Genomic DNA, 71,139 nt, shown 5'->3' with positions numbered 1-71,139 from the left:
TCCTATAGGGCTGTAACACTTTCCTATAGGGCTGCAACACCTTCCTATAGGGCTGCAACACCTTCCTTAGGGCTGTAACACTTTCCTATAGGGCTGTAACACTTTCCTGTAGGGCTGTAACGCCTTCCTATAGGGCTGTAACGCCCTTCCTATAGGGCTGTAACACCTTCCTATAGGGCTGTAACACCTTCCTATAGGGCTGTAACACCTTCCTGTAGGGCTGTAACACCTTCCTGTAGGGCTGTAACGCCTTCCTATAGGGCTGTAATGCCCTACCTATAGAGCTGTAACACCTTCCTATAGGGATGAAACACCTTCCTATAGGGCTGTAACATTAACACCTTCCTATAGGGCCGTCAGTAATCTGTCAGTCCACCTGTCTATCTGTCCACCCACTGTGTAAAAGTCGTTTGTAACAGAACTGATGTCTAAATCACTCCAGCTGTATTAGTCAGGCTGGAGCTCTCATCCAGCTGCAGTGATTGTCCAATCTGAATGTTTCTTTCCTCTACTCCTACTGGGCAGTCTAGTTGTGTAAATGACCCAGTTAAATGGGACCAGTTCAGCCTGCCAGGCCTGTATAATGCCTATAATGTGCTGGAATTCCCCAGTGCTTTCAGTTCCTCAACACCTGATATTTACTGTTTACTCACAAAGATATCAAATAAAAACTCTCTGAACTGTATTTTCTGTTTATATGTGACTCTACGCTAAGCGAACTGTAGTAAATTACTCTCTGTTCTTATTCACTCGTAAATAAAGTAACTAGTTTAGCCTCCGCGTTAGCTTCAGTGGCTAGCTAGCTAACTTACCCGATAAGAGAGCAGAGTGACGGCCAGGATTATCCACACTGTTGTTGTCATTTCGGCAGAACATCTGGTTTAAAGACGCAGATTCAAAATAAAACAACTAACAGATTATCTAAAGTTCGATTTAAAACAAAAAACGAGCCGTACTTTATTAGTTAGTTTTGACTGTTGACATTTTCTACGAATAGAGACTACAGCACTCGGGTTTTTTGTTTCACACACCGTATTCCGATAAGCCCCGCCCCTTCTACACTAGGATTGGCTATTAGTTCATACACATAGACACATCGCTAAACTCCTAGCCAATCCCCACGCAGAAGGGCGGGGCTTGTCGGAATACGGGTGTCGTGACATGCATTGAATGACTTCCGCTTCCGCCTTTGACGGCTCCATTACAGCTCGAGAGCAATCAGAGAAGGAAAGAGTAATGGCCGAAAAGTGCCTCAGTGTTTTATTAACACAAATCCTCCACTGGAGAAAGATTACAAATGTTTTTAATGTTTTTATTACTCGGTTTAACGTGTAATTAAACATTACTTTACACACTTACTGCTACACTGTACTATTAGCTACGAAAGGATCGACTGAACTGAAAGTAACTCATTATTTAAGCCACTATTTTACAAATAATTTAACAGTTTGAAAATGATAACAATAGACCAAATCATGTTTAAAGGAAGTATTAACTGAAAAAAAGAGAAACACAAAAAGGGTTTGAAAGAAAGATAGATGATAAGAAATTAACAAAGAGGATTAAATATTATATGTGAGAAAAAAAATAGTATTTAGCATAAAGAAAACAAAGACAGAGCAGCAAAAAAAAAACAATGAAAAAATGAACATGTTAATTATAGTGTAATTGTGACAGTAATGAGTATGCAGTGAGTTCCAGTTGAAGCGACTCTGCTGATTGGTCAGTTGCTGTAACGATTATTATGACATCATAAGTTGGCAGTTGGAATCAGTGTTCGAAAACTCAATGTTTTGGACCCCTTTAGCGACTATTTCAAAAAGTAGCATATGAGTTGAGAGAGCAGGTTCACTCAAGTCACCACCAGTGTGTAAAGCCAACGACCAATCACGGATCACCACTGCTCCCAACAATTAATCATTGATCATCATTTTTCCAATGACCAATCAATTATTATTATTATTATTATTATTATTATTATTATTATTATTATTATTATTATTACATTTTAATTATAAGCACCTTTCAGGGCACCCCAGGACCCATTGTTTCCCACCGACCAATCACTGATCTTCATTGTTTGTCTACTCGTGCACAGCTTTGTTCTTCATTTTAGATTCTGTCCTTGGTGATATTTACAGTTAAAAGCGAGTTATTCCATCCATGACCATTTCCTTCCTGTCTATTTCCCGACTCCTCACTACTACTGCGTCATTCTCTCTGCCTCTGTGACAGAAATGATAGAATTTTAAAAATACATAAACAGTTCAGTGGGGGGATGTCCTGCCATGACCAAATACAACTACGTTCTATAAGAAATATTTTGTAATCTGTTATCTTTTTTCAGATAAAACTCTATTCTGTTTCCTCCGAAAGTGTTCCCTCTTCATGTAATGTGTTGAAATGCAAATGATCATAACTATGATCAATAAACATGCAAATCATTTGATCCTGTGATCTGGCGAATTCTACTGTCTTTCTGAGCATGCATTAGGTTCTTCCCCTGAAAAGAGTATTCTCAATAATGATTGGAATTTTCAACAAACCCATGTATGAAAGATTAATGAGGCATGTTCCAGAAATACAGTATACACCCTTAATTATTGCTTATTCACAGCAGTGACTGAGCAGACTGGATTCACGCAGTATCGTCAGATCTGTTTTTAAAGGTTCAAAGAACATCTCAGTGGAAACTATGTTTACGCCTTTAGTTGCACACTGGAGCTACGAGGCTCATTCATGCATTACTAACAAGATTTCTGTGAATATCTGGCAACAGTTATTTTTACAATATCTGGCAACATCTCATTTTTAAATAAATAATTTTGCAAAATAGGAAGTTAAACATTTGCGCTCATAGGGGAAGAGATTGTTGTTTCATTTTACATTCTACATATTTCATTTATTTTTGATCAATTAGACGCACAGTTTACACTTAAACCGCGTCACATGTAGCTTGGTTGGCGAATTGTTAGAATGTTGGCACAATGTTATTTTGCATAACAAAATTTTTTAGGCATAGTTTTAGGCATTGTTAAACAACAATAGAGTGCTTTATCCTGGTGGGGCAAGAATTCACCCTGGACAGGGCACCAGAACATCGCAGGGCCACATCCACACACACATTCACACCTACGGGCAATTTAGAGTGGTCAGTACACCTACATGCTTGTTTTCATGAGGCAGGAGGAAACCAGAGACCCTGAAAGAAACCCAGAGGAAATGGACATGAGGTGCACATCCGAAACACGCGAACCGGGGACCACAATGGTGCCTTTCCATCATATTATAAACAACCATTTATTTATATAGAACACTGTCAAGAAGGTAAAACTTTGGCACAAGGTATGATTTATGTCTCAAGTAACATGTTTGTTAATCACAAACATGTTGGCAGAACATTGATTTGGATCTAATGTTGATGGATTTTCTTGATATTCTGCTTTTTCTTATAGCTTTAGGCATAAGGGCTAAACAACACCCTGTCATTCCTGTACACACTGATCAGCCACAACATTAAAACCACTTGCAGGTGAGGCGAATAAAACTGATTATCTCGTTACAGAGGCACCTGTCAAGAGGTGAGATATATTTATTAGGCAGCAGGTGAACAGTTATTTCTAGAAGTTGATGTGTTGGAAGCAGGAAAAGGAGCATCTCCAAAACAGCAGGTCTTGTGGGTGTTCCTGGTATGTAGTGGTTAGTACCTACCAAAAGTGGTCCAAGGAAGGACAACCGGTGAACCGGAGACAGGGTCATGGGCTCCTAAGGCTCCTTGATGCGTGTGGGAAGTGAAGGCTAGTCCATCTGGTCAGATCCCACAGAAGATCTGTGAATCATCAGATCCTCCTGTCAACTCTCTCCAGCCTGGGCATCACCGGAACAGTCCTGTGCTGGATGGAATCCTATCTCTCAGACAGATCCTTCAAGGTATCATGGAAGGGACGTATTTCTGAAACTCAGCAACTCACAACTGGCATTCCACAGGGGTCAGTTCTGGGTCCACTGCTCTTTTCTATCTACACTACATCTCTAGGGTAGGTGATGAAGTCTCATGGCTTCTCATATCATTGCTATGCTGATGACACCCAGCTCTATTTGTCCTTCCAGCCTGACGATCCATCCGTCTCTGCACGCATCTCTGCTTGTCTGTCGGACATCTCGGTCTGGATGAAGGAACACCACTTAAGGTCAACCTGGCAAAATCTGAGCTTCTCGTCATCCCAGCCTGTCCCTCAATCAACCACAACCTCACTGTACAGCTCGGCTCATCCGCACTCAAGCCAACCAGGACGGCCAGGAACCTCGGGGTGATTCTCGATGACAGCTTGACCTTTATAGACCACATCTCAACAACTGCATGGTCCTGTAGTTTCATCCTGTACAATATCAAGAAAATCAGACTCTACATCACCGAACAGGCCACACAGATACTAGTCCAGGCTCTTGTTATCTCAAAACTGGACTATTGCAACGCACTACTCTCGGGCCTCCCAGCAGCTCCATCAAACCCCTTCAGATGATTCAGAATGCTGCAGCGCGCCTCGTCTTCAACCAGCTGGGTGTGTGGGTGTTGCTTACCTAGGGTAGAGATGGCACCACTATGGGAAGAAGGTGAGCCGGCAGAGGCAGTGTGACGCTCTGGGTAATGTTCTGCTGGGAAACCTTGTGTCCTGCATTCATGTGGATGTTACTTTAACATGTACCACCTACCTAAACATTGCTGCAGACCGAGTACACCTCTTCATGGTAACGGTGTTCTCTAATATCAGTGTCCTCTTTCAGCAGGATGACACTCCCTCACACACTGAAAACATTGTTCGGGAACGGTTTGAGGAACATGACAAAGAGTTCAAGGTGTTGACACGACCTCCAAATTCTCCAGATCTCCATCTGATCCAACGTCTGCTGGACGTTCTGGACAAACAAGTCCGATCCACAGTGGCCGACCTCACATCTTGCAGGACTTAAAGGATCTGTTGCTAATGTCCTGGTGCCAGATACCACAGCACACTTTCAGAGGTCTTGTGGAGTCCACGCCTCGACGGGTCAGAGCTGTTTTGGAGGCACAATATAAGGCAGGTGGTTTTAATGTTATGGCTGATCGGTGTATATCTAGAAAGAAAATGTAATTTCTTCAAGACTGTGGTGCATCAAAAAACCAAACAGCAGCAAAGTACACAGGTCTAATGTCAGGCCAGTGCAGATTTAATAAATTATCACCAGAAGGGGGCGCTTTCTGCAACACAGTCAGGTATAATTCACAAATTATACTCAACAATGGCTGGGGTAAAAAAAGTGTAAGAATTAAAAAAGAAAAGAAAAGGCGTTTGTGCTGGTGGGTTAACAGATTAACCCTCTACTGCATGATTTATTACATTTACATCAAAAATGTTTTTATGGATTTTTATTACTTGAATTAATTTAAGTAATAAAAATATATTTGAAAAAAGGAGGGTAGTTGGTAAACTCTTGCTGTATGGCCACAAGGTGCAATTGTGGAAAGTATCATACAGGTTGGGTTTTTTTTTTGCCACCTAGTAAGCATGTAAAAGCATGTTAGAGTGGTAAAGTGTGTGGATGGATTTACTCACTCAGAATACATACAAACATTAGATGCAAACATGTCATGAGTGAAGTATCTTTTAATTCTTTCTTTGAATTCTTAATTCTTTCTCTTGAAACGTAACATTTTGAAAACGAGGTGCAAATGCAAAAATGTGTGAACCTACACCCGTTTTTCCTCCCTTGAATGTGTGAAATCATTTAAATATAGTATTAGAGAAGCCTAGTGTCTTTGCTATGTCAGCCTGTTTCAATTCATGAACGCACAACGGCTGCAGTAAAATTATATAATTAAATCATTTCCAACAGCCAAACTCATAAAGCTCGGATGTGTAGCAATAGAAAAAATGAAAAGAGGTGTGGCCAAGGGTACAAACAGTGCAAAAATAAACAAGAGGCGCTGCGTACATGTCATTTTAATTAATAATCCAAACAGAAAACAGACAGGTTGCTGCTTGGCATCATTTATTTGGGCATGAAAACATCTGTACAAGAATCCTCCCGCAGTTTAACACGGCGAAGGACAGCACTGTGGGAAGACATTACAGTGAGGTTGCACATGTCAAGTTTATTTCAACACGGCGCATTTAAAAAGCTTTAAAAAAATAAAAGAATGATATTCCACATCCCACGGAATATATATATATATATATTCATAAATTTATATGAAAAGATATAAAATCATGAAAAAAAAACGCTCATTATTTACGTCTCTATTTGTGTCTGTGTTCAAGCTACTGCTCACGCTCACTCATCATTTAAACGTGTGTGTGTGTGTGTGTGTGTGTGATGCGCAGTGGCCCAGCCACCATATTTAACCTGCGAGACAAATCACCAAATAAATAAAGCGTCCATGAGGGAGGTGGGGTGGGGTGGGGTGGGGTGGGGAGGGGAGGGGTGGGGAGGGGAGGGGTGGGGTGGGGAGGGGCGGAGGGTTAATGGATGCCGGATGTTGATTGGTTGGTGTGGCGAGCATGGGTGTGAATGTTTAAACTCTGATCAGAAAGCTTTAAGCGTCTAACAGTGCGATTATGCAGATATACACGCGTCTCACAGACCAGTGCTCTGACTCGCTGATCCAGTGTGTGTGTGTGTGTGTGTGTGTGTGTGTGTGTGTATAGCTATATATATATATATATATATATAAAAAATTAAAAAAGTTTAAATCCAGCGTTGTTCCTCTTCCTCACTGTTTCAGTTCAGCAGGTCACACACACTGGTGTCCACGCTGCAGAAACACACACACACACACACACACACACACCAGGTTTAACAAAGCCAGACATGCAGATTAAGTCAAACTCAGGTTAAGATATTTGTGTGGGTTTCTATTAGAACTGGACTAACAGTAAATGTATTAGTCATTAATCCCTTTCATAAAGGCACTTTACACAGGAACTGACTGCTGATGATCGGCGTGAGTGGAGCGGAAAACCCCGGGACAATCCGACACGCTGATGGAGACGCAGCACAAATTCAAGGTAATGATTAAAAATAAAAAAGTGAGAAATTAGAGTGGAACAGGAATAACGGAGCTGTTAGATGGAATAGTTCACCAAAAGAAAACAGAACAGTCTGGGGATAAAGGTGTGTGTCAGGGATTTTTTTCAACCCAAACCCATCTGCTCCATTGGTTCTTTGTTTGGACACGCCCACTATACCGTTTATAATCAGTCCGTACAGGATTTCTGAGTTTTTTTGTAATGTTTGATTGTGCTGCGGCCCTTTTCAAAATTTGAGATGCACCTTGCTGATTTTTTTTTGTGTAAAACTACTTGAATTGATGAAGTCACAATTACAATGTGAAACAGCTGTGCGTGGTATTTCGCAGTGATGTTTGTCGGTAAATGAGACTTTTTAGCTGTACTCATGTTTGCCGCACGTGAATCGAGGAGGGCTTCGGCTGAATGCACGTCGTGATGAGGTCACATGACACGTCTTAGCCCACACCCAAACAAAATCTGCTGTAATTTTGAAAAATTGCAAGCTCCTCGGAATATTGCGCCATTTCCTTGATTTTGCGTTAATTTCTGCGATCGTAAAATCATCAAATCCTGGCGGGACTGGACTCCATTAGTTCTGACTCCCAAAATACAAACAAATGAGTCATTCAAACTGGACAGACCCTGAGATGGTTTGGGGGATGGATAGATGGACAGAGGGATGAATTGAGGGACAGATGGAAGGGTAGAGGGACAGATGGAAGGACAGGGGGACAGATGGAAGGACCGAGGGACAGATGGAAGGACAGAGGGACAGATGGAAGGACAGAGGGACAGATGGAAGGACAGAGGGACAGATGGAAGGATCGAAAGACAGATGCATGGGTAGAGGGACAGATGGAAGGGTAGAGGGACAGATGGAAGGGTAGAGGGACAGATGGAAGGGTAGAGGGACAGATGGAAGGGTAGAGGGACAGATGAATGAAAATCCCAGTAAAATAGTCTAGAAGAACGATACTAATTTGACAAACTGTTATAGAAGTAAAACATTTATATCACAACAAAGAAAAAAACAAAGTGAAAGTAATTTGTGAGAAAATATTTTCTGCTATATTTAATACACCTTTATGTCTTTCCTTTGTGTTGTGTTTACTGAAAGGAAAGCGTAATTAAATGAATTTCAGGTGATGACGTTATCATGGTTCTTGTGAGAGTGGAGTAAAGTACACTGTTCAGCACAGACAAGATACTTTCTGTTTGAGGGCCAGAAAAGAAACCCACAAAACACTAAACTCGTCTCCACAGGTCCTTTTAAGGAAGTTGTGCTTCTTATGCCAAGAAGGAAGTGACACTTTCCTGACAGCTGATTGGTCCAGAGTTAGGGATTTACCTGTAAATTCCCAGGTGTAGAGTCTGTGTGAAAGGGGCTCATGCCTGCTGCAACACATTTACTGGTAGTCCAGTTGCGATATGGAGTTTCCATGGAGATTAAGGTTCAGATTAAACTAATCCCAAAGTTCTACATGTTCTTCTACACACTCTCGGTCACTTCCTAGATATTTTTAAATGAAAACAGGAGTTCAGTCTCTAGTGTGTGTGTGTGTGTGTTTGTGTGTGTGTGTGTGTATGTGTGTCTCACTGGATCACTGCACACTCGCCGGTGTGCCATTCCCATAACCGCCTTTAGATTTCATCTGTGCCTGCACCGAGTTCACCTGCAAAACACACACACACACACACACACACACACACACACACACACACACACACAAAATCAGTCTCTCCTGCCATGTGTTCAACTTTTTAAATCAGCTCCTAAACTACAGTTTATTTTAAATGCAAGCGTGTGTATGAGAGTGTGTGTATGAGAGTGTGTGTGTGTGTGTGAGAGAGTGTGTGTGTCTCACCGCTGGGAGGCCCATCCCCATATCTCCTGATCCCACGTGTGTCATGTGTACAAAGTTGGTCGGCTCTCCGATCATCGAGCGATCAATCCGCCTTCTTCTCTTCTACACACACACACACACACACACACACAGAGCTGTTCAGTTCTGTCCTCTGCAGTGGGAAACACATGTGTGTGTGTCAGTGTTTGACTCACTGGTTGAGGCTGTTCGGCGATGCAGCAACTAAAGCACACCCAGAACTCCGTCATGTCTCCCCACACACACACACACACACACACACACACACACACACACACACACACACACACACACACACACACTTCCTCCCAAACAGTCTCTCTCTCTCGTTTCTTGTGTCTTTCTATGCCTCTCTCTCTTTGGGCTTCCTGTTCAGTCTTCAACTCTGCTACAAGTTTGTGCCGGAAGTTGGTGACGGGCGTTCCTCCTGTATGTATGTACACACACCAAGTGCATTGTATAAGTCACTGTCTTGGTGATATAAATTGCCAGAAACCATGGATAATTGTGAACTCCCACAATGCACTGCAACACTCCAAACGATGTCCCCTATAGAGGTTACAGAATACCCATAATGCATTGTATGTTTGTTTTTTGTTTTTTTAGAAACTAGGGAATAGGGAACCATCACGGGCCGGTCTCTTATTTACATGCGCGGTCACGCTCCGCGTGCGCGCGCACCCTCTCAGAAACCGGAAGCCGAGCTCAATATGAAGAAAAGGTTCTACAAAGTTCTAACACGTCTACTTCAACACACCTCCCGTTAAAGTCTACACATAAACACGCGCATACTCACCTGACCATAAAAGTCTCAAAGGTAACTCTAATGTTAGTTTTAATCACATTTTTGAAGTACTGTAAAGATAAAAGTCTGCCGAATAAATCACACACGACTTTAGCGGCTTTAGCGTTAGCCTCTGTGACGTCAGTCAGACAACGAATAAATAACGCCAACGCCTAACCGAGTCCAAACATTTCAAAATAATCATCCGCAAATAAATAAAACTACTCATAAAGACGTATTAGCATGTTAGCTAGCTGGGTAGCTATCCGCTCAGCGATTAGCAGTTAGCAAGCCGACGGATGAGATCAACTTTATTAGTTTACTTCAGTCAAACAACCGGATTAATCCTGAGTAACAATACTAAATAAAAACTCAGAAACATAACCCTGTTTGTTTTTATTTCCTAATATAAATGCTAAATAATTGACGCTACATCCTGAGGAAGGGAAAAGAGATTTAAAGGCATTACCTCGGACACTTCCTCGAAGTTGCTGTCAGAAAAAAAAAGTGCTTTCAGATTTTCTCACCGTTCTCCTGACTTCTGCAGATCTATACATCATAGATTCAGGAAACGAAGACGAGTAGATGAGCTACAAATCAGCCATTTTGGTATCGCGCATGCGCAGGACATCACGCAAGCCGAACCGCGTACCCTCCCTGGCCGATTTGCAAGCGCGCATGCGCACTATAGCTCAACGGTCAAGCTGGCGAAGACTGTCGCGTTATTTATTTGTCTTGTTTAATTATTTTTTTGTATTTAATCTTTTCACGTAATGTTTATAAAAATTCCGTATGATATTAAACCATATTACATGTTAAATTATAGAAACAATTACAAAAAGATTCACCACACAATTCACCACAAGGTGGCGGCAGAGCCGCTTCAGGGCTTCCCTGCACATCACTGTGGAAAGTTTTGAGATGTTTTTGTTATGAGTCCTTTTAAAATCCCCTCAGTACAATGGAATAACTTTTGTAATGGATTTGAAAAGATTTCTGAACCGAGTATGAGTGCTGTGTACTTTAACTTAAGCACTCTATCTCAGGGTTAACGTAAAGTATTCACAAGAGGTCATTGTTCGCTTGCTAATGTAGCTAATCAGCGCTTTTCCCTGAAGGTCAGAGCAATCGTCAAAATTAGGCATTGTTTTTTCTTTCCCACCACCAAATGAACATACATAATCATTATAGAAATCAGATGTTGATTAATTTCCTATAACAGCAGCTCTGACAGTAGTGCAGATGCAAAACACAGGTTTCCATTAATGCGCTTGTTCTGATACGTTATCATTTCTATAGTAACAGCTCATTTTGTCTAGTTTTGAAGCTTTGTGTATAAACTTGTTTCACACACTTCCCAGAACATTAAATATAAATATAAAATGTTAATAAACGTTGACAGACTGCTGTTGTATAAGAGGAATAACGCACTTAGGGATGTGCCGTTATAGGAAAATAATCAATGGTGTGGTTATAACAGTAACTCTGCTTCATCACACCACCCTATCGTTGATTATTTTCCTTTAACATTATGACATGAAGTGTTTTATTCCTTAAATTTTGTTAAGAATCATTAATTTCAGTGGAATTCACCTCACATACTTTTCACAAACAAAACCTTGTATCATTGCCCCAAAACACTTTGAGCTCTGAAAAGACAGAACTTCATACTGAAGGAGCTAAATCGGTAGAGAAGGTGTTAATTTTAGTAAAGAGATTTTAATATAATATTTCCAGGCTATAAAGTATTGCTTAAACAGAAGCATCAGTCTGGAGATTGGATTAGAAGTTAATTATCTTTAAGTAATTATCTTTTACTCTTATATTTCTTAATGTTAATGTCTGACAGGTTTGTACTTGCTAGAAACCAAGTTGGCACAAATTTTTTGTACACATATGACTTGACTTGATCTAAATCTAGAAAGGCCGATTTAGCATACACAAAGCTGATGAAACAAGAAGTAATTCTTGAAACTGAAGCTAATGTTAAAACGGTATGGCTTAATTTCTGACCACACCAACGTGTATTTATACTTCCTCAAAAATAACATAACAGGTAGTTAGTGTTTAATAGTAAAATCTTACACGCTTAGAAAAACAAAACGGCTCCTCAAGAGTTCTTTCAATGGCTTCATTTTCCAAACAAGGTTCTACTCTGACCTTTTCTGAACAGTTATCCCTCTGTTGTAGGGGTCTACATAGAACCTTGGTTCTAACAGAGGTGTTAAATAGAGTAGAGCATACACTGTGATGCAAGATGATCACACACATGGCTGCTGAATCCTCATGGAGAAATCGAGTTTGCTCTACAGACACCCACGGAGCAGCTAGCCGCAAACCAGACACACCCTATCATTTAAAGAGAGAGAGAGAGTGGCAGACAGAGAGAGGGAAACATAGCAAGAGTAAGCATACCTCATATCCTGTTTACGTCTGGCACAGACAGCTAAAAATGGTCTTAGCACCATTCCTATTCTGAATCCAGAACAATCTAGTTATTGGACAGGGACTCATCATGATGGGCTCGATTAGTAAATTATATAAAATTCACAAACTTTATCTTTCTGTTGATACAAATGAGAAAACACAGATGTAGACCTTATTTTAATTTGAATGTGCTGTCAATATTAAGCACAAGATCTGGGCAAAATGAACAAATCCAAGGGTGCCAATACTTTAATCCTAGTAAGATGAAAAAATAAAAGTATATGGGGTGCATTCTCTTTCTGATGACTTGCACATTTCCTCTGGCTACGGGTCATGTATGACACTGTGTACATTCAAAACCCCACCATATTACACCCTCGGTAGTGAGCATATATAGAGAACAGACAGACATTTGTAATTCTTCCTCACTTGATGATGGTGGATTTTACACATAATTCAATGTAAAACTGAACAAAATATCAACCACAAGAAACCATCAAAGTGGGCTGATAACTAAAAACACATCTTAAACATTGTAGTGTATGATGAAATTATAACGTTGCCTCAGAAATCCTCAGAAAACAAAACAATTATAAAAGACAGATAAACTTTGCAATCGAGTCCCTACTAAAGCTCACTAATTACTAAGTACTGACTCTGAAGTACTATCATTGTTTTTAACCAATCAGTCAACTTTATTGTCATCTTTATCCACTCACAATTCCTTGTTTGGTTCTTGTGGTACTCTGGAGGATAGGAAACCGGATTGTTCCAGGAGAACTAATGACAGAAAGTGGCTGATGTTAACAGCTCTTTTAGAAAAAGAAAATATTAAAGTGTGCTTTTCAGGTACAAATACCTGCCAGTGGATCTGTCCTTTCTACCTTCAGTACCTTCCACAGAGGAAAGTGAAGGTAGTGTTTAAAGCCAATTAGAAACAACAACACAATGCACACATATTGTACATTTAAGGGTAAATTTACATTGTTTGTACCCTTTGATACCAAAAAGGTACTTTTTTATTTATAAATTTTTTTGTGTAATTAAAAAAAAAAAACCCATTAGTGATTCATGAAGAGATTGAGATAGAGAGAGCGAGAGATGGAGAGAGTGTAAATATTGCACATTAATACATGAACAACTCTAGTTCTCCTCGAGATTATGTATTAATATTATCTGTGGATATTTTTTTCACAACAGTAGGGTCATTATATCTGAAATACACGAGTGACAGCGAATCGAATCTGTCTGCTACCGGAATATTCCGGATTAAGGTAAGCAGTAAACAGCTAGCTACATTTTTAACACTTAGCTATCTAGTTAGTTTGTTGAAATGGATCACCTGGTGCAGTTACAAATAAACACAGCACCAATAAACCAGCTAGCACACGTGTGCTTGAACGATCTGTGAGTTGATTACGAGCTGCGTTTGCTACTGTTGTTTCCTACCTCACCACTTATGATTCCGCAATCCTACCGTGTAATCCATTACCGTATTATGACTATTTTATTGACCTATAATAAGCGCTGTGTTTTAGAAATGACATTTAAATGTAGACTTGATTTAACTAATAAACTGCATGGCTGTTTTTCCTCACAGACACAAAAATCTTGACATCAGAACTGGTTTTAAACATTAGACGTGGAAACAATAGTAAATAATAGAATCATATAAAATGAATAAAGAAATTAGAAGTGGACCCACAAACATTGTTTTTAGTTGTTGTTGACAGTATATATATATTTTAAAAAACGATAATAAGCGATAATTACATGATTCATTGCAAATCATAATAAATAAAAGTACTGTAATATAAAACTAAATAATAAAAATTGTTCAACTGGAATCTCAAGTTTTAAAAAACAACAACAGCCAACAACTAATAAAATCTGAATGGAAATAAACAAGCAGCCGTTTTTATTTATTTATTTATTTAATCTCTCAACAGTTAGGCCTGGAGGGGCGGCGCTTAAGGAGGAGCTCTCTGATTGGCTGGAGCGTGGTTACGTGGACGTGGTGTTCTTTAAATAGCCAATCAGGTGCAGCAGAGAGGGTAGAGCAGCGCGTGAGTGAGCACTCGGCTTTCTCTTGGTGGAAGCTCGTGGAGAAGCAGCAGCGTCGCTGTACCGACTTTCACCCGACTCCAACATGGAGGAATCGAGTAGTTGACGTTTTGCCTTTTTCTTTTTGAAACTTCAAAAAAACAACAAAACAAAACCGCCTCTTTTTGTTTTCGACTCGCGCTCAGCGGAACCGTTTATATAAAACCCGCCATTTTTTACACAACATCTGTGCGCGTGAAAGAAACATGAAGTTCATCATCGGTATCGGAGGGTAAGTGAGAGAGACAGCGCGCGAGCTGTGTAGGCCACGTGCTCGTGCACGTACAGTAACGAATGAATGAAAGGATCCACTTCCGGGTTGTGTAGCGTGGTCTATCAGCATTACTGTTAATATTTCATATTTATGTTCTTTAAAATCTGTTTAAAAATGAATGTTATTAAAACATAAATAAATAAACAAGATGTAAATATGTGTTTATATGAATAATAATCATAAATATATATATTTATTGATCCAGGAGGGATCTTTTGGTGCCAGCATGTTCAGGAGAAAAAATAAAAAAAGGAAAAAATGTGTATTTTATATGTATATATATATATGTATGTGTGTGTGTATAATGTATAAATATAGGCTATATAAGCATAAAATATGTAATAAAGTTAAAAAATATCTATTTAAGAAGAATCTGTTTTATGTATATTAGATAGTGACCCAATGTTAAACGCTTCATAGAAGTGTGTTAATTATATATATATATATATATAAAATAACATAACAATCTCGAGAGTTCATATTGTTTTAGTTCACTACACAGTGTGCACTATTTAATGACTGCATTTCACTTTGGAGTGTGTGTGTGTGTGTGTGTTAACGAGTGTTTGTGTTAATGAGCCTTGTTGTTGTTGTTCCTCTGTTGTCAGGGTAACTAACGGGGGTAAAACTACCCTGACTGAACGTCTGCATCGCAACCTGCCCAACTGCTGCGTGGTGCATCAAGACGACTTCTTCAAGGTCAGCGTCATAATAATTCATTTTTATTTTAAGGTGTATATGTAAAGTTGTACTGAGATAAGAGAAGAACTCGTTATCGTATTATCGCTGTCTGATGGAAAACCTCGGGAAACCTGGGGGCCGCCGTGGCCACGTTTGAAATTTCCGCGTGTCCTTGTACAGAAATCGTGTTTATGATGCACGGAATAAAAGGATCGGTTCCAGAGTAACACCTCGTGAGTTTATTGACTGTGAAAGCGGTCCGTTTGATCTCTCTGCAAGCTCGGCACAATGAGAGATGTCCTTTAAGTCAACCTCGTTTTGGTTTGTACTCTGTTTTCCGATTTTTAAAAAATCCTCTGAAAGGATTGTTTTGGAGATACGAGGATTTCTTACAACACAGAACATCTACAGATGATAACTTATTATTATTATTATTATTATTATTATTATTATTACTGTTAGTTACGGTTCAAATTTTGTCTCTGACTTTGCTCTTGCCGTAGCAGCAACTTCCCCCCAAAAAAGAAAAGAATTAGAGAAGAAAGAAGGGGAACTTGTTGTTACTGACTTGAAGGTTAGGGCCTGTAAGTGTTTACTAGCCTACTTTCTGATCTTCACTTCCTGTGTGTAAACTTGAGCAGGCTGGGATGTTAGTTTAGTTATATTTAGAGGTAGCATGGTGGGTATTTTAGGTGTGTGTGTGTGTGTGTGTTGGAGTGTTTGGAGATTAGAATGCTAGCTGTTTAGATGTTAGCACAAATCTAAACTAAAGCCACACCCTCGCGGTTCAGCCTCGCTGAATGTACACGTGTGTGTTTCAGCCCCAGGATGAGATCGAAGTCGGGGAGGATGGCTTTAAGCAGTATGATGGTAAGCGCTGTGTGTGTGTGTGTGAGTGTGTGTGTGAGTGAACAAGGCGCCTTGATTAATGAATAACGTTGTGTATGTTTCTTAATTGAGACGCCATTTGGATGAAGTGCTGTCCTGCCATCTGATTGGCTCTCTGTGTGCGTGTATGTGTGTGTGTGTGTGTGTATGTGTAGTGATCACAGCTTTGGACATGGACGCCATGATGAGCACCATCTACGCCTGGCAGGAGAACCCAGTGAAGTTTGAACGCTCTCACGGTGTGGAGAGCACGCTGGATCATGAGATCCTGCCTCACTCCGGCGAGGACGAGGGCGTGCACATCCTCATCGTGGAAGGGTTTCTGCTCTACACCTACGGGTACACACACACACACACACGTCTTTATACAATGTTATAATTTCTCAAAATGCTGGAAGATGTGATACTTCATTATGTAGATGATATAATGTGTAATTTTATCCGTACTCAAGAAATTCTCTCAGATTCGAATTGTGAGTCTGCACGTCGAAAGTGTTTAGCGTTCCTAAAGTTGTTTAGTTGTTTAGCGTTCTCATTTGTAATTCGCTCTGGATAAAAGCGTCTGCTAAGTGAATAAATGTAAATGCCCTAACGGGCTTGTTTCATTTTTGCTGTAAAGAAACGTAACACAGTCGTTTATGACCGTGTTAACTGGTTGCCTAGCAACAGCGTTCTCTCAGTTTTAACCGCGTTGAACAGTGACTTTTCCTTCCTGTGTCGAGTAAAAACCTTTTCTAGTTTTTATTTCGTTTCCTGATTGCTGAGTGAAACGATTTTATTCAGATGAAAGAGTTTTTGTCGTGTTTTGTTTGCAGTCCTCTGATTGACGTGTTCGATCAGCGCTTGTTTATTTCCATCCCGTATGAAGAATGCAAAAAGAGAAGGTGGTGAGTATCACTGTGTGTGTGTGTGTGTGTGTGTGTGTGTTTTTGATAAAACAGTCCAGTCTGGTCAGTTCTACATCTCATGTGTGTGTATACGTGTGCGTGTGTGTGTGTATATGTGTTCAGCTCAAGGAACTACGCTGTGCCGGACCCCCCGGGTCTGTTCGATGGTCACGTTTGGCCGATGTACGTCAAACACAAGAAACTTATGGAGGACATGGGAGTGGATGTCGGTAAGAGTGTGTGTGTGTGTGTGTGTGTTTTATTTCAGCTTCTCTGTGGGCTGCGTCCCAAACCGACGCACTTCCGCAGTAAACAGTGTGGCATCTCTGCTATTAGTGCAGTAGTATGGTGGTTTGGGATGAACCTGTATGGTAACCAATGCTGGAATGTGTGTGTGTGTTTGTTTACGTTTACAGAACAACTTGATGGAACCCTGTCGAAGGCACAGCTCTTCAACACCGTGTACGGAGACATCCTCAACAACATCCAGAACCTAATGAGGTGCGGCTGTGTTTGATTAGAGTGCAGTACGGAGCATCATGAGGGGATTAGTGGTTTTTTGAACGCCACATTTTTTTTCTGTTGATTGCTAATGTGTGTGTGTGTGTGTGTGTGTGTGTGTGTGTGTGTGTGTGTGTGTGTTGCAGGTCTGCTGATCAGCACTAAGATGCAGAAGGAGGAATATAAAGTCATCACTGCCGCAGAAGTGTGTGTGGGTGTGCGAGAGAGAGTGTGTGGGTGTGGGTGTGGTCTCAGACTGGCTCTGCGTTGACTGTTACCTGCTTTAGCTCTTTTATACATGTATATCCTCCATATTTATTTGCTGTAATAACAAAGCAAACTCCTGTTAGATGCTCTGGAGAATTACACACTCCGTATTAAAGATACCACTCCTATACCTGTGTGTGTGTGTGTGTGTGTGTGTGTGTGTGTGTCATACTTGTTCATGGTTAAAATAGCGTAAGTCTGTGAATCTCGTCTCTCGAGCCCACTCGCAGTAAAATAATCAACACTTCATCTCTGACTGTTACACAGCGCTGACACTGGAGACTCCTTCCATACGCGTCACATGAACATCTCAGAGATTAGACACGTTTTTAATCTGTTTACGTTGAACTCGCTGTGAATGAGCCGTTGCTATAGAAATGATAACGTGTTAATATTAGGAGCGCATTGATATTAAAATAAACCTGCGCTACAGTCAGAGCTGCTGGTCCAGAAAACTAATCAACGCCTTCGTTTTCTGATTGAAGTCTTCCTTATGATAGTCTAATCCAGTGTGTCTGATCCACACCACCAGGTCACGCGGTACACTTCCGTGGCTTGTTTGAGCATTTTAGGGAACCTTTAAAAGAACCTACAATAGTGTTTCCCTGTGAGAAAGTTTTCCAAATAGAACCTGTAATTATCCAAAGACCCTTTCTTTGCTTCTCAGACTGTAAGTGTACGGTGAATATGAAGGTGAACGCTTTAAACGTGCGACGTGAATTAGAATTTAATAGAATTTTAATCTGGAGGAATCCAGATGCTTGTTAAGCACCGCAACAGCTGTACTGAACAAAATGGAAATTATTTAGAAAAAAATATATAGTTGAGGTGAAAATCTCAACGTGCTTCATATATAAAAAGATTGAAAAACTAAAACGTTAATAAAAAATATAAAACGACTCAAAACTCAACATCACTATTAAAATCATTTGTACTTAACAGGTTCGATGTTTAGTTTATTGTAACGGCTCTGGAATTTTATTATCAGTTGGTCAGATCATTAATATTAATAGTTTAAAGGTTTTGTCTTTGATATTCGGATACGAATCGTTTGATGTAACGTTTATGCCAAAGACGATAAAGTCTTCTGTAGTGGGTTCACTGAAGTCTTTAGAACAGAAACCAATGGGGTCCATTTGTATTAATCACACTTCTGTAATATTACAGTTGATCACACATAAACCGAACCACACTGATTCTACACAGATTACTCCTCCATCTACTCAACCCCAAATTAACCCCTGGGTGGACAAGCGTAATGTAAAAATGATTGATGTGGATGAAATAGAATATATTAATAACCGGTTTATAAGTGACATCCTGAATCACCCGTGACCTGCCCAGTTTAACAAAGCAAACAGGAAGTGTGTGTGTGTGTGTGTGTTAGGTTTGCACTATAGTGTATTTTTAACTACATGCTGTACAAACGTATTTACAGTTTTAGCGCACACACACACACACACACACACACAGGGAAAATGAGTTTTGGTGAAACGACGATTACAGAAATAGAGCAGGATCTGAAGTCAATAACAGTGAGGTGTGTGTGTGTGTGTGTGTGTGTGTGTGTGTGTGTGTGTGTGTTGTGTGAATCATAAACTCAGCACGCCCATGCATGCACACACATGTTATTAAACATTTTCCTAAGATGATACTCAATATAATGCTCCATTATCACCACGGACACGGAACCCTTTTAACATGGAAACATCTCAAATCTAGAACACTGGAACAATATGGATAGAAACTAGGAAATTCTTGAAAACTAGTAACACTGAAAAACAACAACAACAACAATAAGAGCAAGGAAAAAACAGACACTGGAAGGGAAATATAAACAAGGGAACAGGGGAATTAATAACCTGCAAACTACGGACACTGGAATTTTACAGATGAAGGAAACTAGAGAACATCTAAAGTCTTGAAAATGGAATTAAGGGAAGAAGTATACCCAGGATTTATAAACTATGGAGAGTGGTAACTAAGGGAAAGTAGAGAAACTATGAAGCACTAGGACACCAGAAATAAGAGAAAAAGGAAACTTTAAACTCAGGACACTGGAAATTAAGTATGAAGGAAATTAGAGATCCTGGAAACCGAGCATCTGTAAACTAGAAACACTGGTGACTAAAGGAGGAGGAGACCATGGAACATGTGGAACCCAGAAATAAAGGAAAAAGGCGAATGAAGGACCTGAAAACTAGAGACACTGAAAACTGAGGAGTACGTTTAAAATAGTAGTACTGGGGAACAGCTGAAAACTAGACACACTGGGGAAAGGATAAGATAAGAAACCAAGGAAATAGGTTTAAAAAAAAAAAAGTGATATATGAGTGCAGACCATTCACCATAAGGAAACTACGAACCTGTGAAGTATTGACACTGGGAATGAAGGAAAAGGGCAAAGAACAAGGCAACTAGGGACAAAAAAAAATAACTAGAGAACACATAAAATCTAGAAAATAGAAAGAAGGGAACAAGTACACCAATAATCTATAAACTTAAGACAAGGAGGAACTGGAGAAGGAGGGAATTATGGAGCACTTGGAAATCAGACACAACAGAAAAATAACACTAAGAAACCTGAAATCTTGCTTGCGGGTCCACCAGATAGTGGATATTAACGATAAACGAACACCTGAAGTCTAGAAAGTAGAAACAAGAGAAAGTAAACACCTGTAAAGTGGGGACAGTGAAAACTGGGGTCGAGTGGATTAAACAGGACCACAGGCACAGTGAAGGACAGTGCAGCGTCAGTACACAGTTCTCCTGAGGAATAAAGGGCAAAGAGATACCACAGCGTGTTGTGTAAATGTCTCTGATGGAGGGAAGAGAGACCCCGATGATCTTTTCAGCTGTCCATCAAGAAAACTATGGACCAAATGAAGGGAAAAGGACAAAAGAAGAAAGGAGAAGAAGGAAATGAAGGACCTAGGACCAGGGACATGAAGGGAAAGGGGACAAGAGAATAATAATAACTGAGGACTTGTAAAGCAGGGACACTGGAAATTAAGGGCAAAAGAAATTCCCACAAAAGAACAAACAAAAGAAACTGATAAGGTTCTACATGGAACCATTTATCATTCACTTCCTTCTTTTCGTCAGAACCTCATCTCTTTACATTAAAAACATGAACTTATCTGAAATTTGTCCTGATTTTTCATGTTTTGTAGTTTGTCCTGTAAATGTGTGTGTGTGTGTGTGATCTCTGAAAAAAATACATTCAAAATGGTACATTCTATAAACACTGTAAGTAAACACACAAGGTCGTGACCCCAAAACAGCCAAACACCATTTACAGGAATACACACATATGTGAGAGTGTGTTTGTGTGTTTAGCACAGAGGTGGCTATTGCACTAGTGCGCGACTGTCGTACAGAACGTTGACTCTCATGCCTTGTTACAGCATCAGCACTGACCACCACCATCCCATGAACACACACACACACACACACACACACACACACACACACACACACACACACACACACACACACACACACACACACACAAGGTCTCTTGGAAAATTTCAAACCAAAAAGCATATTTCATTCTGTTGCATCACATAGACATTTGGCTTTTTCCAGGGAAAACACACACGCACACGCACACACACACACGCACACACGCACACACACACACACACACCACATATTTAAGGTTAAACCCATACTAAATCATAGTGTATATAAATCAGCTTGTGCTTTATGAGTGTGTATCTCTTTTTCCAGCATAACAGACACATCTGAACTTCAACACACACTGTGTGTGTGTGTGTGTGTGTGTGTGTGTGTGTGTGTGTGTGTGTGTGTGTGTGTGTGAGTGTGTGTGAAGGTATCAGTGGCGTCAGTGGCGTCTACCCGTGTCGTTCTCTTACGCACAACAAATGTATATCAGGAATAGCCGTATCCTCACGTGTGTTGGTTTCTTATCACAAACTCTACCAGTGAAAGTTTACTTGGACACAATCAGGTAACAATGACCTACAAAATATCCCACAAAATTAAAATAAAATAGATTAGAATGTAAATGAGGTATAAAATGTGTGTCTCTGCCATGTTCCTATCTTACTGAGCATGAGAACCATTTGAGTTTCTTCTAATGCAGTGGTCTCCAACTCTGTTCCTGGAGATCTACCTTCCTGAAGACTTTAGCACCAAACCATAATGGTGTCCACCTGACCCTCTCATCCATCTAGTCATCGCCTTAAGAAGCTCTGGATCAGCTAAAACAGGTGTGTAAGATTTTGGTTGGAGATGAAACCTGCAGGTTGGTGACCATTGGTCTGATGGAACCACAATACGTCACACCACTGAAATATATGTTTTAGCTGTAAATCCACTCAAACACACTGTGGAAGGTCAGTCGAGGTCAATTTTTTTCAGGGTCTCGGGGAACCTGGAGTCTATCCCAGGGAGCATGGGGCACAAGGCGGGGTACACCCTGGACAGGGTGCCGATCCATCACAGGACACAATCACACACACACTCACACACCCATTCATACACTACGGACACTTTAGACACACCGATCAGCCTACCATGCATGTGTTTGGACTGGGGGAGGAAACCGGAGTACCCGGAGGAATCCGGGAGGTGTGAGGCGAACGTGCTAACCACTAAGCCACCGTGTGCCGAGGTCGAGGTCAATATTAAATACACAGTATGACACTATTCATGAATTTAAAAACCATCCCATTAAAGTCCACAAAAATGTTGTTGTTTTTTCTTCTTCTGCATGTAGACATTGAGGCCCTCGTCACACACTTCTCCTCAAGAAAATCTCCAACCTTGTGGGCGTGAACTACATGCCATTAATTTGAATAATCTGAGTTCAGAAAATCAACTTATGTAGGTACGGAACCCGGTTCTGAATACGAGCAACTTTCCCAACATAAATACTGACATCATTTGGGACTTAATTTGCCAAATCTAAACGCAGCCCTGTGTGAGGAACAAACAAAGTGAACTTGTAGATCATTTTACTGGGCTCACGGGTAAAAAATGTAAAAATGAAATGAAATATCAGTGACAGGAAAACATTACTGTAGGTATATAAATAAAAATGACACAGCAACATTTTTTCCCCACTTAAAGTCCCCAGAAAGCTTGAACAGATCACTACACCGCTACAGATTTGGTCTGAGTCTGGACTCTGGACTCTGCATTAATGGCGTGTGCTGTAATAATTCTGTCCCGGTCGATCCCTCACACACTGTATTCTGACGTTTGTCCTTTCACTTCCCATATATGGTCATTACTTCCTTCTGTTTTATGCACTTTACTTCTACACCCACATGGTACCATGTGTATGTTCTGAGAGAAAAGATCACACCTGGCACACACACACACACACACACACACACACACACACACACACACACACACACACACACACGTCCCTCATGCTCCTCCTCGAATGTCTCGCCTCTGTTTGTACAGATTTTTTTAATAGCTTTTTTGAATTTGACATTTTTTCTGTTTGGGCTGAGATCAGCAGCATGGTGTGTGTGTGTGTGTGTGTGTGTGTGTGTGTGTGTGTGTGTGTGTGGTCAATGGAGGGAGTAGGAGAGTGTGTTTTTCAGAATTTCAGGCTCAGAAACCGGGCAAAACTTCTCACAGCTGCCACAGGCCTTCTGTGGTCAAATGTCTCAAAAACACACACACACACACACACACACACACACACACACACACACACACACACACACACACACGTTGAGAAAAGGAGCGTAAACAGACAAAGAGCATAAACAAGCCTGTAAATCCCCTTATAGCTCACTTCTTTATTACTGCTGCCTCAGTTTAGACATATTTCACTGACCGCCGTCACCACACACACATGTACACACACACACACACACACACACACAGTACGTGTGAGCATTGTTGGCGTCAGAACAAATCTAATGCGAGAACATAAGGCATCCCTCAGGGAGGTGAAGATTCTTCACACAAACATCTATCAGTGTTGGTAAATTATGTCTCAACACTGGCTGTTAGTCGTAAAGACGACCTCTAAACACATTTATATTCCATGTTGTTCTTAGAAGAGTCTGAATATTCTCACTATTACTATGAAAATCCAGGACTTCTTTGTAGAATACGTTGTCAGTGTTCACGTCACTGTCTGTTTGTTGTTCTGTTGTCCGTTTGTTTTTATCTGGTGTCGGTCTTTTCTCTGGCCAGTCCCTCAGGGCTTTCAGGATTTTTCGATTGTAGAAATTAACGTAAAAGTAAGGAAACGCCGCGATATTCGGAGGAGCTTGCAATTTTTTTCAAACTGACAGCAGATTTGGGCTGGGACGCGTGATGTGACGTCATCAAGACGTGCATTCAGCCAAAACCGTCTTCCATTCACGTGTCGAACACGTGTACAGCTAAAATCTCTCATTTACCAACTGACATCGCTGTGAAAGACCGCGCAGAACTATCCCCTGCGACGGCGCTAAACTGAACTCTGTATAAAATCTGCGTTTATCTGAACATTGCATGCAATCAGTTCCAACGTCACGTGTATATGTGGAGCAGGTTTCGTGTCAGCGTTAGCAGAACAACAAGAATCACGTGAGTTTGGTTTGTTTTAACTGCATTGCTCTATTTCCTTTGAGGCATTTACAAGAAATTCGGATCAGCTCTTATTTATCGACTGATGATTATTAGATTGCAGGTAATTGTCACGATGGTCGTCTCGATCTTGAGCTTTTGTCCGTTTGCACCATTTATTCGTGTCGTTCTGACTGCTGTTTTGTTGTTTCGATCTTTTCTCTGGTTGTGGAGTTCTCACTGTAGTTTCACTCTGTAGGTGTTGGGTTTTTCATCTGTATTAGAAAATACTGGATCTTTCCAGCTACCGGTGTAACTACTGAAACGTTTATAATGGTTAACACGCCTGTAATAATCATCTATTTTCAAACATACTTCAGAGAAACTATGGTTCACAATACTGCCATGCCATGGACCTGGATCGTTTTTTCAGTTCAGGCCTCTGTTTACATTTGTCCAGCCTGAAAATTAACTCCGCCCCCAATGTGACTTCTTAAACTAAAAGAGCACCACACCCAAAAAAATCAAAATGCTTGAACCATAAACCTCAGTGTTCTAACCACACGAAGCCATAATGGTAACACATCTGTGTGTGTTTTCAGAAAGGTCAGTGCTGTGGCACTGGATGGCAAAACCACCTACAGTGTCTGAGGTTAAGGAGATGACATCATTCCTGTTATGGAACAAAACACTAGGAGAAGCGGAGAGTGTGTGTGTATTGAATATGTCCATGACTAAACCGAAATGGTGACCAGACATTTAAACACAGCTCAGTGTCACAGTACAGTTTTTCCCTTTTGGTCTCACTAGGAATGAGTCACGTTAAGGCTTCGTCCCAAACGCAGACATTACTGAGAGATATCTGAAGTTTCCCGATGCACGAATGTGGTAAATGTTTCACTGCGGATTTCCCAAACAAAAACCTGGAATAATGAATATCATAAACGGAATAAATGTAAGTGTAAGGAGAAAAAAACTGAAAAAAATGGAAAATAATAAGTGTAACTATGTGTGCACGCACACACACACACACACACACACACACACACACACACACACACACACACACACACACACACACTCTGTTGGAAATTCATAGTTTGAGAAACAGACAGAAGGAAAGAGTGAAGGATGAGTGTTGGTGAATCAGTATTTACTCAGACTACGCATCATTCCACACACACACCAGTGGTTGCGGGTTGAACCGGAGGTTTGTTGTTGTTGAATTTTACGCCCTTACTGAGAAGGAGGAGCCAGACAGGTCTCTCTCTCTCTCTCTCTCTCTCTCTCTCTCTCTCACACACACACACACACACAAGTACACACACGGCGTGTCTAAACGACTGACCAGAGGTGTTACATGTCTAAGGCACACAAACACAAAACTACCTCTTTATCAACAACACACAAACACACACAGATCCAGAGCAGACTGAGTAGTTCCTACATTCCTGGTGGACCAAAACACACACACACACACACACACACACACACACTCACAAACACACACACACACACACACATCCGTGTGGGAGTTTTTAAAGCCTGTTGGTTTTGGCCGGATATCAGGTTGGCAGTAAGAACAGGAATATATGTGTGTGTGTGTGTGTGTGTGTGTGTGTGTGTGTTTGCAGGATGTCCAGCAGACAAATTAATACATATGGAGGCATATTTCAGTGCAGTGTGAAACACACACACACATTCCTACCTCTATTAGTATAATTAGTAATATTAGTATGTTATTATATTAGTAATAATATAATAATAATAATAATAATAATAAACTTATTTATTTTTTAAAATTTTACAACACTTAATTTTCACATTTAAAACATCGTAGAGCTTTAAAGTAAATATTAAAGTGAACGAACTTGAATCAAATTTATATAACAGATGTGTAAATGTTAGGGGATAGGGGTGTAGGGATAGGAGTATATAAGGGATTGGGGATAGGATTAGGGGTATATGGGGTTAAGAGTATAAGGGTTAGGGATATATGAGGTTTAGGGGTATATGGGGTTAGGGGTATATAAGGGTTAGGGGTATATAAGGGATAGGGGTATATAGGGTTAGGGGTATATAAGGGATAAGGGTATAAAAGGGATTGGGGTATATTGGGTTAGGGGTATATAAGGGATAGGGGTAAATAAGGGATAGGGATATATAAGGTACAGGGGTATATGGGGTTAGGGGTATATAAGGGATAAGGGTATAAAAGGGATTGGGGTATATTGGGTTAGGGGTATATAAGGGATAGGGATATATAAGGTACAGGGGTATATAAGGGATAGGCATATAAAAGGGATAGGGGTATATTGGGTTAGGGGTATATAAGGGATAGGGATATATAAGGTACAGGGGTATATAAGGGATAGGCATATAAAAGGGATAGGGGTATATGGGGTTAGGGGTATATAAGGGACAGGGGTATACAGTGAGGGAAAAAAGTATTTGATCCCCTGCTGATTTTGTACGTTTGCCCACTGACAAAGAAATGATCAGTCTATAACTTTAATGGTAAATTTATTTGAACAGTGAGAGACAGAATAACAACAAGAAAATCCAGAAAAACGCATGTCAAAAATGTTATAAATTGATTTGCATTTTAATGAGGGAAATATGTATTTGACCCCTCTGCAAAACATGACTTAGTACTTGGTTTAAAAACCCTTGTTGGCAATCACAGAGGTCAGACGTTTCTTGTAGTTGGCCACCAGGTTTGAACACATCTCAGGAGGGATTTTGTCCCACTCCTCTTTGCAGATCTTCTCCAAGTCATTAAGGTTTCGAGGCTGACGTTTGGCAACTCGAACCTTCAGCTCCCTCCACAGATTTTCTATGGGATTTAGGTCTGGAGACTGCCTAGGTCACTCCAGGACCTTAATGTGCTTCTTCTTGAGCCACTCCTTTGTTGCCTTGGCCGTGTGTTTTGGGTCATTGTCATGCTGGAATACCCATCCACGACCCATTTTCAATGCCCTGTCTGAGGGAAGGAGGTTTTCACCCAAGATTTGACGGAACATGGCCCCGTCCATCGTCCCTTTGATGCGGTGAAGTTGTCCTGTCCCCTTAGCAGAAAAACACCCCCAAAGCATAATGTTTCCACCTCCATGTTTGACGGTGGGGATGGTGTTCCAGGGGTCATAGGCAGCATTCCTCCTCCTCCAAACACGGCGAGTTGAGTTGATGCCAAAGAGCTCCATTTTGGTCTCATCTGACCTCAACACTTTCACCCAGTTGTCCTCTGAATCATTCAGATGTTCATTGGCAAACTTCAGACGGGCGTGTATATGTGCTTTCTTGAGCAGGGGGATGTTGCGGGCGCTGCAGGATTTCAGTCCTTCACGGCGTAGTGTGTTACCAGTTGTTTTCTTGATGACTATGGTCCCAGCTGCCTTGAGATCATTGACAAGATCCTCCCGTGTAGTTCTGGGCTGATTCCTCACTGTTCTCATGATCAATGCAACTCCACGAGGTGAGATCTTGCATGGAGCCCCAGGCCGAGGGAGGTCGACAGTTCTTTTGTGTTTCTTCTATTTGCGAATAATCGCACCAACTGTTGTCCCCTTCTCACCAAGCAGCTTGGCAATGGTCTTGTAGCCCATTCCAGACTTGTGTAGGTCTACAGTCTTGTCCCTGACATCCTTGGAGAGCTCTTTGGTCTTGGCCATGGTGGAGAGTTTGGAATCTGATTGATTGATTGCTTCTGTGGACAGGTGTCTTTTATACAGGTAACAAACTGATATTAGGAGCACTCCCTTTAAGAGTGTGCTCCTAATCTCAGCTCGTTACCTGTATAAAATACACCTGGGAGCCAGAAATATTTCTGATTGAGAGGGGGTCAAATACTTTTTCCCTCATTAAAATGCAAATTAATTTATAAAATTTTTGACATGCGTTTTTCTGGATTTTTTTGTTGTTATTCTGTCTCTCACTGTTCAAATACAACTACCATTAAAATTATAGACTGATCATTTCTTTGTCAGTGGGCAAACGTACAAAATCAGCAGGGGATCAAATACTTCTTTCCCTCACTATATGTTAATGATTATGTTTAGTTGTGGTTAGACGTGTGTACTGGTTTTGGATGTACTGTAGGGATTAGGAGAACTATGCTATAGGGAGTTAAATTATAGGGATTGGGTTTAGTTAATCTTATATCTATAGTTAGGTTTGTAGAATTAGGGATGAGGGATTAGTGTACAGGGTAAGGAATATGGGGGTTAATTACTGTTGAAGATTGATTACAGATTAGAGGATAGGGATAAAATATAATATAAAAGAATATATAATATGAATATAATTAATCCACATCAGACTTTTAAATAAGTTTTTATTGTACTTATGCTTATTACTTACTTAACTTATTATTCTGTATAATATTACACCATTATAATAAGGGCGATGCGTTCTGCTGGTTATTTTAATTTATTATTTATTAATTATATATATATATATATATATATATATATATATATATATATATATATATATATATATATATATATATATATATATATATATATATATAAATGGTCCAGTGCTGCCACCTAGAGTGCACAATGTGTATTGCAGTGATGACGAGTGTCAGGCTGTAACCTTACAAAATAAACATTTGAAAATATTAGATGTAGTACAGTAATACATGTTGCTTATACAGCGCTCAGACTCAAACTAACATCATTAGCTTCCCTGAAGATAAATCAATGTAAGCATGTTGCAGGAAAATTGATAAACAATACATAAAAATGATCTTAAAACCCAGAGATAACTCAACAGACTGAACATTCTAGGAACCACAAATAAATAGACCTGTACATCACGGCGCTGCTGAGTTCTGGACTGTGATTTGGTCAGAAGGTGGTGATTAATTCTATATAACAGTGGCTCTGACAGTAGCGCAGATTTATATTAATGCGTTCGTTCTGATATGTTATCATTTCTATAGTAACAGCTTGTTCACAGGGACATGTCCATTGGATGTGAAAAAATCATTGACATGGTGAAGTTTTCTGTAAGCAGCCATTTATGCAACATTTATGGAAGAAGTCTCCAGTGTCAGCACTTTGTAACTGTCAGAGGTAAAGCTATAACATTCATGTTTTCTGACATCTTCAGGACAGAGTTTACACTTTGTGGTTTCTCGGTAACATGACTGTTTATAGCTGCTATAATGTAAGTGAGAACAGGAACTAATTTGCTTCACAGACGCTCTGCAACAGCAAATGTGATATGTGTAAATGAATACAAAAGTACAATGTGTCATTCTTTAATCAATAAAGATATTAATAGCTGTGGTATAAGAGGAATAAGCCACTTGAATACTTACTGTTATAATTTATAATCGCACTATCCGGTGTCACCCAGAAGAGGATGGGTTCCCTTTTGAGTCTGGTTCCTCAAAAGTTCTTTCCTCATGTCAACTCAGGTAGCTTTTCCTCACCACCATTGACTCTAGCTTGCTCATCAGGGTTCTAAATATAATCCGGATTGTAAAGCTGCTGTGAGAAAATATCTAATGTTAAAAGCACAATACGAGTAAAATTTAACTGACTTGAATATGTACCATCGGTACTTTGTGATTCAGATCCAGTTCAACACTTGTCACTTAACTAAGTTTAACAGTATAAATGATACAGTCTGTACAGGATTTTGCTGATTTTTTTGTCAGTTGCAGCCAGAAATGCGTGATTTTGCTGCAGTTTTAAAAAAACAATGTGTTGCAACTTGCCGAGTATTTTGTCCTTTTTCCCCTCAGGAAGCTACTTGAATTGGTGAAATTGCAATTGTACGAAATTGTTTTGCAAATCAGAATTCTTTCACAGTGACGTTTGTTGGTAAATGAGACCTTTCAGCTGTACTCAGTGTTTAAGACATAGGACTACTGATCAGAAGGTCATGAGTTCAAATCCCAGCACTGCCACTGTGTGTTAACCCTCAACTTCGCAGTTGTATAAATGAGATTCATGTAAATTGCTCTGGATAATCCTGATGCTTTATGTCTGGTTGGAGTTCTCATCAGTTTCATCATGCTACTGCTGAGGATGTCCCACATGGTGCAGTCTAAATCTCACTGTGATTACTGAGGACGGTTCCACTTAAAACACCATAAAGATGCTTTGGACCTCAGTTCATATGAACAGTTATGCTGTGATAGCTTTATCACTACAATCACCACAAACGGTTCTGCACTCAAGTCTCCATCAGTGACCAGTGGAGAAGTTCAACACAACAGACTTCATGTAGAAACTGTAATGAATTTCCTGCTTACACAACTGCACTATTTGATCATGTAGTATTAGCACATTTATAGAAGGGGTGTGTTTATTTATAATCGCACTATCCAGTGTCACCCAGATGAGAAATTCATACATTTAAAATCTATATCGTGAATGTATATATTTCTGTAAAGCTGCTTTGAGACAACGTCCATTGTTAAAATAATAAAATACAAATCACACTGAACTGATAAGGGCGTCTGACAAATACCGTAAATGTAATTGTTCAACACACGTCAATCGAAGATGGCATTGGCTGAATGCATGTTGTGATGATGTCACATGACGTGTCGGCCATTATCTGCAGGAAATCTACGGTAATTAAGGAAAAACTGCAAGCTCCTCTGAATATTGCGGAGTTGGCTTGATTTTTCATTACTTTCTGAGATCGCACAATCCCGGACAGGCTGATGATCAGAAACACAACACAGGGAAGTGTGAGAAGTGTCAGGTTATCGAAATTGTGAAACACGTGATATCGTAATGCATTCAGTATCAGACAGAAAGAGAAGTGGAGGAACAGAATTGGAGAAGTAGGACTGCAGCAGGTGAATACACATCATCATTTACACTGGAATCCAAATTTTTCTAGTTGCGCCTTCTCGTTCCTTTTATTCTTACAGGAAGGAGAAAAAAGGAACAAAATCAAGAAACTAGGACAAAAACATTTACCAGATGAGACATTCTTGCTCACTGAAGCATCATTTTAAAGTGACTGTACTGAATTCAGTTATTGATGCCATGTTTCCCAGCTGTATAGCAAATCTGTAAACTCACAGACTCTGAAAAATGATATCCTAGCAAGTAAAAAAACCGTTTGAATAAAGGCAAATTCAGCTAAAATTTCACAGATTGTTTTTGCACAAATACAAGATTACTAAAGTGCACCTATTATGGTTTTTGAAATATTACCTTTCATGTAGTGTGTTATATACGTAGCTGTTTGTGAATATAAAAAGTCTGCAAAGTTTCAGAAATCAAAGCGCAGGACAAACGGAGTTACTGACTCCCAAAAGAAGGAATCGATTCTGAACAGCTGAAATGATTCGTTAGTGATTCCATTACTTCCTGTACTAACCTATGTAGGTTTGTAACAAAAAGCCCCGCCTCTGGTCTTCATCGACACACGCTGACAGCGGTAGACCAATCACAACAGACTGGGACATCTGACCAATCAGAGCAGAGTATGCTCTCTGAAAGGAGTTTAGAATGAATCCTTTAGTACAGATCATTTAACGAGTCGTTTGTGACACCGGGGGGAAAAATTGTAATGCTGCAGTTTAAATAATGCGAACGTTAAAGTGTTTTTTAATCCCGGATGCGTGTAAATCTATTGTACGAGACCTTCAAAACAAAATTAGGGACATTTCAAATCCCATAATAGGTGCTCTTCAAGGCTGTTTCTAGACAAAGATACTAATTTCAAGCATTTATTTCTAGAAAGAAGCAAAATTATTACTTTAATACTTAAATTAGCACTTAACAGATTTCTCAGACTGATGGCATTATTAGTTTGTGATCTAGTGAACCGGTATCAGGATGTATTTATTGACAGAGACTTCCAAGCACTTCTCTAAGTCGCTCCGGATGTCTAGAAATAGGTTTAATGTCCTTATATTTGTTATATAACAACTTCATAATGAGAAATAGTAGATAACCTTTACTTTATTCTAGATATCTTCACTTGCTAAGATATTTTCTTGCAATAGGCTACAACAGTGATTATATGCTAAACATTATTGATCGCTATCTCATACCTTAATGTTTACTTTTTCAGCGAGGTGCAACATTTCTACTGTAGGCTATGTTGCACTGTACAACAACAAAAATACTTCAGTATAGGAAACATCAATGTATCCTCACACTCAAGCCCGCTGACTCCTCTCCCCTCGATTGGTCCAACTGTAGTTTAAGATCTGTGTTTTATTTCCTGGTCATGGACTAAAGATATAGGAACTGCAAGTAGCTCTTAAATAAATTCAGTGTTGAATAAAAGCAAGCTGAACCTAGCCTATCTAATATCTTGTAAATACGCAGCATTGCACAGGCATCAAATCTCTAAACCACATTCATGCACCGAAAATCCACGCAGAACTGTAACTCCCCTTCTCACGCGTACGATGGGACGGTTCCAGTCACAGTGACTCTTCTTTCACTTGCATCTCCAGCATTTTGCCCAATTCTTCCTCAACCATTTTTCTCTTAATGACTGGCTGTACACCTCCACGCCATAACGATGCTTTAAATTTAAATAGGTTAAGTTAGTTTATTCAAGGATTATAAATTCCAATGAAATGTTTCGTATAGACGTCGTGAATGATTTATAAAGCAATAGAAATCTTAAAGACAAACACTGAAATAAAATATCATATTATATGCAATACGGTTTTTTTTGTTGCTTCCAACAAGAGTTCAAGACCAGGATAAGACTCGTTTAGTACTCCAACTAACCCGATGATCAATAATGTTAGTCATGTTTCTTGATTTGCGAGATCAATATCACGAGCTGATGGCTCCGCGTAAGTGCACTTGTGCGTCTGAAATGTACTTAAATCAGTAAACCCCCGCCCACATCCTGAACAGTGATACAGCTTGTCTTCTGTGTGAAGTCGCTGGTGTCGCTGGAGAGAACTCCTCTGAGTAAACGCCTTCCCACAGTCCGAGCAGCGATACGGCCGCTCTCCCGTGTGGATGCGCTGATGCGTTTTGAGAGTGCCTCTGTCGATAAAACTCTTCCCACACACTGAGCAGTGAAAAGGTTTCTCACCGGTGTGACTGCGCTCGTGGATTTGGAGATGGCTCTGGAAAGGAAAGTTCTTCCCACAGTGTGAGCAAGGATACGGCTTCTCTCTTGTGTGGATGCGAGCGTGCGCTTGGAGTTGACTCCGTAGCGTAAAACTCTTCTCGCACTGTGAGCAGTGATGCGGTTTCTCTTCCGTGTGAGTGCTTTGGTGGGTTTGGAGATGACTCTGTCTAGTAAACCTCTTTCCGCACTGTAAGCACTGATACGGCCTTTCTCCGGTGTGCGTGCTCTGGTGTAGTTGGAGCGAGCTCATCTGAGTAAAGCTCTTCGCACACTGTGAGCACTGATACGGTTTCTCTCCCGTGTGAATGCGCTGGTGCTGCTGGAAAGCACTCTGCTGTATAAAACTCTTACTACAATATAAGCAGTGGTACGGCCTCTCTCCCGTGTGAATGCGCTGATGCAGATGGAGGCTACTCCGATGAGTGAAACTCTTGCTACAGTCTGAGCACTGGTACGGCTTCTCTCCCGTATGAATGCGTACGTGCGTTCGGAGATTACTCTGTTGAGTAAAACTCTTCCCGCACTGTGGGCAGGGATACGGCTTTTCTCCCGTGTGAACGCGCTGGTGCATTTCGAGGTGGCTCGGTAAAGTAAAACTCATCCCACAATCTGGGCAGTCGTGCATTTCTTCCTGAAAGGTGCTACTGTTCTGAGAAGACACTTGCTCACTACCGGAGCTGCTTGTGGTCCCCAGATTCTCGGATTTAATCTCTTCTTCTTGCAACATGCTCACATATTCATCATGGTGGCATCTCCTCATGTGTCTGTGGAGGTAAATTTGAGCTGTGTAGGAAAGATGACACATGGAGCAGGAGAAGACTTGCAGGGCGTCGTTCATTTCTGAAGCAGAAGAAGAAAGCAAAAGTGAATTGCAAAACCTCTTCATGACTGGAAGCAGTCCAAAGCATAATGGGTAACCTTTGTAAGTGGTGAAAAGCAGTATAATGTAAAGGGACACAGCCAAGAACTCTTCTACATTTGGGTTTTTTACCTGTACAGGTAGGCGATATGGGTAAAATGTATATGAATAAAAAACTTACTGAGCTATGAATTCACTCATGCTATCTGAGATCCTGCAATACTTCCGGCCAATACTTTGGTTAGTCACCTCACTTTTAAATTCCTGCTATAATCCATGACGTATTGAGTCTTGGTTCTTACATTACATTATATACAAGTTCCTTGGTTCCCTGATGTTAGGCAGTTAGATGGAACCAACTGAGGTCAGTAGAATTAAAATAAAAAATTGCTTATTATTTACCTGATGAAATAAGGTGTTAATTTTCGGTTTTAAAGTCTAAAATTATGTTTAAAGCAAATAAGCATTCAAAATTACAGTGTTTGGACATAACCATTTGCAGAGCACTTTTTGCTCCAGAGGTAGTCGAAGGTAATTCCGAGATCTTGAGCGTAGTCCTCCTCATACCACACCAAGAGCTCCTGTCCTGGTTTTATCGCTCGACAGCAGCGGTAGATAACCCCCCCTTGATACTGGAACGCAACCAGATTCTGTTCTTCATCATTACGAGCACAATTCACATACCTGACAGAATGAGGACGGCACGGAGGGAAAAAGTTATCCATGAGTGGAAGACGTACGATTAAATTGTTTTTCCAAGTAAATATTGAGCAGTGAAATGGATAACTTTCAGATTTTAGCAGTGTATAACTCACCTCATCCAGTTAGAATACATCTCTCTTTTGGCATCTATGTACTTCTCACATTGTCCGTTCCTGTATATCTGAAAAAAATGTGATATAATGATATAATTATATGCATAAATGTTTTTTTTTTTTCACATCTTCGTGTCTATTCCCGGGATTGTTAAATCCTCTTTTAATCGTGCATCAAAAATGTAATTCAGGATTATTGTTTCCACTATAAGACCATTTTAAGAATTCTTTTCCCAATTCCCAGCAGAAAACATCATTCTAATGCTGAATAGTTTACCGCACGTTCATGATTTACCACTCATTTCTGCAGTTTACCAACATCCTCTACCTCCAATTGACTTTTTGGTACTGCTCCAGACTGTGAAGCATGGGCGCTATGGCTTTCAGAGGCTTGAAAAGCAAATTTTATATAAGTAAATACATTTATTATTGATATTATTATTATCATAATAGTTACTAGAGGCAGAGAACATACAGACTTGAGGTTTGCTTAACGTTTGCTGCTGATTTTTCAGACTCAGAGATATGCAGTTATTAATTTATAATTTGAATGTTTATAAAAATTCTAATAATTTACTAGGAAACCACCTCACCACCCAAGAGTATCCACTGTTCATGGCTTCCTCTTTGTCTACCAGTTCTCCCTGGTAGGGCCCAAAGTGAGCACCAACTGGAACGGTGTCCCCTTTATTAAACACTCCCAGGCCTGCACCGGATATATCGGACTGCCCAACCTCGAGACCGAAAGGAAGGGTTTGTCTGGCTCTGTCAGCGACTCCCATGGGAACGGGGGTATCATGGATGAAGAGAGCTGCACCATGAACCTCACACTTGTTGTAGAAAAAGCATCTGCAATCCTCACAGTCTGAGCACAACAAAGGAAAGAAATAAAAAGATTCAATAGGAATTTCTGATCAATACTTAAGTCTGGTTTATGCTTTGCCAGAAGTGATTCCGTGAAAGTGCCAGAAACTAACTTTGTAAATTTGTAAGGAAGAATGTTTGTAGGACTAATCTCCAACCCATACAGATCATATAAATGTATACTTGAATGCAAAAACTACTTTAAAAACAGAAAACGTCTAAACACTGACTCCACTAAAAACATTTTTAACAATGCCAGATATCTATCATATTTAACCAAACCACACCAACGTGTTAATCTACAGGAAACCTCTCCTCATGTGAACTTAATGTTTACATTTATATTTGCTCGCTCGGCTGAGGTTTTTCTCCAAAACAACTTATAATTGAAATGAAACACAACTGAGCAGTTGATGGTTGATGGTCTAGCACAAGGAACCAGCAGTGACGGCTTGGTGATGCTGGGGTTTGAACTCAAAATCAGTAGCACAAAACCTTAAACAATGAGCCCCTACTTCTCTCACTACCTCAATAAGAATATTTATATTACATCAAAACACTGTATCTACCATGAGTGAATTATTAAACACAAATACACAAAACAGTCTGTACACATTTTATCTAAAGGCGATTTTTGCTTAAATGGCTTCAAGACAGTGCATAAAAATCATGTGCTCAGATGCAAACCCTCATTACAGAGTTCCAAATTAGGAACTCTGTAATGAGTTTCATGGATTGGGTTTCCACACACAAACCCCATCACCTCTGGCTTGAGTGTGGTAAAGCACAGATTGGACTTTGGATGAGAATGAAGGAAAATGAAGATAGTCTTTATTATCAGAAAAGATTTGCACAGATTTCATATCTGACAAGGTTGTTAGGAAGTTGGGGTCAGAGTGCAGGGTCAGCCATGATACAGCCCCCTGGAGCAGAAAGGGATAAAGGTCTTCCTCAATGGCCAGACAGTGGCAGCTTGGCAGTATCGGGGATGTAAACGACCAACATGCACAGTAACATCTACTTTAAGCAAAGAGTTTTTTTTTTATTGATATTTACTTTGTTTAGGCCTAAATCAGTTACGTCTACACACTGGACCATATCTCTGAAATCAGTGTTGTGTAATATTAAAACTCATGTAGGGAACTTTATCTAAAATAATTTCTCGGATCAATCTTATGTTACGTGTAGTGCAGCGTTTCTTCAGTTCCTTGCTCACAACTTTTGTTCCTACGTACAATTATCAAATGTGTACAGATACATTACAAAGAAAAAATAAAGCTTGGAAGGAAGTAGCAGAGATTGTTGGTGCCTTTGGAGAGTGTACGTAGCTAGTACACTTAGCTAATCTGACAACGTGTAAATCAAATATTTGTGTGATATTTCATTTGTGTTTTATTAGCCAGCTTTAGAAGCTATATATATCTATTACTGTTTTTCATCAGGAAAAAAAAAATCTGCACAGGCCACAGCCACAACTGACAAACCACAAGAGACACTTGCTAGCATGAACGTTTAGGTTCAACTAAAAACAGGATGCAGAATCATGAAGAGTGTTATTTAGACTCAGACTGCTCTCACAGAGGTACTCGTCATCGTTAGGTTCTTCTTCTTTAATGTAGATAATTTTCAGTTCGTTGTGCATGCTGCTTTCACAGGTGTCCTCGTTTAGCTGCATGTTCTTGCCCTTGCGAAGCAAACCATATGTGAAGAAGAATCCACCAATTAGCATACACATCATTACATGACTGTTTAGAAATCTTCACTAGAGACTGAAAACATCTTATGGAGAATGAATATTTACCGCTAGTGAGCATGGCTTCATGGTTTCCCCGCTAGTCCTTCAGAAAACAAACAAACAAAAAAACAAATAAATAAATACAAATAATAACATTACAATGCATTAGGGAACATCTCTGATGGTTTCCATCACATACTGGATTTTAATTGGAATCAGCTGTAATGGTTTTCATCATATTACGCTGTGCTTCTATTAGGGATTTTCTGGATACTATTAAAAAAATCACCAGAACATACAGTGAGGACCATTCTTCTTGCGTGAAATAACAAGGCAATTAGACAAACCATCCAGAACCACTAAGAATAAAACATTCCCTTGAAGCTCTTCATACTTAACATGTGATTTTCAAAAGTGTCCTGATGTTTAGACTTCTTTCAGGGATATGTTGGCTTATTTTCACTTGGGTTAACAATTTCTTAAATTACCCACAATGCCATTCGACTATCTGCTGATAGCGGTGCAGTGTGATTTAGCTCTATCTTCATCTCTCCCTAAAGAGAACGATGCAGTGGCGCTTTAGTCCTTTATTATGTTCCGTTCTTTCAGCTACAGATCAGCTTCCAAAGCTTCAACTTGGTCATCTCGTAGATCGTTAACTAGCTGAGCCGAGTACCTTCCATAACCCATAACTCAAGCGGAGATGTAAAACAGCACTGCATTCTGGGACCGCATTAACGCGAACATCTCCACGACTTCTACGCTGGATTTCTCATTAATATGATGCCGAACATCGCTGGAAAATGAAAGCGTCGATGGAAAAAAATGACTCTCTAGCATTTTTGTTTAAACTGTTCTCCTATTAAACTCTATTGTAACTGCACTAGCAGAAATGACAAGAACGTCCTCCTAACTTCTCACAGGAATATGGGTGGTTTCCAAGACAAAAATATCCCAGCTGAAAAAAAACAACCCCAATGGAAACCATCATAGAAATTCTAATGGTTTACACTACAAATACCATTAGAAACCATCAGGTAACCAAAAAACAACCAACCAATGACAACAAAACATTACGGGTCCTTAATGGTATCCACTAGACATAACATGCCACCAATAGAAGGCAAAAAATTACCAGCAGAGACCCACAGGGACCATTAAAACCAATTAAAACCAGTACAATTCCCTTTAAAACCATTACAACTTCTATGAGGGTTTCATAATATCAGTGATATCTCACAAAAGTCTATTGTCACATAATTTATCATAATATTGATATTATATTATCATATCCTCGAGCCTTAATGTAACATTTCCTTATTATTACTTTTTTCAATAGAAAACATCATAGTGAAAATATTATAATTAATATATTCTGTAAACTAAGAGAGCTGACACACCCTAAAACCGTCAGAAATTGATGATACAGAAGAATAATGAAACGCTAATAAATTCTATTAGATGTATTAAATTCGATAAAGTGTCAAATGTACAAAAGAAATGAGCTTCCCAATAAAAAACCCCCAGAAAATTCGACACGGATCTATCTTGAAAAAAGTTACCTCAGGGCTTGACTACCTGAAACAATTGACTAAGGTTCCATCCCAAATATCACAGACCCTCTACAGTGTGCACTAGATAATGTATAAGAAGTCTTTATAATCAGATCTAGTGCACTTCCACGGGGAATCTGGAGGCATTTGGGATTTAGCCGCTATCCGTTAGCCGAACAGCTCAGTTAGCAAGCTCCAGTTTCACTCACCTCGAGCTTTAAAGCACGATGTAGTGAAACACCTCACATACAGACACTTTTATTTATTTTACAGCAGATTAAATCCAATATTCTCTGGAAAACCCTGAGAGAAATGATTTCGGGAAGAGATGAAGAAGCTGGGTCTGAAAGATCAGAAATCCAGTCAGGAAAACTACCGCGCGCGCTTCTTCTACTGCTGTCAGCGCCTGGATACCAGACATGCACACTGCCACCTACTGGAGCATCCCAGTAATACTAATAAACTAACACTAATCTAACATTAACACTAATACTAACCCTGACACTTACAGTAACACTAACACTAAAAGAAAGAAAAAAAAGAAAGAAAGATGGATAAATGCAATGCAATACTGGTCCTGAATCAGGTGCAATAGAAGTGCAATACCGTCCCCGAAATCTAAAAATAACAGGCTTAACTGTAAATGTGTTTGGAACAGGAAGATTTTCAGACTGGATTAGGGTGACACAAGTAAAATAATAAAATGGACAAATAGTAATAATGAAATAATTTATAGTGGTGTAAAAATAGCAATATAACATAAAATATAGACTAAAAGTTCAACGAATAAATATTCATTTGTGAGTAAAAGTAAAACAAATAATAAAAGCTAGTTAATTTCGAAAAAAAGAGTTTGATTTGATGCAGAATCCAGCATTGCAGCATGTTTGAGAAATAATCAATTTTGTTTGGCTTTTTAAAAGTTGCTTATTTCTCATATTTACTGATACTGGAGACATATGTACGTTTATTTTGTATCTCTCCATCCATCCATTTTCCATACTGCGTATCCTACACAGAGTCGCTTGGAGCCTGGAGCCTATCGGGCACAAGGAGGGGGACACACTGGACAGGGGGCCAACCCATCAAAAGGCACAATCACAATCACACACACACACACACACACACACACAGACACACATACATACACATTCACACACTACAGACAATTTGTAAATGCCATTCAGCCTAAAACTTGTCTTTGCACTGGGGTAGGAAACAGGAGGAAACCCCTGAAGTATGGGGAGAACATGCAAACTGTGCACACAAGGTGGAGAACATATTTAGATTTATATGACTTCATAATTAAAGGTACCAGGTATCAGATTTTAAACCACAGTCAAACCTGATATAAATATCCAACTTTGACTCAACGTAGAAAAAGCATTTATCTATCATGAACCACAAATGAAAATTTATTCAGAGTAGGTTTGTAATCAGCATTACCTCCTCAAATAAATTCCACAGAAACCGAGAGAATTGCAGAGAGAAGAGAAACTGCTCTGGACCAAATTAAAGAAGTGTTTCTGAACATTAAGTGTTTAGCGAGACTAGTATTTAGTATTTATTCTTAGATTTCCTGCTGTCTTGATTGTGTGCATCGTGTTTGTTTAAAACGTATATAAACCTTATTGCATTTGTTTGCTTATGAACTATTATGTTCTTTTATGTTCATGAAAATGACCTATTTTACATTTTGCCCACATATAATTGTTTCATTGAAAGAAATTGTCACACATCGTAGCAGAGATACGAAGCAGAGATAAGGGGAATGCGAGTGCAGGATAACAGTTGTTTATTTAAAGAGACAGGCAGGCAGACAAATCCAAAACGTGATCCAAAACGTAATTCATGAACAGACAAGAGGTCAGGCGATTGGCAAACAGGTATACACGGGGCTAGGCAGGAATCTAGGTCGATAACCAAAACAAGAAACAAACTATGACGATGAACTGGAAGCGGATATCCAGCGCGAACTGACTATGACTATGACTATGACTATGACTATGACGCGAACTAAACTAACGCTAAACATTTACTTACGACTTATTAATCTTCCGCATTGTGTGCTGGGAGGCACACGCTATATATGCCGACATGATCAGCGTCTCAACTGCTATCAGCTGAGAGCAATTCAGACCCACGTGAATTCCCAGCCAATGACGGAACAGGGAGGAGAAATGACAGAAATAAACAAAACACACGTGTCCCAATGTCACTACGGTCAACAGCGGAAAAGCAGGTGCTCGCGCATTCGCGCTTAGAGCACGCTGCTTCAAGGGGGAATCGTGACAGAAATAACATACAAAAATAATCCAGAACATCATCTTAACATCCTCTTGGTAATATAAATATGTCCCGTCATGTTGTGTAACCAAGGTGATGTTCTGAATAATTTTTTTTCTGGAGTAAGATGAATACAAGAACCAAAATGTTAAGAGCTGGGCATGTACACATTTAGCAGATTTCCTTTTATCACACTGGGCAGACGCCCTGTTCCAGAGCAACTTACATTTATCTAAGTTATACAACTAAACAGTTGAGGGTTAAGGGCCTTGCTCAAAGGCTCAGCAGTGGGAGTTGAACTCATGACCTTCCGACCCAGTAGTTCATTACACAATGTCATAATGATTGTTGAGAAAGCTCTGTGTCAGTTTGTACCAGGACATTTTGGCACATGTGCCCAACTTGACAAATTGCTCAACTTGCCCAACTTGACAAATTGATACTGATATGTGCTAATTGTGGCTAGACCCCAAGACTACATTATTACAGGACTGCAGCTTCAAAAGCCTCTTTATTTTTTCCTCTACTACCTCTGAAAATAATTTGTGCCCCTGATTGCTGCAAAAGGTTTTGCCATATCGTCCAAATCACAAGTTCAAATTCTGATGATGTCACTGTTGTCCATGACTGGGAGTCAAGAGAGTAAAACTGGCCAAGCTCTCTGAGTGGGAGGGGCATACTCTCTCTCCCCAAGCCAATCGCGGTCATCTGTGAGCTCACGCATGTGGAAGTGGGTGGACAGCGCTTTCCTCTGAGTGTGTTACGCTACCCTGTGACACAGCATGAGCAGCTGTGTGAAAAGATATGGTTGCCTTCGCATGTCTTGGAGGAAGCATGTGCTACCCTTCACCCTCCCCACTTGGTAGCTATTATATGATAGCAGAAAGGTAGCTGGTGGGTGTGTGTTAAAATTATTGAGAGACAAGGTGAAAAAAATACAATGTTGAAAATTCATACCTTAAATAAGTATAAAATGTTAAGTGGCATTTTTCAATGAAATCAAATTTTATTTGTACAGCGCTTTTAACAGTGGACATTGCAGCTGAACAGAAACATATAAACACAGGATACAGATCTTAAGTGTGAATTTTTGACGGTCAGCAATAAGAATATTGTGCTTACTTCAGATTTGAGTGTCTTTGACCACATGGAAACAGAAAAGCAACCACAGAACATGAAATCACACAAAAACTATTTTAAGCTATTTAATATTAAAGGTGGTGTCTCTGGTATTGGCAGGATGAGCAGTTTGACAACTTACCCCGCTCTCCCCACTCTCCCAGCATTTCGTTTATTCTATTTAGTGTTTGTACTACTAGCTCACCTGCTATTAGGGAAAACAAGCATGTATCACATAGTTTCAGATTAAAGTATCATCGCGGTGGGGTGAGGCAGAGGGACTTCAGCATGAAGAACACTGAAGGGTTAAAGTAGAAAGTGAAAGTAAACTGCAGCAGAATAACGGACTCACCCTTAATGCGGTAATGTTATCTCTTTCTGTTTCCTAATGTATTTATGTCCCATATAAACAACATCGTGCCAGTGATGAATAAATATCCTATAGATGAAGTGAAACTGATTTTCCAGTCTGACGAATTTGAACCTTTTTTTGTTAATCTTAGAATTAGATGCGCACACACAACCCGAGCAAACGCCATGACTAGGCTAGATTTTATAAAACATATACAACAATCACAGGGAAAATCTGTTAACAGTTAGATTTCGACATGGGAAAGAAAAGACTTTGTGCTTAATGATGATGCCGATGTTGATGTTTCTGCACACAGTTTGAGGTGTGAGTAGTGAGGTGTGCAGTGAAGGCGCTTCACTTTGTACGGTTCAGAGATCAGTAACGTTCAAAATGGTGTCCTATAAATCATTTACAGGAGCTGAACAAGAACAGGGAAGAAGCTTCCAAGCCTGTGACTCTTTTACAGCAGCACAATAGACAACACGTGTTAGGTTTAACACAACTCATATTTTTGTGGAAATCATTTTTGGCAATGATGTAACCTGCAAAGGAGAACCAAAGGACAAAACCCGTAAGACTAACATTTTCCACATTTATAAATATAATGCTAATATTCTCACATAATAGCAACATGAGTAATTGCACTCCATTATTATAATTAATATTTTTAAAACATATTTATATTTTACATCAATGTTACTGAAGTTGTACACTTGTACTCTTATTACATTTCCAAGCAACAAAACTTACATTTGACTCCTTACATTTTTTATTTCATTTTATTTTCCTGACAAAGACTACACTGCATCGACATCAGCGAATGGGCTCCTGCATACCACACAACCAGCTCGATGGTTAAAAAGTAAATAGCTTATGGGTTAAAAGTAAAAAGTTTCATCAGTCAAAAAACATTTACTTTATTATTATTATTATTATTATTATTATTATTATTATTATTATTATTATACATTGTAATACTTGAGTACTTAATATTTAGCAGTTTGACTTTCACTTGAGTACATGTTTGGGTGGATACGTTAATTTTTATCGAGTACGATTTTGGCACATAACCTATACTTTCACTTAAATATAAATCTTCAGATGTTTTTTATTTTTAAATAAATTAAAGTCTGTAAATATGTAAAAGTCAAATAGATTTCAGTTTACCATTCAAATAAACATATTACCTTATTGTAAGAGCAAATGTAGATATCAAGAAAGGAATAATTTATTTTAAAAGCCCTGGGTAAAAAAGAAGACTGATGTCTTTTGGTGTGACTCAAAAGTTGTGCAAGTTGCATATTAAGCATAGTGTCAATAAGCAGTGCGGTCACTTTAACTGCGGAGGTGAAAATATATGGAAAGGACATCTTGTATACAGTAGAATACTGGTCATATTATTTTAAGTGACTTCCACTCTTCTCTACTCTAAAGTGTGCAGTGTGGATATGTCCAGTGATTCCACAACATGTTCTTTTATTACATTTAAGCTCTTACACAAAGAATTTGAGTAGCGCTGCCCAAACAGGAGAAGTGTACTCCAGTATTGGACTTTTTCTAAAGTTCTCGAACCGCTCTGTGTTTATTGTGTATATATCTGAATAATCTCATATAGGATGTGATTGGGTGAGTTCATTTACCCGTCAAATGCGAAGCGATTTGGTTTAATGGTGTTCATTATTGATGCACCGATCAGGATTTTTACAGTCGATATCCAGATACCAATCTTTTTTTGTTTAAGCTTTAATCAGGAGGTCCGTCATAAACAGTTAAATGTAAGCTCTCTGCTCATGGTCACTGTTAATTGAGTTAAAATAATATCAATAAGGAATACTGTTGGTTAATGGGATGTATTTATTGATAGAACACATCTGTAAATCACTCTGGATAAGGGTGTCTACCAAATGCCATAAATGTAAATGTAACCAAGCCGAATGCAGGTGCAGTAATTATGAAACAGCAGGTGTAGTATTGGGTTGTGGTTCCACTTGCACCACAGGCAGTGTGTGTGTGGGGAGTCAGGTCTGCATCTGGTTTTTCTAAAGCTATATTTTTCATTTTAAGAGCATTTGTTGAAAGGCAAAAGATCTGATCAACAGCAGCTTGCATTTGGCCAGTAAAAAAAATAAATTGGTAGCTCTAATGTGAAGCACAGCTTACAAATATGGCTTTATCTCCAAGACTTCCTTGTACATTCCCGCCTTTTTATCAGGGTGAGGGGAAAGGGGTGTTAATATCTGCATACTGAAACCAAAATTGCACCCGTGAGCTTGATGCTGAACATGTTCCTTCCTGTTTATCATGAGCAAAAAGTACCTTTTTGAGGGGCGAGAGACGTCATGTCTGTGTTTTATATTGGTATAAAATAAAGTTATTCTGACATGTGTATTCAGATTTGATTAGTGATAAAAAAAAACCCCCAGTGTATTTTCTAGAAGTCTGTCATCTGTTCCTCTTCTCTCTCTTTCATCCCAGTGTGCTCTCTTTTCTCTTATTTCTTCCTTTTCTCCTATCCCTATCTCTTATCCCTATCTTCTCTTTCTTCTCTCATCACTTTAAACAAGTTTAGTATCTCCCTCTTATACCTTATATTAACTGTAAAAATACAGTAAAATAGTTTAACCGTTAGCTGAGCGTTGGGCCAAACCAAGAAAACTGAGTAGTTATATAAAACTACATCATGTTTCTTTTTGTAAATGCATAGATAATATTTAACAGGATTAATTGGGTTATCCAGTTACGTCCAGTTTTATGTAAACAAGCCAAGACTTTTATAGTTCCAAAGTACGCAAGGCCCAGAAGCCATTTTGAGACTGTGGTAAAATTGGTTTAATATTCAACATTTATGTGATATTTTGCATTTTCTTCTTCTTATAGGAGTTATCAAACCATATAATCACAATTTAAAGCTCTCTCTGGTAGAAATACACGGTATGGCCAAAAGTATGTGGACACACTCATATGTGGTTCTTCCCCACAAAGATAAAAGCACACAATTATATAGAATGTTTTGTATGTTGTAGCATTATAATTTGCATTATAATTGGCATGACGATGCCCCTGTGCACAAAGTGAGCTCCATTAAGACATGGTGGTTGAAGATTTGAAGAAGGTTGAAGTGTCTCTCGAGACACTCTACCTGAACACTCTTGGGATGAACTAGAACTGGAGTCTCCTCACATCAACATCAGTGCCTGACCTCAACCTCAGCTCTTGTTGCTGAATGAACACAAATCCCCACAGCCATGCCCCAAAATCTAAAGGAAAGCCTTCTCAGAAGAGATGAGTGCATTATAACTCCATATCAATGCCCATGGTTTTGGAATGGGATGTTCAACAAGAATATATGGGTGTAATGGTCAGATGTCCACATACTTTTGGCCATATAGTGTATATTATTAGAAACAGAAGAACATTTTGCAGGGCTCTATGGTAACAATTTCTTACTAAAATAAAATATTACAAAAATTTAGGAGCACAGTCAAAAACTTAGGAACACGGTTGAAGCTTAGTTTTTTAGAGATGGTAACATTAATGTGCCACAAAATAACACACAAGTAGGCATGAGAAAACTTGAGCTGGTCAATTATGACAGAATTTAGGAACATAGTGTGAGCCAAGTCACATTAATTTACCTTCTGATAAACTAAATGTAATGTTTTCAGTTAATTTTACAGACTGTATGCAAAAAACTACCATTAACCTGTTCCACCTTGTAAACGATTGCAATAAACCTCAATGTTCAGTGTTTGAAGTCTGCTCCTCTTAAATATATTTAAAGCTACACTATTAGACATTTCCACTGTCATGGTTCTGGGCTGGAGTCAGTTCTCGAACCGCTCTGTGTATATTGTGTAGATATCTGAATAATCTCATATAGGATGTGATTGGCTGAGTTCATTTACCCGTCAAATGCGAAGCGATTTAGTTTAACGGTGTTCATTACTGATGCACTGATCAGGATTTTTACAGCCGATACCGATCCAGATACCAATCTTTTTTTGTTTAAGCTTTAATCAGGAGGTCATAAGCAGTTAAATGTAAGCTCTCTGCTCATGGTCACTGTTAATTGAGTTTAAATAATATCAATAAGGAATACTGTTGGTTAATTGATAAATAAACAAGCATAAAATATTTATTTTAAAATATCTTAAATAGTCCTAATTAAAAGTAGCTTAACACTAAATGATCCATATTAGGAAAAAGGCTAATAGCTTTCATGTCAAATTGATATTAAATACAACCCATAGAAATTAAACATTGTTTCATTTCTCATTTTATATATATTTTATGAAGTTATTATAATATCTATTTTTTATATTAAATTATTTATTTTATTTATTTATATTTTATATAACTAAGCATATTTTCTGTCTTTACATTTCAGTAGTTTTCTGTTTGTTTGTTTATCAGTTATTCCTTTTAGATCGGTTCCCCAGTACTGTGTTGCCATGTCTGCTGATAATATTCATTTTTTGGGGGGTTGTTAAACCAAAACATGGACACTTGAGTTGACTTATCTAGTGATATCTGGCAACCCTGAGTTTAAGTGAAGTGAATACGCTCTCTATAAGAGTTGGTGAAGGAGAGCGGCAGTGTACTGTATGTTTACAGACTGAACAGTTGCTACTCTTGATTATGATTGGTGAGGAATTATTTAATAAAGAAGTTTGAATTAAACCCACCTTGTTGCTTTAACATTATTATTAATTTACCGCTGTCTCTACACGAACAGGTCACAGTAGCAGGTGCAGGTCATTTTGCGGGATCAATAAATGATGCCGGTTGTGAGATCGGGAAGTTGAAGCAGATGATGTACAGAGTTGCTCTTGTCATCATAATGGCTTCTCTGCAGTATTTCCACACTTGTTCGGTTGACTGAGGAGATGAAAAGCAGTGTGAAAGTAACTGTTGCGTGGTGTAGATGCATTTTGGAGTTGTAGTTTTTATCCCGATTGTATTATACAACTCCAAACAGGTCACTCGCACCAGTGCTCCTAAATATTAATTCACAGTTGCACAAAGAACTTTTGAGTCGCAAATGCGAGTGAAATGGTGGCACTGTAGAGCCCTGTTTTATAACTTGAATTGTGCAGCACCCTTTGTCATCACAGCTCAATCAGATGGTTGTGAATAGCAACTCAATACACATTCAAAGTGTATCCAAAGCTGCTTCTAAAAACAGGATATGACACTCTAAACATACAAAAAAATACTGTGCATCCGGAAAGTATTCACAGCACTTCACTTTTCCCACATTTTGTTATGTTACAGCCTTATTCCAAAATGGATTAAATTAATTATTTTCCTCACAATTCTACAAACAATACCCCATAATGACAATGTGAAAGAAGTTTGTTTGAAATCTTTGCAAATTTATTCAAAATAAAAAACAAAAAAGCACACGTACATAAGTATTCACAGCTTTTGCTCAATACTTTGTTGAAGTACCTTTGGCACCAATTACAGCTGCAAGTCTTTTTGAGAATGATGCTACAAGCTTGGCACACCTATTTTTGGGCAGTTTCTCCCATTCTTCTTTGCAGGACCTCTAAAGCTCCATCAGGTTGGATGGGGAACATCGGTGCACAGCCATTTTCAGATCTCTCCAATCGGGTTCAAGTCTGGGCTCTGGCTGGGCCACCAGAGGACATTCATAGAGTTGTCCTGTAGCCACTCCTTTGTTATCTTGGCTGTGTGCTTAGGGTTGTTGTCCTGTTGGAAGATGAACCAAGGATGGACCAAGGATGTCTCTGTACATTGCTGCATTCATCTTTCCCTTGATCCTGACTAGTCTCCCAGTTCCTGCCGCTGAAAAACATCCCCACACCATGATACTTTCACCACCATGCTTCACTGTAGGGATGGTATTGGCCAGGTGATGACTGGTGCCTGGTTTCATGCAGACATGACGCTTGCTATTCAGACCAAAGAGTTCAATCTTTGTCTTTGCCTTGCCTGCGAGTCCTTCAGGTGCCTTTTGGCAAACTCCAGACGTGCTGTCATGTGCCTTACTGAGGAGTGGCTTCCGACTGGCCACTCTACTATACAGACCTGATTGGTGGAGAGCTGCAGAGATGGTTGTTCTTCTAAAAGGTTCTCCTCTCTCCACAGAAACACACTGGAGCTCTGTCAAAGTGACCATTGGGTTTTTGGTCACCTTTTTGGCCACTGTGGTCATAGGGACCTTCAATTCTGCAGACATGTTTCTGTACCCTTCGCAGATCTGTGCCTCGATACAATCCTGTCTTGGAGGTCTCCAGACAATTCCTTGGACTTCATGGCTTGGTTTGTGCTCTGACATGCATTGTTAACTGGGGGACCTTATATAGACAGGTGTGAATTAATCACAGGTGGACTCCAATCAAGTTGTAGAAACATCTTAAGGATGATCAGTGGAAACAGGATGCACCTGGTCTCAATTTTTCATGTCATGGCAAAGGCTGTGAATACTTATGTAAATGTCCTTCTTTTGTTTTTTATTTTTTTATAAATTTGCAAAGATTTCAAACAAACTTCTTTCATGCTGTCCTTATGGGGTATTGTTTGTAAAATTTTTAGGAAAATAATGCATTTAATCCATTTTGGAATAAGGCTGTAACATAACAAAATGTGGGAAAAGTGAAACACTGAATACTTTCCGGATGCACTGTAGTAACAAGGCCGTAGAGAGTATCTTGTCTTGCATTTAGTACAGTAGTATACAGTTTTATCTGCTGCCATTCCTCAGTATTACAGAAGTGTTATGAAAAAAAGGCAAAACTTTATTGCACCTCAATGTGAACATCAGCAGTTAGCAAGTTGTAGGTGAAAGAGCAAACTCTTTCAACTTTAACAACATCCATCCATCTTCTACCACTTACACCTTTTTCAGGGTCACGGGGAACCTGGAGTCTATCCCAGGGAGCATCGGGCACAAGGCGGGGTACACCCTGGACAGGGTGCCAGTCCATCGCAGGGCACAATCACATACACATTCACACACCCATTCATACACTACGGACACTTTAGACACGCCAATCAGCCTACCATGCATGTCTTTGGACTGGGGCAGGAAACCGGAGTACCCGGAGGAAACCCCCGCAGCACGGGGAGAACATGCAAACTCCACACACACATGGCCCCGGCGAGAATGAAATCTCAGACCCTGGAGGTGTGATGCGAACGTGCTAACCACTAAGCCACCGTGTGCCCACTTTAACAACATTTTCAATAAAATTGTATTCGTATGCTGCTTATAACAATGGATGTCAAAAAGCAGATCTTGTGCTTTAGCTTGCTTGAATTAGCTGGTTAGTTTGCTACTATTGAATCTTAGTTCATGCATTGCCATCTTGATTAATTGATTAGATGGTTAATTGAATCAGGTCTGTTGGGAGCAGAGAAAACACTAAAATGTGCAATACAGGCAGTTCTCCAGGACCAGGGTTGAGAACCTTTTGTCTATTGTATATATGCAAAAGCTAATTTGATTAGCTAGCCATTTTATACTCTCCTATTGAATTCCTACCAGGATTAAGAGTGAAACAGACATTTGACTTCCTGAGAGAATGTCGGGTGATTTTGAGGAAATCAGAACCACTGAAACAAGTCTATCTGAGGGCCAATGTAAACATCAAAGGTAAGTGAACCAGATTTATTTGCTACTTACATTACAGCAAATAACATTTACTGTATTAGCAGTCTAACGTTCCATTTGAAAAAAAAAATGGTTTGCATTTTGCAAACCACCAATTGCCCTCACACACATTCATAAGATATTATATAAATTGAAACATTTATATAATAGCTAAGACAGATGTTAGCCTATACATGTGTGTTGCATATCTCTATTTTAGTGGTCAGAAATGAACTCTCCTACACTGAAGTGATTGGATCAGTACAGCAGAGGGTGTCATTTGGATGTGAAATCTGTTGGTACAGTGGGATTTTCAAACCCATATTAGTCCAAGATTTTGCAAATGTTAATTGTTCCTGTGGACATTTCTTATGTCATTCACTTCAGTATAATAAGACAACTTTATTGATTAATAACCAATTAAACAAATATTAAAAAGCAATTAAAACAGTCTGAACTACTAATAAATCAAAGAGTTAACGTCCTTTTCACATGGAACATCTGTTAAGAGCTTCTTAATCACCTTTGATAATTAGATTGGATGAGAGTGTAGTGCAAAGGATATACTGCAATATAGATGTAAATTATAAGTCCTAACAGTTTAGGTGTATATGTGAAAAAAATCTTATCTTTATTGGTTTTAATATAGATTTAATAATAGCTACATTTATAGCACATCTAACATCTTCTGGGATCTGATTCCAGATTTGAACAGCCTACAAGCTAAATGCTGCTTCACAGTTTTTAGTTTGAACTAAACTCGATTCTGTAACTGGAAGCCAGAGTAAAGTGTCCATGTACACCCTGTAGAATACAGTGAGGAAGGAAAGGGTGAGTTTTTCCAGGCTCTCTATCTAGGTATGGAACATTGAGAATATGCATGAGGTTCTCAGAAATGTGCACTCAGAGGAACTTGGAGGTCTTTACTGTGCTCATGGGGGTGCTGCTGATGTGCGGTGGAGAATGATCACCACAAATCCTCCTAAAGTCAACAACCATTTGGTAACCAAGTTTGCTATATCATACTTCTCTCTCCCTACTTCTTTACACCACTCTTTAGAGAAAATGAGGAAAGACCAAATTCTCCTGAAACCAGCTGTGTGTCCTTTAAGAGTGACCAGTCTAAGCCACTCTCTATCAACTTTAAAGAGGGAACAGGTTCTCAAGAAAGGTATTGTTGTCTTCCTCATTACTCATCATAACTGCATTCTCACACACATCTTTAGCAACACCTTGCCAGATAGAATTGTTAGCCTCATTGTAACGTTCAGTTTTGAATTTTTGAATTTAGAATTTTGTCATGTAGGGGAGCTGTGCTTTGTAATAATGAGTGATTCTACTATTAATTGGAACTTATTGGCAAGTTTGGCCATTGAACAAAAGCATTTCTCTTGTTCATGAGTAATTCTGGTGGCCAGAAATAAACTCATCTATACTGACATCGACGGAGCAGTAAAGCAGGGGCTATGACACTAGGGATGAATTCTGACCATTGTATCCAGCAGTAATTTGGAGTGAAACAGGTCATCACCCTGCTATCCACTGTTTTGTGACTTTTATTTACTTTTCATATTCAGAACTAGAAGTATCTCCTAAATAGTGCCTGTCTTGAGAAGTTGTCCTGCTTGACTCCCATGCATACTCTTCTGCATCTTCTCAAGATTTACCCACAAACACATTTGCCCCTAGGGCCTTACAAACTATGCACTCCTTTCCAGATTGGGACCCAAACACTCGTACACCAGGTTGTAACAGAATAAACCCCTGCCAATCTGTGCCTAAAGTTACTGGTTGGGAGTGGTGAAGAGTACCCGCTACCTCAGGATTGGGGGAAAACTGCATAGAAACCCAGAGCATACACATAATAAACTGTTGTTGTGCAATGGAGAATGATCACCACAGGTCATCCTGAAGCCAACAATAATCAATTCTTTGTTTTGTGTGAATAACTAGAAATTATTACATACAATTGCTAAACCATACTTCTTTCTACTTTTTAGAGGAACTGAAGAAAGACCAAATTCTCCTTTATCCAGCTGTGTGTCCTATAAGAGTGACCAGTCTAAGCCACTCTCTATCAACTTTAAAGAGGGAACAGGTTCTCAGGAAAGGTATTGTTGTCTTCCTCATTGCTCATCATAATTGCATTCACAGACACATCTTTAGCAACAGCTTGACAGATAGAATTGTTAGCCTCATTGTAATGCATGCAGTGGATCTGTGCTTTGTAATAATGAGTGATTCTACTACTAATTGTAACTTACTGGCCAGTTTGGCCATTGAAAATTTTGGACAGTACATGGACACAGAGACCTCCTCTGAAAAACGAAGGTTGCTGCTGGAAGTGGTATTAGTGATTACCAGCAGGGGGTGCTCACCATGTGGTCTGTGTGGGTCCTAATGCCCCTATATAGTGACGGGGACACTGTACTGTAAAAGCACTGTCTTTTAGATGAGACGTTAAACCAAGGTCCTGACGCTTTGTCATCATTAAAATTCCCAGGACACTTCTCATAAAATAGTAGGGGTATAACTCTGATGTCCTTGCGAAATTCCCCCATTGGCCATTATGTATCAGCCCCCCCCCCAACAAGAACAATCCCCCCTGTCAGTCCTGGCTCTCTGGGCAAAATGTCCACACTGGTGTTGGACAGCCCGATGGTGGGCTGTCTCATCGGCTCAGGTGTGAGCAAAGCTTGGTGGGCTGTCTCATTGGCCTCAGACAGGAACATGGCTTCTTGGGCCGTCTTGTCGGCCTCTGACTGGAACATTGTGTGGTCGGCCATCTTGTTAGCCTCTGGCAGTAACATGGCATGGGAGGCCATACCATAGGCTACTGGCAGGAACATGGCATGGGAGGCTGTGCCATTTACCTCAAACAAGAATATGGCATGGGAGGCCATGCTGTGTACCTCAGACAGGAGCATGGCATGACAGGAACCGGCGTCTAGCAGGAACATGCTTGCTCCTCGTCGGCTTCTGGCTTGAACAGGACTTGGTAGGCTGTGCCGTCAACCTGTAACTGGAACTGAACATGGGAGGTCCCCTTGTTGAACTCTATCAGGATTAAGGCTCAATGACCACTTCATCGGTCTCACACTGGGGCTCTGGAGATGAGGTTGATACATTGACCTCCAGCTGGAGATAGGGTGTGGAGGGTGCCCTGTCGGCCTCAGTCTGGAGCTGGGCTGTGGAGGCTGCCCTGTCAGCATCTGGCTCCCTCTTGTAGTATGAGTTGAATGGCCGTGTGGGTTCGTCCGTCAGGCTGGCCCTCCCCAAACAAATATTTGGTTGGGTTTGAACTCTGGACACCCAAACAATTTAACTAAAAGTCCAACAAACTGGGCTACTCCACTAAGGCTGCTGGATCTCATGGCAATCAGGAGCTCTGCCCAGCAGCAGACTGAGCTGGTGAGCCAGGACAACAGCCACTGCTTCTCTTCAAGTTTGGGGTCCACCAAGCTTGCAAAATAAAATTGGCATTATAGGAGATAACGTCCCAGATACACAGAAAATCCATCATATGTTTCAGGGGGAATCAGGAAAGTCCACTGAGAAAAAAGGATGGAGTTAAGCACTGACATGGTTATCCTGGTGCCACATCTCCTCTGCTTTACTGCTGTCATGTAACGTGAATTGGAGATGGATGCAAGTGCAGTTAAAGCTTTTATTGAAGAGAGGCAAGCAGACAAATCCAGAATCGAAGGGCAATATCAAGGTCACAAAACAGGGAAAGATCAGGAGATCGGCAAACAGGCAAAACAGGGCTTAGATGAGAATCATAAATGAGAACAAAAACCTGATCAAAAACCATGAAACAAAAAATGAGGATCAAAGGCTTCGTATGGATCTGGTGGCACAACACAACGCACAATACTTTGCCTGTTGCGCTACGCGCTGTTGAGTGCCCTGAGCGCTGGAGCTCAAATCTGGAGCTGACATCTCTGACACTATGCTCTTGGAGAGCCTGATGGTGTTGCTCCTGTAGGTGGATCAGTAAAATCATATGCAAGCAGTTCATGTCTCCGAGGTTGCCTGATTTTTCTTAGACAGAGGAGTCACAGACATGGTTTTTCAATAGCAAGTTTTACAAACTTGGAAAAAAGTAAAAAGAAAATCCACAACTAAAATAAACAAACATCATTTGGGCTGATTGAGATGCTCTCTATACTCACCTTGCAGAATATAAAGAAGTTAAGAGTGAGATGTACTGAGCTTTTTGGCTAGGTAGGGTGTGTTAATGTCCACATGAAGTCATCTGCAATTTGAACTTGGAGCTCTTTACTATGCCCATGATTGTGTGGTTGATGTTCTTTAAATATTACATACAATTGCTAAGACATTTCTCTCTACTCTTTAGAGGAACTGAGGAAAGACGAAGTTCTCCTGTAGCCAGCTGTGTGTCTTTTAAGAGTGATCAGTCCAAGCCACTTTCTATCAACTTTAAAGAGGGAACAGCCTCCCAGGAAATTGCACTTTCCTCCTCGTTAAAGGTGGACCAGCCTCTCAGGTATTAATTTCTCATCCTCTTGCTCATCATAATCTCATCCTCAGAAAGTTAGCCCAGAATGAAGCTGGATTTATTGGTTTAGTCAGTAATTATGGGGAAAAGGGGATCTGCTTGTTGATCCTATAAGCATCAGCTGGGCAACCTATTTATATTGTCAAAATTACTTGTATGCAGTTCATACTTCCATGCCTCCAGGTTGCTATAGGGTTTTCCCAATACTGTCTAATCCACCACCTTTGAACATATATGCTTACCTTTTAGTTGACAGAATATGTAGACTGAAGAAGTCGAAGCATTTTACAGCAATCAAATATGATATAATGATGATCTAATACGGGGCACAGTGGCTTAATGGTTAGCGCGTTTGTCTCACACCTCCAGGGTTGAGCGATTGATTCCTGCCGCAGTCCTGTGTGAACGGAGTTTGCATGTTCTCCCCATGCTTTGGGGGGTTTCCTCCGAGTACTCCGGTTTCCTTCCCAGTCCAAATACATGCATTGTAGGTTGATTGGCATGTCCAAAATTGCCTGTAGTGTGTGAATGTGTGTGTGATTGTGCCCTGTGATGGATCGGCACCCTGTCCAGGCCTTGTCCCCCATGCTTCCTGGGATAGACTCCAGGTTCCCCGCAACCCAGTAAGGATAATTGATACAGAAAATGGATGAATGGATGATCTAATACAAATTTAAACAATCTACAAAAAAAAGGAAACAAACAAAACAAATGGGAACATGGCAAACACTCAAATAATGTAATAAGATACTACTAGATTATAATACCAATATGTCAGTCAGTTTATAATTTTAGGTGAGTAGTATGCTCTCTGTAGTCAACCTGTTGAATATGAGAATGGCAAGGGTGAGATTTACTGGACTTTTTGGGGAGGTAGGTGCTGATGAAGGTCTACACGAGGTCCACTTTAATGTGTACATAAAGGAAATTGGAGCTTTTATCTTTACTGTGCCCATGATGTGCAGTAGAGAATCATCATCTCAAATCTTCCTGAATCCAACAATCATCTTTGTTTTGTGTGAATAACTACAATTTATTACATATAACTGCTTTAGAATGTATTCGATAAAATACCTTTCTCTGTGCTCTTTAGGGGAACTGATGAAAGGCCAAAGTCTCCTGTATCCAAATGTCTTTCCTTGAAGAGCAACCAATCAAAGCCACTATCTATCAACTTTAATGAGAGAACAGACTCCCAGGAGAGGTATTAATGTCTCTTCCTATTCTCAAAATAATCTCATCCTCAAGTCCAGGTTTTTACTGAATTTAAAAGTATGTCATCCCTTGTAGGGGAGCTAAGGTTTATAATCATACGAGTTATTCTATTATTTAAAATAGCATGTTAAAAGATTTAAGCTTTTAGTATTTAGACACACCTATTGATAACTCTACTACCCAGTGCAGTAAAACTTCTTAAATGTAAGTATTTAAATGTTTTTGATAGGTAATATTATCAGTATAGAAGAGACTAGTTTAATATCACAACAGAGAAGTAAAGTGTTTTTTCTGCTCTTACATAGTTTTTGAGAAATGTTTTAATTTAGATTCAACTCAAATAAACTGTTAAGAATTAAAATCAAGTTAAGAAAGTGCTGACCAGACCACAAAAAAAAGGTTACATTTAAATTGCAATTTAGCTAAATAACTTTATCACATTTAGATAAAATGAATTTATTAATGCTATGTTCAGTTTTCATAGCTTTGTGAGAATCCCCATCACTTTTGGTTGCTCATTTTTATTTGTTTTTATGAAACACAAACAAATCAGTCTGTTATAAGTACACTATATGGCCAAAAGTTTGTTCATCCCTGACCATCCCACCCATATATGCTTGTTGAATGTCCTATTCCATATTTATTCCCCCTTTGCTGTTATAATAAACTCCAATATTCTGGGTCGGCTTTCCACCAGATTTTGGCTGTGAGAATTTGTGATCATTCAGCTGTAAGAGCATTAGTGAGGTTGAGGTCAGGGACTGATGTTGGGTAAGAAGGCTACAATTCCAGGCCATCCCAAAGATGTTCAGTGGGGTTGAAGTCAGGGCTCTGTGCAGGACACTTGAGTTCTTCCACCTACTTCCAAACTTAACACACCATGTCTTCATGGAGTTCAGTCTGTACAGAGGGGTATCGTCATGCTGGAACAGGTTTGGGCCTCTTAGTTCCAGTGAAGGGAAATTGTAATGCTACAGTGTACAGAGACATTCTCTACAATTGTGTACTTCTGACTTTGTGGCAATAGTTTTGGGGAAAAAGCACATATGGGTGTGATGGTCAGGGGTTCACATACTTTTGGTCATATAGAGTACATACAACATGTACTCCTTATTGATTTTTATTGGACATATTAGTCAGGTGGGATGTTTTTTTGAAAACAATACATTAAACCTTTTTTCAATATTGGTACAATTACAGTGTAATATGGAAACTCTTTTCCATTCTCTTTTAGACAAAATTCCTCCCCAGCTAGACAGCTAAAGAATACGCCTAGTACTGACAAAACAACAGGGATACATTCCAAGGAAAGGTATATTTTTTTCTAATTTAATACTGTCATTTATTATTCTTAATTAAACTGCTAATAATAAAATATTTTATTTTGACTGCAGAAATCATTGTGAGTCTGAAGCTACTGTGAAAACTGCCAAATTAGAAAAGAAGATTACAGACTTTCTCTACAACATCTTCAATGTAAGACTTAAATCATCTTTGTTTGCTTCCCATGATGTCCACCATTACACCTTTTCAGAAAACATTTGGGGTTATTTATTTCAAAAGTATAAAAAAGGCAGGTGTCTAGTTTGATGATGAAAACTAGAACAGGTCCTCCTGTTGAAACACCACCAACTGAAAAGGCTGATTTATGAACTGAGCTGGCAATACATTGGGCTGGAAAGCCGGGTCAGCCAAAGTGTAAACTGATTATCCTGTGGCCCCCACCTGAGTCATTGTGGACTCATTGAGAGAGCGTGCAACTCGCCGACTCTCCTGGTGGATGCCACAAGGAAAGCAGTTTCATGGAAAAACTCCTAATATCTTCTTGCTCAATCGGCTCATAGGGTGCTGAACACAAAATTGTCTAACACAACCTGCAAATTCCACTGGGTATACACCATCCATGCTCATGGCTTAAGATGCATAGCTCCTTTAAGAAAAGCCAACACTAGCCTATTTGCACCAATCGACACCTACAAGGTCCCGGTGGGCTGACAGCGCTGCCATAAACATCTTAAGAGTGGCTGGGGAACGTCCCATGTCCAGTAAGTACTGCAGGAATTCCAATACCATGCTGATGGGACAGACATCTGGGCTAAGAGCTCGATCTATACACCATGAAACAAACAGTCTCCACTTACTGGCATAAGTACAATGTGTTGAAGGGGACATTGCACTCATGACAGTCTTCCTCACTCCTGCTGAGCATTGGGAGAACGTTATCTGTCCAGGGATGCCACAGCACCTGGTTCATCTGTGACAGCAGATACTTCCGAGCTGGCAGTGGCTGAGGTGGACCAGTTGTGAGAGTTGATAGAAGAGTGAACTAAGCCAACAGTGGGCCACTAGAATGAGCCTGTGATGCTTCTCCTGTACATGCCTCAGGACTGACCAGAGGAGTGGAATGGGGGAAAGGCATAGAGAAGAGGTCTGGCCATTTGTGGACCAGGGAGACACAGGAAGTGTTCACCGCAGAAGCGCTTGTGTCAGCTGCACGGTGACAGGATAGAGACCTTGTACCTCCCGGGTAAATGGTAAATGTTGCACTTATATAGATGTTTCTTAACCTTAGCAGTTAAAAATGCAGCAATGGTAGCAGAGCTGCCATGCAAGGTGCTAGCTTGCCATTGGGAGCAACTTGGGGTTCAGTGTCTTGCCCAAGGACACTTTAGCATGTGGAGTCACATGGGCCAGGAATTGAACTGCCAACTCTATGATTAGTGGACAACCCTATCTACCACCTGAGCCACAGCCGCCCAGGTCATTGATTAAAAACACCACTGTGATCTTGTCTGTCCTTATCAGAATATTTCGGCCTGAGAGATCAATCATGAAATGTCTCAGGGTGAAAAGTACTACCCACAACTCCAAAAGGTTGATGTGAAATACACCTAGCTGTAGTTATTGGTATGCCTCTTTGTAGAAACCTCTCCCTCCTCCAGACTCTCAGAGGCAGTGCAGCTGGCCATGACTCGAACTACAGTGCCCCGATTGTGCACTGATGACAAACATCTGGCTATCAACTAGCATTGGAATGGGAAAAGATGCAAAAGTTCTAGTTGAATGACTGATGAGGCCGCCGTGAGAATGCTTGCCAGCAGTAGGAAGTCTATATAGGCAGCTTGCCATGAACCTGGAACTTTGCTAAGGTTCTCCACAAGGCCTGCCTTCTGCCGTCTGTGAGGTTGGCCCTCATTGACCTGGAGTCCAAGTGCATACCCAGGAAGCACACTGGCTGGCATGGGGCTGAGGTTTACCTTCAGACCCAAGGTGGCGTCATGATGTATGTTGTTGGCAGCTTGCATAGGTGATCTGGTGCACAGCAGCCAATCATCCAAATATGGGAGAATCAGCATGCCCTCCCACTGAAGAGGTTCCAGTGCCACCTGAATGCACTGTGTGAAGGCCCAGGGAGAAAGAGAAAGGCTGAATGGTAGGACATAGAACTGATAAGACTCGTCCTGAAATGTGAACTGAAAGAAACTTCTGTGGTGCAGGGCAATGGGAATATGGAAATACGCATCCTTCAATTCCACCATGGTGAACCACTTTCCGGTTCTGATAGCATGTCAGACATCTGCCACCCATAACATGCGAAAAGGAAGACACTTGAGGCTCTTGTTTAAGTGTCTGAGGCCCTTTATCCTGGGCTCTGTGGGGCAGTGGTAGCTCAGTGTTTAAGACATTGGTCTGCTGCTCAGAAGGTAATGATTTCAAACCCCAGCACTGCCAAGCTGCCACTGTTGTGTCCTTAACCCTCAATTGCTCAGATGTATAAATGTGATAAATGTGCATTGCTCTGTATAAGAGCATCTGCCAAATGCTGTAAATGTAATTCTGCTTCCAGTGTGTGTGCAGATGATTTTACCACTTCCGTAAAATCAGGACAACTAGGTGACTGGCCATGCGACTTGATGATCCAATAGGTTTGAAGGGTCCAACACAGGAGGAAGTGGGTCCAAATTCACCATAGCTAGGGTGAATTTTGATTGTATCCTACAGTGAAAAGACTACTGAAGAATCAGCACTTTGAAGGCCTGAACCCTCATCACTATCAGAGTGTTGAGACTGAGAATGTGACAATGATGTCTTCTCCAAGGGGGGCATAATGGTCCTGCCCTTCAGTAATCTAGAGATAATGTGTCCAGAGGGGTATAGTATCATAGAGGGGGCTCGTTTCTTCTTTGTAGGCCCTTCAATCTTACTAGCAAAACACTTATTACATATTTGAAACTTGGTTCTGGATGGTGCAGGAGAATTCTGAAATTCAAAATTCAAATCTTGCCACCCTTTGTTGCCTAACCTCCAAAGGAATTAAATTACTCTCCGGGCAATTATCGAGTAGGGCCTCCCTGATGTGCTCGATGTACAAACAGGCAGGGTATTGAATATGTGCATCCATAAGGTCCATAGGACCTGAACATATGGAGCATGAGGCAGCCGTAGCTATCTGCACAAATAGCAGGATAACCCTGGTAAACCAAAGGCTTAATGCAAGACTGAAAATAAAATAAAACTAAATGCAGTACTGCGATGAATAGGCATAGTGGTTGTCACGGTAACCGCACATATGAATGCCACCCTGGTTCACCAGAGAGCACAACTATGGCACAAAAAATTGGGCGGGCAACAGGTGTGTACACACGGTCCAACTAGAGCCCTGGCTAACCAATGAGTTCTAATATAGACACTCACCTCAATTCCACTGATGGGAAATGGTGTTTATGAAAATCCTGGATAACCAGTGGGTCCGATGAGTGATCCAACGAATTCAATATAATCCAATGACGAAAAGAAAATCCAATATGTTTGTAGCTGTCTTGAGGCACAGCTATAGCAAGGAGCAAATGCTAACCCAAAAACTGTGCACGCTCGAGCAAGATCTCTAAGTGAGAATGACAGACTGCGAGACAGACCATGACATAGGCGGAAACTGATATAGCTTCCGACACGCCATCAGACAAGATCACGTGTGACTGAATCATATGAGATTTTCAATGTAATTCAAGAAACTCCTACCACCATGTACTGGCCGTCTCTGGCAATCTGGAACAGTGAATTAGAAACACATGAGGAGATGTGTCTAATTTATCCATTGTGGCATATCATAGAATCAAAGCATGTCTAATTTATCCATTAAGGCATATCATAGAATAGCCTGCATGAATGAAGACATAGAAGCACCGGTACACCTAAAACTGTGAGACATATAGGATAATCTAGAGACTTCTGAAATAAACCACACCTGATAGTGCACAGAGAGTGAATCAAGGCTTTTGTTTTGGACTTAAGGTCTACATTCACCATTTAGTAAAGAAGGGCTTGCTCAATTGTTAATGCTTTTAATTGTTATCAATATGAGATTTTACATCGCTGCTTACATCTCTGTCTAATCTTTATGTACCTGCCTGCTATGTTTAGAAGTGTTTTCAGTCATGAAGAATCAAATTAAATTTTATTATGTTTATTATAAAATAGTTCTTAATTTTATTTTCTCTGTGTTTTGTGAAGGATCTCGAAAATAAAATGACTGTATTTATAAAACATGAGCTTGAGATGTTTAAGAAATTTCTGAGAAAAGAAAACACAAAATATTATGGAGATGTGAGGGATGATCTGTGGAGTATTAAAGAAGCAACTCTTGATATGGCGTTATACTTTTTGAAGATGATGGATCACGGTGACCTTGCTGATGCACTCCAAGGTAAGAGATCACTAGACAGTAGCAAACAGCCCCTGAACTTTCTTAAGAGGGGAAAATATGTAACCCTTCATAATACTATCCCTAATTTCTCTACTTTTTTAACAGTATGACTAAATGTAGTAATGTAGTGTCTGTAATATTTCAGAACATAGTTATTTATTTAATTAATGTATTTGTCTTTCTTGTGTTTTATAATTATATAATTAGATGCGCTAATAGGAATCCAGCAGCGTGCACTCAAATCAAACCTGTGTAAGAAGTATAATCGTGTATGTGAAGGAATTGCAAAGCAAGGAGAGTCCAACATTCTTAACAAGATCTACACAGATCTGTACATCACAGCTGGTGGAAGTGGACAAATAAAAGAAGAACATGAGGTGAGACAAATCGAAAAGCAAAAAACGAGTGTGAAAAATGAGAAAAATCAGATGGAGCAAGAGGAACAAATTGAATGTAAGAACATGTTCGAACCGTTATCTGAAGAAGACAAACGCATCAGGACTGTGGTGACGCAGGGGGTCGCTGGCATCGGAAAATCCATCTGTGTGCAGAAGTTTGTTCTAGACTGGGCTGAAGGGAAAGAATATCAGGACATCAAGTTCATATTTCCACTGCCTTTCAGAGAGCTGAACCTGAAGGAGAAGAAAGAGCGCAGTTTGAGGGAAATCATCTATCATTTTTTCCCAGAAGCAAAAGGACTGAGATTCACAGATAGGTATAAAGTCATGTTCATCTTTGATGGCCTGGATGAGTGTCGACTTCCTCTGACTTTCCTTGAAAATGTGAAGTTGACTGATGCATCAATGGGAGCTTCACTGGACACTATAGTGACAAACCTCATTGAAGGAAACCTGCTTCCGTCTGCTCTGATCTGGATAACCACTCGACCAGCAGCAGCTGGTAAGATCCCTGCTGAACATGTGGACCGGATCACAGAGGTGCGTGGCTTCAATGATGTACAAAAAGTGGAATACTTCAGAAAGAAAATCAGCGATGAGAGTCTGGCCAACAGAATCATCGATCATATTAAAGGATCAAGAAGCCTCTTCATCATGTGTCATATTCCAGTCTTCTGCTGGATTTCAGCTACCGTACTTGAGGGGATTTTGGGAGGAACAGACAGTGAAGACATTCCACAGACTCTGACGGAGATGTACACATGCTTTCTGATCTTTCAGACTGTACAGGGGGACAAGAAATACAATAGAAAGTGTGTCTCAGATATTCCGTGGGATAAAGAGGGAATTCTTTCACTGGGAAAGCTTGCCTTTAGTCACCTGGAAAAAAACAACTTGATATTCTATGAACAAGATCTAAACGACTGTGGAATTGACCCCAATAACATAAAGGTGTACTCAGGAGTGTGCACTCAGGAAACGAGCAGATTTCTAGGCACGGTTTTCAGCTTTGTGCATCTCAGCATTCAGGAGTTCATTGCTGCTTTATTTACATACGTAAGTCACCGAAATGAAAACAAGAATGTTTTTGAGCAACCAGAAGAGAGTAAAGAAACAAAAGAAATCGATTTGCTCAAGATTACAGTGGACAAAGCTTTGGAGAGTGACAAAGGACACTTGGATCTTTTCCTCCGCTTCCTTCTGGGCCTCTCAGTGGAGTCTAATCAGAAGCTCATTCGAGGTCTGCTGACACACAGAGGAAGCAGCTCTGATTGTCAGAAGGACATAGTTGATCACATCAAGACCAAACTTGAAGAAAATCCATCTCCTGAGAGATCAATCAATCTGTTCTACTGTCTGAAGGAGTTAAATGATGATTCACTAGTGAAAGAGATCCAAAGCTACATGAGCTCAGGACGTCTCTCTGAAGCTGATCTCTCACCTGCTCGGTGGTCTGCTCTGGTCTTTGTGTTGCTGACATCAGAGGAGGATCTGGAAGTGTTTGAGCTACAGAAGTTCATAAAGTCAGATGAATGCTTTAAGAGACTGCTACCAGTCGTCCGGGAAGCCACAACAGCTCTGTAAGTAAAACCTGTTTTTCCATTCAGCTTATTGTGTCCTCATAAAGCTTGGCCATAGGTACACTGATGACAGGAAACAATAATCAGTTGGCATAAACACTATGAACTTGACTTATAACTTGACATCAACATAACATGTTGAATTGATGAGTCATTCTTGTTCCTGCTGTCTTCAAATTTCAGTCAAATGAATGTTTCGTTGTATAGTACAAAATTATTTGGACATCAGAATATCAGATGCTTCCATGTGTGTTTGTTGAACAATTCATTCTAAAACCACGGGCGTAATATGGAGTCTCCTTTTTAACTGATATAATGTGTGAAAAGCTTGTACTTGGGTAGTTGGTGATGCAAGTAAGGACGCATGCTTTTTATTCACTGTCAAATTATACTTTCAGGCTCAGCGAGTGTAACCTGACAGAGAGAAGCTGCTCGGCTTTACACACAGTTCTCAGCTCAGAATCCTCCAAGCTGACTGAGGTGGATCTGAGCAGTAATACTCTGGAGGACTCAGGAGTGAAGCTGCTTTGTGCTGGACTGAAGAGTCCAAACTGTAAGCTGGAGAAACTGAGGTCAGTTCATCTCTCCTGTTGAGTAGACTTCAGCAGAAATGTTGCTTATCCCTTTTATACCACAAGTGAACACTGAATGATGTGTTTGGAAAACAAATTTAAGGTTTAAGACATGTTTGAACATTAAATGTCCCAATGACAGAACCCACTGTATTTTCACTTTAATTCTGACCAAATACACACTGAAATAACAAAGTTTATAAAAATTATGTCTTAATATCTTAATGATTCTGTAAATGTCAAACAATGAAAGAACTGAATGAAAAAATAGTCATAAATATATGTAATTATACTAAAAACAAAAACCCTAAACAAATTTTGTGTAAATGTTTTTTGTGATGTGCATAATTGCGAATCACATTGGTATGAATCCTATCAAAAAGATAAGGTTAGATTTCATGGTGTGATCTCCTTCATGATTAAATAACAAAAGGCTTTTGTCCTCTTAGACTTTCAGATTGTAATATAACAGAGGAAGGATACGCTGCTCTGGCTGAAGCTCTGAAATCAAACCTTTCATCAAACTTGATAGAGCTGGATCTCAGAGGGAACGACCCTGGAACATCAGGAGTGAAGCTGCTCACTGATGTACTACAGGATCAAAACTGTAAACTGAGCACATTGAGGTAAGCAATATGTACTGGGGTTTATTACTTCAATACAAAATCCATTGTAATACTCTAACACAGGGGTGCTCATTACGTTGAACACAATCAACCAGTCGTTCACAAGACAAAAACTGGTCGATTTTCTTAATAGGTCAAAAAACAGAGTTGGAGAAATTATACAATGTAATTCGGTGCGTTCATAGTCAAATTGTTTTACTGTTATTTGAGAATGATCTGACAAAAAAAGGTGAATTTGCTAAGTTTTTTTCTGCGAAAGTCAGACAGTTAGGAGTTAAAAAAGTAGGTTTTTAAACATTTAAAAATGGCAGACAGCAAGTTTCATGACATAATTGTTATCATTGATCTTGGCATGACGCAAGGTATTAGTATTTTTAAAAATTGTACTAGAATTTTACGCTAATGCATTACGCTAATGCATTACGGAGATATAGCTTCACATCCTTTTTGACTTCCTTGCCAATTAATTTGTTTGTGCATTATTCAAAAGCGATTTGGTCTATCGAAAATCGTTTAATAATTTTTTGCCAGCATGGCCTCACAATGTTCTGAGCCAGTGAAAATCGGAGCAACGGTCTAGAAGGATTTTAAAAAAGTAAGTTTTCAAAGTAGTTCAAAAGGGCGGCCAGCAAGTTTGGTTGCCCGTGGCATATTTGGCATCATTGTTCTCGGAATCTATGAAGACTAATGTCACGACAACAGGCAAAAGCAGGCAAACGTTATTAGCAGTTTTGACATTTTCATTATATCTTCTGACCAGAATGTGCCTCTGTCCCAAAACCTTTGAACCTTTTAAGTTCCTTCAAGGTATCCAGCAGATTTTTGTAATGATATGGTAATGTCTTCATAAAAAATAGCATTTTATGACAAAATTCATAATGGCTGACGCCCAAAATGGCTGACGCGGGAAAATTGGATATCGTTCTCAGTATGCTGCACTAAATCTAAAGAGACCAATCTTGTGATTTTTTGTTAAACTATTTGCAAGTTATAAGTAAAAAAATAACCATTTTTCATATCTCCTGACTAGTAGGTGATGCTGTCCTGAAACTGTTCAAGTATCATCAGGTCATGCATGTGATGAAGTATACCAAAATTAGTCTCAATACACTAAAGTGTTGTGGAGATATAGCCTCACGTTCATTTTTACCTGTTCTACATCAAATTAATTCCCACGTTTTTCAAGGATGGTTTGGTGTATCGATGAGCTTTTAGTAACTTTTTGCCAGCATGGTCTCAAAATGATCTCAGCCAATTTTGGTGAAAATCAGATGAACCGTCTATGATGAGTTTGAAAAAATAGGTTTTTCATAAAAATTATGGTTAATGTTGTCCTCTATCTGTGTGCCAAATTTAATAACTTTTCCGCAAGCAGTTCTATGGGCTGAAATGGACTCAATAGAGAACAAAGACGAAGAATAAGAATAAGAATAATAAGAAAACTAACGGACATAATAGGTGCCTCACACCTGCGATGCTTGGCCCCTAAAAACAAATCTCTCAATATAATTTCTCAAATAAAAATCAAGTCCAAATTTAGAGTTGATGTGCATGGTGGACTGTACCATAATAATAATAATATGAAAAAGTCGATCCCTTGTCGTAGAAGTGTGAGCACCCCTGCTCTAATTAAACACAAACCAAATACAATTGAACATAAAATAAAGTATGAGGTTGTGAATAATGCAGTCTGTCTTTGTTCCCTCACTGCAGGCTGCTGAAAAGTGCTGATGCAGAGAAGGCCTGTGATTTTCTGAATGAGGTTCTGGGTAAAAACCCCTTACTGCAGAGAGAACTGGATCTGAGTGGAAAAATAAAAGGAGATTCAGGAGTGAAGCAGCTCTCTGTTCTACTGGAGGATTCACACTGCAGACCTGAGAGACTCATGTGTGTATTACAACGTTATTTTTATTTATTTATTTATTTATTTAAATTGCTGCTTGCAGCTATGCTTATTATGCTTAAACTAAAATTAATTTGCCCTCTATCATTAGGCTAAAGAACTGTGGTATTACAGAAAAAGGCTGTTCTTCTTTGACTTCATCTTTTCAATTAAATCCTGTACACATAAAAGAGATGGATCTGAGTGAAAATAAACTTAGAAACTCTGGAGTGCAGGAGCTTTGTGCACTACTGAAACATCAGCCCTGTAACCTGCAGATACTGAGGTGAGGATCTGGTTCTGCTGTTTAAAACTTTATATAAGAACTCATGATTTTTTACATGTAAACCACAAACAAAAGCTTACATCTAGAACATATACTACTTACATCAGATTATTATAATAATGCCTTCAAATGTTCTCTATTTAGACTTTCAGACTGCAGTATAACACAGGAGGGATACAGAGATCTGGCTGAAGCTCTGAAATCATCACACCTGATAGAGCTGGATCTCAGAGGGAACGACCCTGGAGCATCAGGAGTGAAGCTGCTCACTGATGTACTACAGGATCCACACTGTACACTGAAGACACTGAGGTGAGCAAATTATACATAACAGAAATGTTTAAAAGGGAAATGTTGAAATGTTTAAAAGAAACAACCAAACCATTGGGTTGTTTTTATTAAGGTCCTAATAATTTGTTATTCTAACAAACAGATTCTATAAGATTTTATTTAAAAGACTTTTCAAAGATAAAGATTACAAAAAGTATGAATAGTCCAGAATGCTATAGTTATACTTAAATAATAATATTGATAATAGTGTAAACTTTTTATCCCTTCACAGACTGTTGAAAAGTCCTGAAGCAGAGAAAGCCTGTAAATATCTGACTGAAGTTTTAGGTACAACCCCCTTACTGCAGAGAGAACTGGATCTGAGTGGAAAAATAAAAGGAGACTCAAGAGTGAAGCGGGTCTCTGTTCTACTGAAGGATCCACACTGCAGACCTGAGAAACTTACGTGTGTACTATTATTGTTATTATTATTTTCAGAATTATAACACTGCAGTTTATTTAAATGTACTAAGTAAGGTTTACACTGCAATTTAGTTTCCTTCTACCTCCCAAAAACATGCCAAGGGATGGATTGGATATGCGAAAATTACGCCTCTCGGATCTCTACACAGCAAGATCCCCATTATTAAATCAATTCAAACCACATTGAAGCACACACACACACACACACACACACACACACACACACACACACACACACACACACACACATATATATATATATATATATATATATATATATATACACACACACACACACACACACACACACACACACACACAACATGGCTATAAAAATGGGGTTCATATACAATTGAGGACATTAAAAATTTATGAATATTTCATTAACACAACTCATAGTTTTGGCAGTGTTTACATCAGAAATATAAATTATGAATGACATTTTTTTACTTTTATTATCTGAACTTTTATTATGTTGTATGCATATACTCATTGGAAAAGCGTTGGACCTTTTTCTCCTTAGACTTACAGAATGTGGACTAATGATGGAAAGCTGTCAATCTCTGGCTGAAGTTCTCAGTTCACCCCCCTGTTTTCTAACTGAATTGGACTTGAGTAACAACAACCTACAGAATTCAGGCGTCCAGCAATTATCTGAAGGACTGAAGAATCAAAGCTGTGTTCTGAAGATATTAAGGTACAGTCATTTCTATAAGGAGTGCAATAGTACTACTACTTATAAAAATAATATAAAAGCCTATCAGTGATGATTACAGTGTGTGGATATTACATATTAGGTTATTTTTTCTGCTTTTGAAGCTTAAGCATAATTAGTTGTTCTTATTTTCCAATTTAGAGCTTAACATATCAGACACATCTGTACATCATGCTCCTTTTCTAAATGAAATGCAAAAAAATCAGATTTTTTACTTTAACTTTAAATGTGTTTTTCAAAACGGATTAAAAAAACATACTACTGAACATTCTGAATATGATTCTGATTTACAGTGGTGCTTGAAAGTTTGTGAACCCTTTAGAATTTTCTATATATCTTCATAAATAAGAGCTTAAACATCATCAGATTTTCACACCAGTCCTAAAAGTAGATAAAGAGAACCCAATTAAACAAATGAGACAAAAATATTAAACTTGTTCGTTTATTTATTGAGGGAAATTATCCAATAGTACATATCTACGTGTGGCAAAAGTATGTGAACCTCTAGGATTAGCAGTTCATTTGAAGGTGAAATTAGAGTCAGATGTTTTCAATCAATGGGATGACAATCGGGTGTGAGTGAGTGAGCGTCCTGTTTTATTTAAAGAACGGGGATCTATCAGAGTCTGATCTTCACAACATGTGTTTGTGGAAGTGTTTCATGGCACAAACAAAGGAGATTTCTGAGGACCTCAGAAAAAGGCTGGAAAAGGTCACAAAACCATGTCTAAAAATGTTTGGACTCCACCAATCATTCCCCAGGAGTGGAGACCAACAAAGATCACTTCAAGAGCAAGACGTGTATTAGTCCACGAGGTCCCAAAGGAACCCAGGGTAACTTCTAAGCAACTAAAGGCCTCTCTCTCATTGACTAATCTTAATGTTCATGAGTCCACCATCAGGAGAACACTGAACAACAATGGTGTGCATGGCAAGGTTACAAGGAGAAAGCCACTGATCTCCTAAAAGAACATTGCTTCCCATCTGCAGTTTGTTAAGGATCACATGGACAAGACAAAATGCTCTTGGAAAAATGTATTGTGGACGGTTGAGTCCAAAATAGAACTTTTTTTGTTTAAATGAGAAGCATTATGTTTGGAGAAAGGAAAACACTGCATTCCAACATAAGAACCTTCTCTCATCTGTGAAACATGGTGGTGGTAGTGTCATGGTTTGGACCTGTTTTGGTGCATCTGGGCCAGGAAGACTTGCCATCACTGATGAAGCAATGAATTCGGAATGATACCAGTGATTTCTAAAGGAAAATATCAGGACATCTGTCCATGAACTGAATCTGAAGAGAAAGTGGGTCATGCAGCAAGACAATGATCCTAAACACACAAGTCATTCTACCAAAGAGCGGTTAAAGAAGAATAAAGTTAAAGTTTTGGAATGGCAGAGTCAAATTACTGACCTTGATCCAATAGAAATGTTATAGAAGATTCTGACGCAAGCAGTTTATGTGAGGAAACCAACCAACATCCCAGAGTTGAAGGCTGAGTGGTGGCGTTTATTCCTCATTGTTCTACAGAAAAATATGTGTGTGTGTGTGTGTGTGTGTGTGTGTGTGTGTGGATTACACACCCTCACAGGAGCTCCAGTGCAAAGTGTAGAATGTTTGGCAAGTCTGGTAATATTATATAATCAGCAATAAACCTGACAGAATACTGTGGCAATTTAATATCATGGAGAGATGATAATATGATATCATTATATTGCACAAGCCTACTAAGTAAAAAATGTAAAATCTGCAGAAAAGCTGTGGCAGCTTCTTCAACATGCACGTAAATATTAGAAGGTAAAAGTCAATTCTTTGCTCAGAAATTTCACAATTTAAAGCATCTTTCCTTATTTCTTGTCAGCATTTCTTTAAATGTGCCTATGAGATCTGTACAGTGCTGTAGTTCTCGGGTCTTTTATCCTGTTGATGATTGAATTATTTTGTCATTCTTTTGTTGTAATTCTCATTTAGATATCAGTTAAAGAAAGTAATGTTTATCCTTTCTCACTGCATATTGTTTCATTAATGTGCATTATGCCAAATGCTTAATTTTGACCATCTTATCTTCAGTATATAAATAAAAACATTATCAATTAATTGGTTTTAATACAATATTATAATTAGAAGTGTCGTGTTTCTCAGTGTGCCAGAGAGCTTCTTAATTTTATATTGCTTCTTTAGATGTTCATCCATTTTATTCTATATCCTCTATGATAATATTTTGCACAGACTTTCAGACTGCAGTATAACAGAGGAAGGATACGCTGCTCTGGCTGAAGCTCTGAAATCATCACACCTGATAGAGCTGGA

The 71,139-nt window shown here is 39.6% G+C and overlaps 5 protein-coding genes across 24 annotated transcripts in view; 2 read left to right on the top strand and 3 right to left on the bottom strand.

Moving 5' to 3' along the window:
* zgc:123258 (PA_hSPPL_like and Peptidase_A22B domain-containing protein) overlaps positions 1-1,052 on the bottom strand; it is a 14,037-nt gene extending 12,985 nt beyond the window's left edge. For all 5 annotated transcript variants that reach the window (XM_053678298.1, XM_053678299.1, XM_053678300.1 and 2 more), the window contains exon 1: positions 813-1,052. In XM_053678298.1, coding sequence (XP_053534273.1) covers positions 813-863 — 51 coding nt within the window. In that variant the 5' untranslated portion in view covers positions 864-1,052. The remainder of the gene's footprint in view (positions 1-812) is intronic.
* A 4,961-nt stretch (positions 1,053-6,013) lies between these two features.
* LOC108264508 (CDC42 small effector protein 2) lies at positions 6,014-10,286 on the bottom strand. Its single transcript, XM_053678312.1, has 5 exons — positions 10,186-10,286; positions 9,109-9,359; positions 8,915-9,016; positions 8,647-8,722; positions 6,014-6,793 (listed from the first exon to the last, which is right to left on the bottom strand). Exons 2-4 carry the CDS (start codon positions 9,160-9,162, stop codon positions 8,651-8,653), a joined length of 228 nt encoding a protein of 75 aa, XP_053534287.1. The 5' UTR covers positions 9,163-9,359; positions 10,186-10,286; the 3' UTR covers positions 6,014-6,793; positions 8,647-8,650.
* Positions 10,287-14,206: 3,920 nt separating this feature from the next.
* Positions 14,207-17,872, top strand: mibp2 (muscle-specific beta 1 integrin binding protein 2). Of its 2 annotated transcripts, XM_017466101.3 has the most exons (8): positions 14,207-14,478; positions 15,129-15,219; positions 16,023-16,071; positions 16,245-16,428; positions 16,905-16,976; positions 17,100-17,206; positions 17,393-17,477; positions 17,624-17,872. In XM_017466101.3, exons 1-8 carry the CDS (start codon positions 14,453-14,455, stop codon positions 17,640-17,642), a joined length of 633 nt encoding a protein of 210 aa, XP_017321590.1. In that variant the 5' UTR covers positions 14,207-14,452; the 3' UTR covers positions 17,643-17,872. The 2 variants fall into 2 exon arrangements, with proteins under 2 accessions (XP_017321590.1, XP_047009507.1); XM_047153551.2 differs by lacking the exons at positions 14,207-14,478; positions 16,023-16,071.
* A 14,278-nt stretch (positions 17,873-32,150) lies between these two features.
* LOC108264487 (histone-lysine N-methyltransferase PRDM9) lies at positions 32,151-39,697 on the bottom strand. 2 transcript variants are annotated; one of them, XM_017466072.3, is made up of 7 exons: positions 39,410-39,697; positions 37,714-37,750; positions 37,491-37,596; positions 35,642-35,913; positions 35,049-35,116; positions 34,727-34,917; positions 32,151-34,214 (listed from the first exon to the last, which is right to left on the bottom strand). In XM_017466072.3, the coding sequence occupies exons 2-7, from the start codon at positions 37,732-37,734 to the stop codon at positions 33,040-33,042; spliced, it is 1,833 nt and encodes a 610-aa protein (XP_017321561.3). In that variant the 5' UTR covers positions 37,735-37,750; positions 39,410-39,697; the 3' UTR covers positions 32,151-33,039. The 2 variants fall into 2 exon arrangements, with proteins under 2 accessions (XP_017321561.3, XP_017321562.3); XM_017466073.3 differs by lacking the exon at positions 39,410-39,697 and adding an exon at positions 39,210-39,378.
* Positions 39,698-42,888: 3,191 nt separating this feature from the next.
* Positions 42,889-71,139, top strand: part of LOC108264148 (uncharacterized) — a 332,110-nt gene continuing 303,859 nt past the window's right edge. For 4 of the 14 annotated variants that reach the window (XM_053678249.1, XM_053678252.1, XM_053678247.1 and 1 more), the window contains exons 1-18: positions 42,892-42,967; positions 50,471-50,578; positions 51,636-51,746; positions 52,576-52,686; positions 54,936-55,085; positions 56,191-56,301; positions 57,547-57,624; positions 57,707-57,788; positions 61,824-62,016; positions 62,224-63,994; positions 64,393-64,566; positions 65,016-65,192; positions 66,906-67,079; positions 67,187-67,360; positions 67,505-67,672; positions 67,923-68,096; positions 68,637-68,810; positions 71,059-71,139. The exon at positions 71,059-71,139 is cut by the window's right edge and continues 87 nt beyond it. In XM_053678249.1, the coding sequence (XP_053534224.1) occupies positions 50,508-50,578; positions 51,636-51,746; positions 52,576-52,686; positions 54,936-55,085; positions 56,191-56,301; positions 57,547-57,624; positions 57,707-57,788; positions 61,824-62,016; positions 62,224-63,994; positions 64,393-64,566; positions 65,016-65,192; positions 66,906-67,079; positions 67,187-67,360; positions 67,505-67,672; positions 67,923-68,096; positions 68,637-68,810; positions 71,059-71,139 (3,974 nt within the window). In that variant the 5' untranslated portion in view covers positions 42,892-42,967; positions 50,471-50,507. Of the gene's footprint in view, positions 42,968-43,384; positions 43,529-50,470; positions 50,579-51,635; positions 51,747-52,575; positions 52,687-54,935; positions 55,086-56,190; positions 56,302-57,546; positions 57,625-57,706; positions 57,789-61,823; positions 62,017-62,223; positions 63,995-64,392; positions 64,567-65,015; positions 65,193-66,905; positions 67,080-67,186; positions 67,361-67,504; positions 67,673-67,922; positions 68,097-68,636; positions 68,811-71,058 lie in introns of those variants that run through there. The other 10 variants (XM_053678251.1, XM_053678253.1, XM_053678250.1 and 7 more) reach the window with 8 other exon arrangements.

The sequence above is a fragment of the Ictalurus punctatus genome, chromosome 4 (assembly GCF_001660625.3).
Source record: "Ictalurus punctatus breed USDA103 chromosome 4, Coco_2.0, whole genome shotgun sequence".
In the NCBI taxonomy this organism is placed as follows: domain Eukaryota; kingdom Metazoa; phylum Chordata; class Actinopteri; order Siluriformes; family Ictaluridae; genus Ictalurus; species Ictalurus punctatus.
Note: the sequence above shows the minus strand (reverse complement) of the source record. Positions and strands in the feature narration are given on the sequence as shown.

Excerpts from the sequence above, each read along its gene's own strand:
- mibp2 (XM_017466101.3), top strand. The coding sequence starts at position 14,453 with ATGAAGTTCATCATCGGTATCGGAGG. Across the intron at positions 15,220-16,022 it reads ATCAAGACGACTTCTTCAAG|CCCCAGGATGAGATCGAAGT; the intron begins GTCAGCGTCATA and ends TGTGTGTTTCAG. Across the intron at positions 16,072-16,244 it reads TGGCTTTAAGCAGTATGATG|TGATCACAGCTTTGGACATG; the intron begins GTAAGCGCTGTG and ends GTGTATGTGTAG.
- LOC108264508 (XM_053678312.1), bottom strand. The coding sequence starts at position 9,162 with ATGACGGAGTTCTGGGTGTGCTTTAGTTGCTGCATCGCCGAACAGCCT. Across the intron at positions 9,017-9,108 it reads TCGCCGAACAGCCTCAACCA|AAGAGAAGAAGGCGGATTGA; the intron begins GTGAGTCAAACA and ends GTGTGTGTGTAG. Across the intron at positions 8,723-8,914 it reads TGGGGATGGGCCTCCCAGCG|GTGAACTCGGTGCAGGCACA; the intron begins GTGAGACACACA and ends TGTGTTTTGCAG.
- LOC108264487 (XM_017466072.3), bottom strand. The coding sequence starts at position 37,734 with ATGAAGCCATGCTCACTAGCG. Across the intron at positions 35,117-35,641 it reads ACAGTGGATACTCTTGGGTG|ATATACAGGAACGGACAATG; the intron begins GTGAGGTGGTTT and ends CATTTTTTTCAG. Across the intron at positions 34,918-35,048 it reads ATGTATTCTAACTGGATGAG|GTATGTGAATTGTGCTCGTA; the intron begins GTGAGTTATACA and ends TCATTCTGTCAG.